This window comes from Symphalangus syndactylus, chromosome 3 (assembly GCF_028878055.3).
Source record: "Symphalangus syndactylus isolate Jambi chromosome 3, NHGRI_mSymSyn1-v2.1_pri, whole genome shotgun sequence".
Taxonomy (NCBI): domain Eukaryota; kingdom Metazoa; phylum Chordata; class Mammalia; order Primates; family Hylobatidae; genus Symphalangus; species Symphalangus syndactylus.
In genome coordinates this window covers 79,344,787-79,416,492 of record NC_072425.2, presented here as the reverse complement: position 1 = coordinate 79,416,492, position 71,706 = coordinate 79,344,787, and the positions used below count along the sequence as shown (strand labels likewise).

Sequence of the window (71,706 nt, the reverse complement as noted above, 5' to 3'; positions counted from 1 at the left end):
GGTGGTGACATCGGAAGTCACAACAGCATAAGGGACACGGTCCCAATGAAGCCCAAGTCCCCTGCACACCTCCCTTCATTGTACTGACCACATGGTGCTGAATTCAGCTATTTATCTAGTTGCTCCAGATTGAACGTAGGGACCATGACTGCTTCACCTATTTTTCTTGTGGCATATGAAGTGGAGGCAATTGGTTTATCAGTTTGAGTCTCCAGACCTCCTCCTTGTTTTTCACCCAAGTACCAAGAAACTGGAGAAACTCTTCTCCGGGTACCAACCAAGGAGCTTCCTTCCACGAGGAGAGAAACAAACACTGGGTGCCTCATTTATCTTACTCTGAGATGGAAAAAGAATTAGACACTCTTGTCAGTCTGATCCAAGTCTGCACAGGACATCCTCAAATGTCTCACAGACTCACAGGCCATTGTGAGAGGGTTCCCAGTGACCCTGGGATTATGGCCACATGGTGATCCAGGCAAGAGAGACTCAACCTGACTCTAAACAGAAAATCAAAGTGTCGTGGTGGAGCTCCAGAACTTGGATCCAGATGTGATATCACCCATCCTAATTAGCTAGTTCTTAGGCAAGAGGAAGGACAAAAATACTCTACTCTAGTATCACATTTTACAGGTAGGTGTAGTTGTGGTCATAGCTCTAATTATTTTGTGGCGTTGACCTCTCACTGCTAAGATGTGTTGAAAAAAAGAGTCAAACTCTGTAAAAAATTTGAATGGATTTACTCCAAGCAAAATATGAGTGATCATGGCCCACAACACAGCCCTCAGGAGACCTGGAGAACATGTGCCCAAGGTGGTCTCAGTGCAGCTTGGTTTTACATATTTTAGGGAGACATGAGACATCAATCAAATACATTTAAGATACACATTGGGTCAGCCCATAAACGCAGGAGAGCTCAAAGTGGGTGCTTTCATGTTATAGGTAGATTAACAATTTTCTGATGGACAATTGGTTGAAATTGTTATTATCAATAGAAAGGAATGTCTGGGTCATGATAAGGGTTTGTGCAGACTACAGATTTATAATGCAGATGAAGCCTCCAGGTCACAGGCTTCAAAGATAATAGAGTGTAAATATTTCTTATCAGACTAAAGGTCTGTGTTGATGTTAACCTTGGGTTGGCTTTTCCTGATTTCTAAAGGGAAGAGGGCGTAATGAAGCATATCTAACCCCGAGTTCCTGTCATGGCCTGAGCTAATCTTTCAGGTTCATTTTGGAATGCCCTGGCCAAGAGAAGGGGTCCATTCAGTTGGTTGGGAAGGCCTCAGAATTTTAATTTTGGTTTGACAGTGCTTGTTTATACTTACAGATTCTGCCATCAGATTCTATTTACATCAGGAGCCTCCCACTTTTCTGCAGCAAGTCACTGGACAAGATCTGGAAAGCTCAAAGGGACACATTCTGTAAGGGGGACTTTAAGATGTCAATGTTGACCTCACTATGCAGAAAATGTCTCCTGTGGTTTTTCTGTACGTTCTCAATCCAAAGTCTAGCCCTGCTTTGTAAATCCCAGATGGTGGCCAGCTCTTACATGCAGATTCTAGGTGGGATCCACCTGTCTCTGCATTCTTGGGTATTACAGTAAGCAGAGTAAAACCAGAGGAGAGATCCCCTCAAAGAGGCTGCACACTCTAAATAGTATGTTGACTGAAAAGGAAAAAAGCAGCAGGGCATGGTGGCTAACACCTGTAATCCTAGCACTTCGGGAGGTGGAGGCAGGCAGATCATCAGGTCAGGAGATCGAGACCATCCTGGCTAATACGGTGAAATCCCATCTCTACTAAAAATACAAAAAATTAGCCAGGCATGGTGGCACATGCCTGTAGTCCCAGCTACTCAGGAGGCTGAGGCAAGAGAATCACTTGAACCTGGGAGGCGGAGGTTGCAGTGAGCTGAGATCACGCCACTGCACTACAGCCTGGGCAACAGAGCAAAACTCCGTCTCGAAAAAAAAAAAAAGGAAAAAAGCTGAGGCAACATTCACAGAAGTAGAGTTTATTTGGGCCAAGCTTGAGGATTGCAACCTGGGAGCATAGATTCAAGCTGCCCTGAATATACACTTCAGTTAGCAACAGTTACAAGTGGATTTGTAAAGGCAAAAGTAAAGGACAAGTAGTGGGCTGACACAGAGTTGTTAGTGAGAAATTCTTATTGATTTACAGAAATAATATTACTGATTGGCTACACATTGTCAAGCAATAGGGTGTGGGATGTAGTGTTCAGTGTGGGATTATTAGGTTAATGTATAGTTACGTGTGGCAATAGCAAGCAGTTTCAAGAGATGCATGCATAGCTCAAGGCAGTAGGACATGATTGTGGCCTCATTTTAGTGTCTCTCTGGGCCTAATATTTGAATTCCTCAAATAAAAGTTTTTCTCTTTTCTCAAATCTCAAGATCTGGAACCAGAATTTGGAGCACAGTTTTAGGTCTTGGATGGGTAGAAAAGCAGCAGGTGTTATTTGCACTTGTGTGGGCATTTGGACAAGAAGAGGAAGGAGAATGTGGAGATTCTTCTCATATCTACTCAATGCACACGGTTATCCTGACTGGGTTTCTGGGTGCTGTGGTCTCTGGATCAGTTTCAGATCTGAAGATACTGGAGTCACTGAAAGAGGTGGAATGGTTGACTGCTGCCCTGTGGAGTTGGTAGAAATATGGTCTAAAAACTCTCTAGAAGTGACTTTAGATGACAATAGATCCCAAATAGGCAGAAACACCATTCTGCCTGCGTATTTTGGGGGCAGCATGCACTTTGTAGCACAATTGTGGATTGGCTGGCAGCCTGAGGGGGAAAGGCCCCTCCAGCAAGAAGTGTGGTGGGAACTTTATATGTTTATATCATATCTGGCAATTCTGGAAAGTGTCTGGAGAATATAATTAGAAACAAAACTGGGGAAACGCCAGGAAAGCTCCACAATAATAGAACAGAAAAAAAAAAAACTACTGTATCATCACACAATTAAACCAGAATGTGACCTGCATCACAGGCAATCTGCTTAGAAGAGTGCAAAAGTAGAAAGAAGGTCACCATCATTAGTCCACAAGTGGAGGACTTAGCAACACCATTTGTCATACATAGTTCACCCTAAATTTACCTGGTAATGGGGGGTGGGCATCTGTGTATGCTAATTGGCCATATTCAAAAAATAATAAACTTCCCCATCTTTATGACAGGAAGTAGTTTTCCAACTTGGAGCCAGGTGCCTGCAGAAGGTAGCCTCCCACTCTTCTAAAGATACTATTGAACAGTTTGTGATCTTCTTGGCTACTTACACTTCAAAGCAATGGGTCCCTACTCCCTGAGCTCTGGCCTGCAGTACTCCCGCTTGCCCTCTCCTGGCAAGCTGTGTCCTCTCTTGAACCCTATTATCTGCCGCTGAGGCACAGCTCACAGCCTACAGCTGGAAACCCATATCCCACATGGACCCCAACTGTCACAGCTGCACCCCAGTGCTACATCATAGAGTGGAGCCCCTGAGCTGCAGGAGAAGAGCCTGCAGGGCTACTGGGTAGAATTATATTTTCTCAATAATGGCAACAGGAGAGTTTCAGCCTCAGTTTCTGTTTCTATGAGTGACAGAGAAAAAAGACTGCTAGATTCCCAGCATGAGTCTGGATAGAGCAGCTCCAAGGGTTGTCACTGTGACAGCCCACCTCTCAAAGGCACCAAGAAACACTAAGAGGTCTTCTGAAACAAATACCCAAAGAATTGGCAGAAAAACAGCTCTCAGTCTGAGGAAGATTGTTTTGAGAAAAGAAAAAGTTGAAAGCATCTTAAAGAAAAACTCAGGTTAGATATGAGATCAGTCAAGTTGGCCAGAAAATATTCCCTGAAGCAGTTCCCCTTTAAACACTCAAAGTGCACAGCTACTCTCAGCATGAGAAACTAGTGTTATGAACAAAGGGAAAATATTCTCAGCAGAATTTCTTAAAGCTTTTCTTCTGAAGCATCTATGCTGATCTCTAATCTGCTGGCCATTGGATTGGGCATCTACATTGAAACACATCTGACAACCTCCACCAGCACTTTGTGATGAAGAATTGAAAGCCGACTTTGTTCATCTAGATGATTAGATCTGAGCTTGCAACAATGCCAACTGAAGAGCTGTTATCATCCTTGGGTGGCTGCATCACCTGTGTCTATTTGTTTGTAATAGCTGCATTCCTAATTTAGTAAAATAAAAGAATAGAGTCCAAAATCTTGCTGACATGTAATTATACCTATGGGATCAATTAAGCAGTATGTCAGACTAATATCTACTGTAACAATGTTGTAGTGAATTTTCTTTAGATATTAGATATAAATAACTATATTTTTAACAAACTAGTCGTAATGTATGCAGTATTTCCTAAAATTATCTGTAACCTTAAGTTAAAATACTTTATATTTTTTTTTTTTTTTTTTTTTTTTGAGACAGAGTCTCGCTGTCGCCCAGGCTGGAGTGCAGTGGCGCGATCTCGGCTCACTGCAAGCTCCGCCTCCTGGGTTCATGCCATTCTCCTGCCTCAGCCTCCCGAGTAGCTGGGACTACAGGCGCCCACCACCGCACCCAGCTAATTTTTTTGTATTTTTTTTGAGTAGAGACGGGGTTTCACCGTGGTCTCAATCTCCTGATCTCGTGATCCACCCGCCTCGGCCTCCCAATACTTTATATTTCAAAACAATAAGTAATATTGATATTAAAGTTACTAGTTCAGGAGTTTGTCCAAAATAAATATAATAACCCTATATTCACACTACTGTATGAAATACTGTTTCATTTACACGGATGTAGTTGTCTACTAAAGACTACACAAAACTATGCTAACTGTTCTTATGTAATAAACAGAAACAAAGGTACAGCTACACATTCCACTGTTTGGTTCATACACTAAACTGCTCTTGCTTTTGCCATGTAAGTACCACGGCCTCCAAATACTACGGCCTCCAAATACTAGGTCATTGCCTTAGATGATCAGTTTTCTGTCAAAGGAAAGATACTCAGTATCTTTTACTCTTCATCACTCTGTATTGTTGAATTTAATCCTATTCTTTGTGCTCAAGTTTTTGTGCTTTTAAAATTAGTTTATCCTAAACAAATCTATGTCTACTTTAAAAGGTAGAAAACAGAAAAATAACAATAAAATGAGCTTTGGGAGGCCGAGGCGGGCGGATTGCAATGTCAGGAGATTGAGACCATCCTGGCTAACATGGTGAAACCCCGTCTCTACTAAAAATACAAAAAATTAGCCAGGCGTGGTGGTGGGCACCTGTACTCTCAGCTACTCGGGAGGCTGAGGCAGAAGAATGGCGTGAACCCGGGAGGCAGAGCTTGCAGTGAGCCTAGATCGTGCCACTGCACTCCAGGCTGGGTTAACAGGGCAAGACTCTGTCTCAAAAAAAAAGAAAAAAAAAAAGAATAAAACGAGCTTTGCCAAATCAAAAACAGAATCAAAGCCATGGTTCTCAGGTCCTAAAGAAAATCTTGAGTCAAAAAGGAATGACAAAAGGTTGATTTAGCTGTTAAAATAATTTTCATATATTTAAAAAAGCAGAAAAAATTACATATAAATGCTTTAAGAAAAGGAAAAAGAACAAAATCTCTTCCCTTACTTTCAAAGATTAATCCTCTTATTTCTAACTTGCATTTTCATCTACAATGGCCAGGTCTAGGGACATGGCTCCTGGATATCTGAATTTTGGTAGGCACTAGATTCAGGTATATAAGGGGTGGTCCTGGGCACACAGTATACACATGAAAGACGGTTTGTGAGAGGGAAAGCAGAAGAGAGAAAGATGCTATCAGAAATCCACAGGTTGGGGAGAGTGCAAGATAGGTGGAAAGACTGGTTTGTGCTATACATACTGGCCCAGGTGAGACTATATTCTGATTTATTCCTGTGTCCATGTAGTAGATGAGATTATAATTGGGTTGTCCAGAACTCCAGTCTGGCAGAGCTAATAAGTTAAGTTGCTGCTACAAATTTATTGTCAGGGTGGAGATGTACCAGGGGTCCTCTAACTACTTTTGTGGGTTTCTGGCAAGAAACTTAAGAAGCAAAGGTGCCATAGTGCAATTCATGAGGATGGTGCCTAGTCCTGGGAGAAGTGTGGCCACATGAATGCCTAGTGAGTATGTTCCCTAGTGGGTGGGAATCACGTGACTGCAGCTGTGGTAGGAGAGGGCCTGTTCTCAGCACTCCTTTCCTCTAAGTTCTCAGTCCCCTCTCTCCCTGGTAGGAGACCCACAAATACAGGATAATGTGCAGTGTGACAGGCTGTGTGCAGGAGAGCAGAGCTGATCTTCCCTGGACACCCGGATTCTCAAGTCTAGGCCCCTGTGATGCTGCTCCTCTAACACCAAATCTATGGAGTTTGCTGAACACTAAGCAATTCTCCAACACCAGCTGGGTGCCTAAATTTCAATTCTGACAATATCCAGAGTGAGCACAGGCCCCACAAGTTCATGGCTCAGCCCCACACCATTGCCCTTACTGTAGATGCCAGTCACAAGCCCTGGGGGCCCATCTATACATCTCAGCTACTGCCACTAAACACAACTCCCATAATCCCCTTTCAAGTTCAATAATTTGATAGAACTTCTCACAGAACTCAGAAAAACACTGCCCTTAATGTTTACCAGTTTATTTTAAGAGATACAACTCAGGAAGAGACAAATGGAAGAGATGTACAGGACAAAGAAAAGTGGTGGGGAAAGATGCGGCTCCTAGGTAATCCTGGCCCATAGCTGTGATTAATGACATTCTTGTCCTTTCTGTTCTCCAGGAACAGCTTAATAAAAAGAAACACAACACTCTTCCAGATACGACTGAGATGATGCTCCCTTTTTGCCTATCACATAGCCACACACACACTCTGTAAATTTCCATCTTTTTCTCATAAAGAATAGGCTGAACAATTTTGTCTTCAGTGGTCAAAACAAAATACTTCCCTTCTCTTTTTTCTTTTCTTTTTTTTTTTTTTTTTTTCTCAGACGGAGTCTCACTCTGTCATCCAGCCTGAGTGCAGTTGCACAATGTCGGCTCACTGCAACCTCCATCTCCCAGTTTCAAGCAATTATCCTGCCTCAGCCTCCCGAATAGCTGGGATTACAGGCATGTGCCACCCCACCTGTCTAATTTTCATACTTTTAGTAGAGACGGGGTTTCGTCATGTTGGCCAGGCTGGTCTCAAACTCCTGACCTCAGGTGATCTGCCCGCCTCAGCCTCCCAAAGTGTTGGGATTACAGGCGTGAGCCATCGTGCCCGGCCCAAAACAAAATACTTCTTATATAAACATTGATTAAGTTCCTCTCCCTCCCCCAGGTCCCTGAACTTTGTCCTGCCCTCAGTCTGAGTCAATATACAACCTCACTGTATGTACCTCCTAAGAACACACTGACTTCAGGATGAAACATTCTCTGAGCTGGAATCTGTTTTGCCATCCTCCGTCCTAACCTTCCCCTCCAATCTTCATTCTAATCTTGTCTGTTCCTCCCTATGAAAGACAGCTCTTGTCTGCCTAACCTTCGGGATCTTCAAAGATCTTATAGTTGTCACTTCCCCCTGTTGCAATACTCCTTCAAAACTAACTTCTTACCTAAATCGGACTTTGTTTTATTTGGCAAAGTCTAGAAACAGCCCCTGGAAAATAACAATTCCATCCTCAGAACAACCCATTCAATCCCCTTCCACCCTAAACCCAACTGCATCTGCCTGCCGATACCTACTTTTCCAGAGCTCTGTAGCTTCTCTCAGTCTAAAACCTTCTTCCACGGTTGGAGTGACCAGACTGGGATACTTGCAGGGGAGGCTCCCCAGGAAAAACTAACTGGACCTCCAGCGAACTCCTTTTGCAGACTCAATATTGGCCTTAGCTTGGGGTCACTGGGCTCAGGCTTCGACTTCCCAGTTACGGTTATTCACTTTGTTTTAAATAAGAAAATACTAGTCTTTGAAAAATTCAGCAAAATTGCTCAAACCGTGTTTATATGTAAGGGAAGGACATTTTAATGTGCTTATATTTCATACCTCCACAAGAAAAGCAGAAGCGTTTATCCCGTTCAGACAATAAACATATAATTATTCCACAACTCATTTAGTAAGCAATTCATCACACAGGAACACTTCTAGGAGGTGTCAAGTCCATCTCATGAAATTTAGAATTAAACTCAGAAATCAAGATAATAGACATAGGACAGAGATATCTACTGTCCCAAATTCACACTGCAAAAAGAGGAACTGATGTTTTAATGAATCTATGCAATTCACCAATTAATCTACCACATTTTCTTATGGAAATGTATTCAAGTTATGCAGTCTTAACGGAAGACATATTCACTATCCTATTCCTTGATATCATTTCCACAGCTAAGCCCTGGGATTCTATTTGAAATCACCTCCTAAAAAAGAACAGACTGAGAAACTTCCTACACTCCCTCTAGAAAAGAAAAAAGGTAAATCAGATTTTTTTAACAATTGGATTTCCTGACTAGATATCTGATTTTTTCTCAAATCCATCTCTTTCATGCCCTTTGTAAATGTCGTCTTACCTTTCTAGTTCTACTGATAAAATGAAATTTACAGTTTAAAAACTGAAGTTTAAATAAGTGAGCAAATTCGTTCAAGGTGGCAAAACTAGGTAGTGGCAGTGCTGATTGCAACACAGACATGTCTGACTCATGTGAAGTCAGGTCATCCAGTAACTGAGAGATCTTTCCATCCTGCTCACTGAAGTGCTCAGTGACCACCCTCCCAGGACATGCGGTACTGTGCATCAGTGAGTGAACGACCCAGGTGCATTTTACTTGCAGGTTCTTGCACCATCTCATTAGGATGGGTTTTCCTTGTCCTTTGAGATACTTTAATTTTCCTTTCAGAAATTTGAGAGAATCCAGAGGCCAGGAATCATTTTTCTCTTTTCCCCTCAAAACCAGCATCTGATTGGCTGACCAACAAAATGTGTCTCAAGAAACAGAAGCTGGGATCAGTGAAGACAAACTAAATGTCCCAAGGGGTTAGCTTTTTAGAGGCACCATATATATACCAGGGGACTCCTCTCAGCCCCAGGGCCTCCACCTGCTCCCTTGACAGACTGCACTCCATAACTCCCAGGTTTTTCTCCGCGAGGAAATAACCCAGGGGCTGATATGCACTACACACTCCAGCAGACATAGCCATGACGAGTATCTTGGGTCATCCTCAGATAGTACTGAAGCTCAGAACCAGGAAAAGACACGAGGGGGCTGAGGACACATCAACCTGTAAAGTTCCCAAAGAGAAACCTCAACCCAAAGACATTCTCATAAGAAGTCTGGACCTACGGAAGATAAAAGGAAGACAGGCACAGAGATTTTTTTACGGTAGTATCAGGGGATTATTCTCCACTTTCCTGTGAAATGTTTACAAACAGAAAACAAATATTTTGTAAGGTGCCATCCAATGCTTTGTGAAAAACTAATTAAAATAGTGTCTGAAATGTACAATCAAGGATGAATAGTTGATAATTTTGTGAATTACGGAGGAGAAATTAACATTTGAGAATGTCAGAAGGAACTGGAAATTTAGGGGGTTTTTTGTTTGCTTGTTTGTTTGTTTTGAGATGGAGTCTCACACTGTCGCCTGGGCTGGAGTGCAGTGGCGCGATCTCGGCTCACCGCAACCTCCGCCTTCCAGGTTCAAGCGATTCTCCTGCCTCAGCCTCCTGAGTAGCTGGGATTACAGGCGCTCACCACAACACCTGGCCACTTTTTTTTTTTTGGTATTTTTAGTACAGACGGGGGTTTCACTATGCTGGCAGGGTGGTCTCCACCGCCTGACCTTGTGATCCACCAGCCATGGCCTCCCAAAGTGCTGGAATTACAGGTGTGAGCCACCGCGCCCGGCCTGAAATTTAGTATTTTACTGCAATCCAGAGTTAGACTGGGGGAACAGGGGGTTGGACTTGAGACCCTGCTTGAGACACATTTGGAAAATGCAAGGGGAAACCAGTTCCCTGGGGAGTGTTATAATAATTAAACAGCAGGCAATTAGACTGAGGTAGCTCTAGTGCCCTGTGTTCCTGTGTTAAAAAAAAAGAATCTAACTCAGAAGTATTTCTTGTAAATTACTTCCTTAGAGGGAAACAAAATTCAGGCTTAACCCATCACAAACCGCCAATTAACCTCTGATTACATAACCAGAAAATTTCTACCTCGATCGTATAGATAAGACAACTCCATAACTGTCCCCAATCATTTACTGAACTGGGTTTCCGTCCTCATGCACCTTATAAAAGCTTCTCCTTCAAGCCCCTCCTGTGGACCACAAACCGTGGCTCAGTGCTGGACAATTCTTAGATGCTCTTTGCTCCAATAAATTATTTAACATTTTTGCAATGATGCCCTTTAAGGTTTAACAGGAGAAAGAAGGGACAGGGGATCCCGGACAATAGCTCCCCTCGCACAAGCCCCACACCCCGAATCGGAGCTCTCCCTAGGACCCTCCAGCCCACCCTCACCATCCAGGCGGCGGAATGCTGCAGACGGGGCGAGGTCGCCGTGCAAGTCTGGGACAGGATGCAGGTCCCAGGGTGGGCCCAGCCGCCATCTTGCAGCCTGAGGGAACCCGGGTTGCGCCACAGGCGGTTCCAGCCGCTTCCAGCTATCCCCGCCGCGTCTCAGGACACCAGGCCCCGCACACTCACCATTTCTAGGCTTCCAGGAGGCCCTGGTGTGTTAAGCATGGATCTCTCAATACTTGCAGGTCACAGGGCCACCTAGGCTGGGCCTGAAGTAGCAGAGAACACAGCAGTAAACAACGGAACCTGGAGATTCCGGCACAGTGAGAGGGGAAGGCGCCAGCATGTGCCTGAAGCCGCGAAGGCCTCTCTACCTGCACGCCTGATTGGACAGCTCCCAAACCAGTGACACTGATTGGATAAGGTCTCAGGCCACGCCCCCTTGGCCCCTGAGTGACAGAAGATGTGACCAGACACTGGGCTGAACAAGGCAAGAGCGACAAAGACAGAGTCCATGTAGAGAGGCAGCCCAGGCGGGGCTGTGTCTGTCCGTTAGGGATTCTGTCTGCAGTCCTGTCTGCAGAGCATTGGTAATCACGGATACCTGGGGTCCTTCTGTCCCAGAGAGATGTACCCTCTCCCAAAAGCAAGTGCAGCCACTGGACCCGTCTAAATGGAGAGAAGAGGCAAACAAGAACTTTTAGAAAGTGGAAGAGAAGATCATTTGAGGAAGAACTCCTGCATTCATGAGGCCACAGAAAGGCAGGGAGCAGGGCTGTAGGGTGTGGGGATGGGACAGAAAAGAAGTGATCAGTAGAGTATGCTGAGTTCTTTAGAACTGAGAGGTAGGGACCAACACAGAGAGGAGAGGCCAGGACAGAGCAAGTGAATTTAGCTCAGATGGCGAGGGGCAGAGCACAGAGGAGTCTTTGCCCAGAGCATCCCATGGAACCTGCAGTGGATGATCCCTGCAGCAGATGGTCCCTGCATGGTACCAGGCAGATGCATAACAACCCTAGCACGACCCCCAGCCATGCCCTGCCCCTCGCCATCTGAGCTAAATCTACTTTCTGTACATGACGTGGGGCAACCTCATGGCCTGCAGAAGCCGGAGAGGCTGGGAGACTCTTCTTAAGCCATTTCCAGCAGAGCAGCAAACACCACCAGAGCTTCAGCCCCATCTAATCAGACCTGTCCTGACATGCCAGCCCGGCTTCCTCCCAACTTGACCTGACAGATTCCCTCTTGGTGCCCTGGATGACAGACTAGGACCCAGGGTTTCCTGAAACCTTGATCAGGATGGGAGCCCAGAACTTTCAGATGTCTGCACAGAAGATTGTTTAGGAAGGATTCTGAATTTGGCATCTCAACTGGGGATCCAGGCAGTGCCAAGGCTCTGGGCAGGCTGGACAAGGAGTGAAACTCAGGCTCTTGACTCCATGCCCAAATCATGACGTGACAGCACTGGCAATACTGTGTATCCCCAGATCCATTCTCCACCTTCTCTGCCCTGCTCAGTGCCAGGAAGCTGACCCTGCAGACTGGGGCACCAGGGGCCCTCACAGCAGCTTTCATCTGGGCTCAGCTAGTTGGAAGCACGGCAGGAGTTTGGGGGATGATAGGGCATCCGCTCCACTCCCACCTTGCTGTGTACAGGGGCCACCACTGCCAAATCCTGCGGAACACCCCATGGCAGCCTCTCCTCCATGCAGCCAGCTCCTGCTGGGCTGAGGGAAATCTATTTCCTCTCCTCACACTTCTGGCCTAGAGGTGGTAACACTTCCTGCCACAGCTAGATTCTAGATGCCTCAGTATCCCCAGGGGCTCCTTCGCCTAGCCACACCTCAGGGAGTTTCTGTCCTTCGCATTGCTTAAGTACTTTAAGATCTCATTTTGTCCTGAAATGACTGTTCCCATTATTGTGCCAGGCTTTCAAATAGAGGATTGAGGCTCAGAGGCTCAGCTGAAGGGATTTGCCCTTGTTAGACAACATGGTAAGAGGCCGGGTGAGACTTGAATCAAGGCTGGTGTGATGCCAAAGTCTGGTCCTGGATGTCAAATGTCTGCAGCCTTCTATTTGGCCTCCTCTCCTCTGAGAAGCTGCCCTGGCCTATGGGGTTCAGGCCTGTATCTGGCACAATGCTGGCACCTTCTTAGTGTCTCCTGCACCATGCCAAGCATGTTGCCCCACAGTCAACTGTGCCAGTAGTCACTGTGAGCTCAGGGGAAGGGTCTGAGGCTGCTGCATCTTCACCTCTGCAGCACACAGTAGGCACTTGTCCAGTGGGTGTTGAGCAGACTGATGGAAGGCATTGACTTGTCAGTCTCCCCTACTAGAGCAAGGGCTCCCAAGGGCAGGACCCCTGTCAATCCCTGTCATGGCCCCACAAGACTTGGCAAGCAGTAGCTGTTCAGCCCCTGGATGCTGAGCTGATTCACCCATGGAAGAGCAGTGTAGTGGGGCTAGGAGACCTGGGTGAAACCCTGACTCTGCCAGTTACATGCTGTGTGACCTCGGGCAAGAACCTGTACCACACTGGGCCTCAGTAGCTGCAGGAGGCTGAAAAGCACCCTTGTCATGTAGCGAATCAGTGTGAAAATGAAAACTGCATGTTCTCATCAAGTTAGAGGAGAAGGAAGGGGTTGGGCTGGGAGAGGGGGCAGAAGCAAAAACAAAGAAGGTTTTTAAGGTTTGCTTTTGAAGCACTAGGTCCAGGATGAAGAGAAGGGAAGCCAAAAGTCCTCAACTATGCAGTCCTCCTTCTGTCCCTCCACCAAAGATGTGACTGACATCCAGGAGAGAGAAGTGCCACACCACCCTACAGGAGGGATCTTATTCTGGATAGCTGCAGCTTCAAAAGAATTTTAGGCCTTCAGTCATGCTTTTGTAAAATGACTCAGGCTCCAGTGGATGACCCAGGGCCTTGTCCCTACAGGTTCCTGCGGGCAGCAGATGCCTATGCACAACAATGGCTGGCAGGCAGAACCCTGGGTCTGACCTCAACTCCACCCCTAGCTGTCTGTGAGTTCTCTTCTGAACTTCAGTCTTCCCATTTTTCATATGAAGGTGGACATACCTCTGGGGCAGAGCCAGGCTTAAAGGGCATTCTATACAGAAAGCCAGTAGGCACTATCCATAGTACCTGAAAAGTGCTCAACACATGTTTGGTGTCTCCTGATGTTCAGCAATGAGCACACTAAGGACAGTCCCCAGCATATATGTGGTGGCCCAGCCCTGTCGGGAAGTGCCATGTCCAGAGAGGGTGGCCCACCTGGCCTAGCAGGTCACTCCTCATCATCACCAGGAAACCTGGAAGGGGGTCATGAAAGACATGCAGGACTGGGGAGGCAGCCCTGGCATGCAGCTTGGTCCTGCAGGTGGTGGGCGTACACTCCATCCTCGGGTGGTGGGTCTGCTCCTTCAACACCGTCACACAGGCTCCAAGCAAGGAGGAACATGATGACACAAACAAAACCCAACAAACTCTACGCATACTTTATCTCACCTTTATTTATAAATAAATATTATAACAAAAGACACACAACAGAATATAATAGACTGTGAAGAGAAGCTGCCAAATGCAGACCAAAAAACCCCAAAAAACCACATGTAGTCAACTATTAGCATCAACATAGTTTATCCAGCACTTCCAAATTTGTCAGTCAGGCAAAACTTGAGCTGTGGGATTCACTTAACAACCAGCTCTCCTCTGCACCTGTACCTTGCCCCCAATTGGCCCATCCCAGGCCTGGTCACCCCTGGAGGCCTTGCCCAAAAACCATCCCCTAATCAGAATAAGTCACATCCTTCCCATTCTAGGCCGTCCATGATCCCACTCCAAAGGCAGTGCAGAGGGGAAAATTCACAGGCTTTGGAGCCAAAAAAAAAAAAAAAAAAAAAATGTGGACCTGAATCCCAGCTCCAATATTTGCTGGCTGTGTAGCCATGAGTAAGTTACTCAATTCCTCTGAACCTCAGATATCTCCTCTGTATTGCAGGGATCACAATACCCATGGAACAGACATGCTGGGAAGGCTAAGGGAGGTGGTTGTGTAAAACTCCCACCTGGATGCTCTGAAATGCAGGCAGAGGGTATGATTGAGTGAGCAAAGGCAACACTTCTCAAACAGGAAGAAGAGTTAAGGCCACTTTGACTTGACCTTCTAAGTGACACAAAAGTCTTAGCCCTTTTGTGTTGCAATTAAAGGATACCTGAGGCTGGGAAATTTATGAAGAAAAGAGGTTTATTCAGCTCCTGATTCTGCAGACCACACAGGAGGCATGGTGCTGATATCTGCTTCTGGCAAAGGCCGCAGGCTGCTTCTGCTGAGAAGCTGCCCTGGCCTGTGGGGCTCCTGTCTGTATCTGACACTGTGCAGGCACTTACTCTCCCAGTGTGCCAAGCATGCTGCCCCCACACACTCAACTGTGCCGACAGTCACTGTCAGCTCAGAGGAAAGGACTGGGGCTGCTGCAGCTTCACCTCTACAGCACACAGTAGGCACGTGTTCAGTGGGTGTTGAGCAGACTGATGGAAGGCATAGACTAATCAGCCTCCCCTACTAGATCAAGGGCTCCCAAGGGTAGGGATCCTGTCAATCCCTGTCATGGTCCCACAAGACTTGACAAGCAGTAGCTTGTTCAGTAGCTTGAAGAACCTTGGCAGAAGGCCAAGGAGAGGTGGTGTGTGCAGAGATCACAGGGCAGGAGAGGAAGCAAGAGAGAGGGGAGGGAAGTGCCAGGGTCTTTTTAACAACAGAGACATGCTCTTGTTTCCAGTTCTCACAGGAAGCAACAGAGTGAGAATTCGTTCATTAATACCAGGAGGACACCAAGCCATTCATGAGGGATCCACCCCCATGACCCAAAAACCTCCCATTAGGCCACACCACCGACAACGGGGATCACCTTTCAACATGTGATTTGCAGGGGCAAACAAACATAACTACAGCAGCCACTGTCTACAGCCGACTGGTTCGGTCCTGGTTCTTATCTGTTCCAACTGTTTTTAAGCAGACACAGGTGCTCAAGAACCTTCAGTGCCTCCCCACAGCCTAATGGATCAAGTCCAGACTCCATGCTTCTCTGTGGGCCTACCTCCACTCACCTCTGCATCCTCATCTCCCACATCTCTGTATGTGCATGCCTTGGATTCCCACCAGAGTACAATAGGGTCCACGCTCTTTACCCAAAACCTTAGGGCAAAATCAGTTTTGACATTCAAAACTGATTTGTATACTAGACAGCTAGGAATGGGCAATCAGGGAGTCTTCTCAGAGGAGTCCAGGGATGCTCACTGTAATCCATGCAGCATAATATATGAACATCCATAATCACATGCATGGAATCAATAAAGGTCAGATATAACCTCATGGCAGTTCAGGTCAGCTGCAACCATCATGAAAATTGCAAAACCCTCTGGGTTTTGAGAGCATTTTGCATTTCAGAAGATAGACGAGGAATTGCAGACATGTATTCCTTTCTCTCTACCTCTGGCTTCCCCAGTTCTGTACCTTTGTTCATGCTACCCTCTACTCCTACAGTAAAATTCCCATGACACCTTCATTTGCTGAACTCCCACCTACGCTTCAAACACCCATCGAAGATACCTCTACTCTTTGAAAACCTGGTGAATTGGGAGGGTACTCTCTACAGTGCAATGAGAGTTTTGGAAGCCTGTGTCTAATGTCCCAGAGATGCAACTCGTTTCTCTGGCCCCCAGTTCCTCATAATTATAATAGAAGGATTAGTTTAAAATCCTTTTCTGCTTGCCAAAAGTAATTTCATTCTAAGTTTGATTCCCACAATATATCCATTAAATTAATGAAAAAATGCACTAAGGAGGTTTCTGTTCCAAACTTAAACCAGGGAAGAAGTAGCCTCAAGCCCTTGGTTCAGATGGCGGTGCAGTCTCTGCTTACTCACCTCTCAGGATGGCACACACACTACTTCCAGGCCAGTTGTTTTGGGGCAGTGGTGATTCGACATACCCCTTCTTATCCTGACCACAACCCCACAACATCCCTCTAGAAGGTGAAAGGCTCAGGAAGCAAGGAACTGGGTGCTCTGAGCTGAGCCAGGGCCTGACACCCTGCAGCCCCAGCACACACCAGCAGTAGGGCAGGCGGGCAGCTGTGAGTGGCAGGATTTTCCCCTCTGCCCCAGGAGCTGCAGTTTGGAGCAAAGAGAGTGCCACCAGCAGGGCACACTGCAGGCAGGGACATAACTCCTTCCTGCCAGTGATCTCTTCCTGGCTTACATAGTGAGATGACTCAGGTGGTCAACAAAACCCCTTTCCCTTCATGCCCCCATGCACTGCCATGGAGTCTTCACAACAACATTTCAGGAAGATTCTCCCCTCCGTTTTGAAGCTAAAGAAATGGAGACTTGAGGTTAAGTGACATGTCAGGCAGCACACAGCTTAGTGAGGTGAAGCCAGGATTCACCCCAGGTTCCACTCCAAGTCCAGGCAAGGGAAATCCCAGCCAAGCCCTGGGCAGGTTAGAGTTGGAGGAAACCAGTGCCCACCTCCCCCTTCCCAACCCCATGCAGGAGCTCTCACCACCCCAGGTGCCAGGAGCTGGCGAGTTCCTTAGGAAACCCCAACCGGCACTGTCAGAGGAGCGCCGGGTGGGTTGTGGCTCCCCGCACAGCCCCTGGGGTTCCCACTACCAGGCAGGCCATGCTCTGTTCTGGAGCAGCAAGCTCCTCTCCCTGCTGGAACCCAGAGGACACCATTGGGCCTGGAGAGTAACTCAGCCCCCTCCCCATTAGTTTGTTTTTTTCTTCTACTCAGAAAGATGCAGCACTACAGCGTGAGTTCTGTGGCGTGAGGAAATGGCCTCCAGTCCCTGTCGTCTGCTTCCCTCCCATCCCACCCATCTCAGGTGGTGCCATCTCTCCAGGACCCCACCACACACATCCAGTGCCCAGATTCCCCCACCAAGTCAGAGGGCACAGTAAGAGTGAGCCTCTCTGCCTCGAGCCTGAGCGCGTTCCAGCTATTGATTTTCTCATCCACTGTGCCAAGGTGGTGCCAAGCGTCTAAAACAGAGATGGGTGATACCAGTGCCCTCTGCTTGCCCGGCTTGTGCCTCCCAGTCTCCCACCTCCGCGAACCTTCACTCCGCGCAGTGCAACTGCGAGCCCCAGCGTGACCCCCAAAGGCCCACCATCCCCGTTCTTCCCGCCACCCTTCTACAGTCCCTAAGACCTCGCCAAGACTTGCCACGTCGGCAGAGGGTCCTAAAAGACCTTCACCCCACCTCTCGCTTACAGGGGAGAAACTGAGGTCAGAGAAGAAATGGTAACCGCACCGTCCCCGCGGCGGGCTCACCCCATCTTCCACCCCCACGTCTGAACCATGGTGCAGCGGTGGAAGGTGGTGGCGGCCACATGCTAGGCCCACATGGCCATCCTCCTTGGAACTGAAGGTGAGCAACAGCTCACTGGATTTGCCGCCTTGGTCCTCCTGAGAGGGGGCGACCCCGGGATGGAGGAGCAGCAGCGGCATCAGGGCAAGAGGAGAGGTTGCAGTCCTGGCCAGAGATTCAGGGCAGAGCTGTCCGCTGAGCCGGTGCCTTGCAGAGGGGAGGAACCTACGGGCATGGAAGATAGGGGCACGAAGGGGCACCCAGGGCCCCAGCTGGAGGCTGTGCACTGCAGCAGCGCATCCCTACCACGGCAGTCTCACTGTCTGGTCACTCCTCCAGGCTCAGACCCTGAGCTCAGCGGCACGGCATCCATCTGCAGCCCTGCGCACCTGAGCGCTGCCAAGGAAGCCTTCTAGGGGGTGGGCGCTTGATATCTGGGACCCAGAGATCACTCGAGCCCGATCAGACCTTTTCTGGGGAAGCATCAAGTGAGCCCCGGCTCCGGAGAATCAGAGTTCGGCCTCACCCTCCCCAAACAGTGTCAGATTATGCTCAGAGGCAGGAAACAAGACCCCAGATCCAACTGGGCTGGAATGCGGGCCTGGGCTCCAGAGGCGCCTCCTCCCTGCCTCTCACCCTGAGCCCTGAGTGCGATGCCAGACCCAGAGTTCTCCAGGGCCCACCTCATCAGTGTTTCCGTGTCTGCCTGGCTGCCTGCCAGCCACCTCGCGTGCCTCCCGCTGCAACTGTCTCTTCTGAGCCTTCCTCGCCGCCACCGGTGACCCTGCATGATCAATGTGACTGCATTTGCCCAGAGAATTCTTTCCACCCCTTAACTTGGCATCCTTTCAAATTCAGCCGAAACCCCTCTTGGCCTCTGCGCTTTATGCACCCTGCGAAAGCCTTACCAACTTGCCCATGCTTGAAGCTGCTGCTTGCTTTTGATTTGCAGCCTGCATGCCTTGGAAAGGATTTACTCTAAAAAGATTCAGGTTTTAAATCTGGAAAGACGTCATATAGATATATTCAGAATTTCCATGGTAGGCACAGGCTCAGTGTTCCAAACGATTCGATTTGCAAAGATTTCTTTTCCACACTATGTCCAAGAATTCAACTGGACAAGTGTCCAGTAAGCACCTACTGTGTGCAGGGCAGGAGGATGGAAAGGGGAAAGTGCAGCTCCCAGCCTCAGATTGGCATGACCTGAGGCTCACTCTTCCCTCCCAGGAAGGGCTGTCCTGGGAAGAAACAGAGGAAGCTTAAGGATCCTGCCTTGCAGATGCACACATGATTTGAGGGAAATGACTTTTTCTGCACTGGATCTTGCAGTCCACAGTCAGTGCCCTTTCTACCTGGTTTGCAAAGACCTCACTCCTAAGAGCCAGGGAGCAAAGACTATGCAACCAGAGGATCAACAGTAATCTCCATGCAATGAGATCAGAGCCTCGCCCTTTGCCCTTTGCAAAGCTCTTAAGTGGTTTTGTCATTGTGCGAACATCATAGAATGCAGTGACACAAACCTAGATGGTAGAGACCTCCTCGATGGGCCACCATCCTGGCACAGGACTCCATGAACTGTTTGCTGACAGAGGTGAACTGTAGTTCTCCTTCCCATTGCCTATAACTGGAACTGGATTTGCAATGAGCTTTTGGCAGCTTCTGCCTCACAGACCTCCTGCATGGATAACAGAGGTAGCAAACATTCCCTGCTGCTCCTTTTTGGGACCTTAGCTTCCACCTACCAGAGGTTCCTACCTGTACCCAGAGGATGAGGAAGCAGGTTCACCAAGGGACATGAATGTCCCCAGGCTTAGGAAGGGGGCCACTGTCCAGTGTGCAATGGGTGAGTTTGGAGGGAGTTGAGGGAGGAGGTCCCACAAGCCCCCTCAGCTCTGTGACAGATGGAACTAGATGGGCAGTCCCTTCTCAGCCCATATCCTCTACTGTATTCTGCATGTGTAGGGGGGCAGCCCCAGCTGGAACTCCTGCCGCTTGGCAGGTCTTTCCTCCCTCACTGTTTACCCTGGCCTCCCATAAGTTGCCCAAAGCAGCTGTGTCCCCTCCTCCCTATTGTCTGATCAGTACCCTAGCCAGCTAATAGCCAGCCTGCTCCAGCCAGAGGCACTGGTGGTCAGGGTAAAGTGGAAGCCCTTCAGGACCTTTTCTTTGCCACAAGTGCTTTCTGGCTCAAAACCCATCCCTACTGCTTCTTTCCTCCTTCATGGCAGAGGAGACCATCCTCCTCTCCTCCACTGTCCCTCCCCATGCCAATCTGGCCTCCCCAGGGATCTCCCACCCCCACTATCTCCTTGCACCCAGCGACCTCCAAATTTCTCTTGTGTTTTTTTTCCTTACCTCACAAGCATTCTCCAGTCTTCCCCACTCTAACAATGTTTCCCTGCACTTTCACTGTCCCTCAAAATGATCTTCCAGCCCCTGGCTTCTCCTCACAGCCTGAATGAGTAGACAGAACTCAGTATTTATGCTCCCTGGTCACCTTCTCCAACCTCAGAAACTTAGAGCCTGCAGCCACCCTCAGTGTGAGTGTAAATTCCAGCAATTTAGCAGTGCCAACATTTTGATTATGCCAACTTTGTTTTTGGTTTGTGTATGTTTGATTAAAAACATTTTTACAGGAAAAAAGTATGTATTATTTTAAATTGTTTTAATAATCTGAACTTTTTAGATTTAGGGGATACATGTGCTGGTTTGTTACCTTGGTATATTGTGTGATGCTGAGGTTTGGGGTATGATTGATTCTGTCACCAAGGCAGTAAGCATAGTACCCAAATAGGAGGTTTTTCCACCCCTGCCTCCTTCTCTTCCTCCCCCATCAAGTAGTTCCCAGTGTCTATTGTTCTCTTCTTTATATCCAAGTGTAGCCAGTGTTCAGCTCCAATTTATACCTGAAAACATGTGGAATTTGATTTTCTGATCCTGCATTAATTCACTTAGGATAATGGCCTCCAGCTGTATCCATGGAAAGGGCATGATTTCCATATTTACGGCTGTGTAGTATTCCATGGTGTATATGTACCATATTTTCTTCATCCAATCTACCAGTGATGGGCACCTAGGTTGATTCCACATCTTTGCTATTGTAAATAGTGCTGCAATAAATATATGAGTGCATGTGTCTTTTTGATGGACAAATCCCAGTAATGGGATAGCTGGGTGAAGTTGTAGATCTGTTCTAAGTCCTTTGAGAAATCTCCAGATTGCTTTTCAGAGTGGCTGAACTAATTTACATTCCCATCAACAGTGCGTAAGTGTTCTCTTTTCTCTGCAGCCTTGCCAGCATCTGTTGTTTTTTGACTTTTTAGTAATAGCTTTGCTGACTGGTGTGAGATGGTATCTCATTGTGCTTTTTATTTGCATTTCTCTGGTTAGTGATGTTGAGTATTTTTTCATATGCTTCTTGGCCACTTGTATTTCTTTCTTTTGAGAAGGGTCTGTTCATGTGTTTTGCCCACTTTTTAATGGGGTTGTTTTTTGCTTATAGTATTATTTAAGTTTTCTTATACATTCTGAATATTAGACCTTTGTTAGGTGCATAGTTTGCAAATAAGGAAAATGTTTTTTAAAACGTGAATAGTTCAAAAGAATACACAGGGAAAAATTCATCTTCCTTCCACTCCTGAACCACCACCTTCCCAGTGGAACCCACTGTTACCCATGATAGTGGGTTGAATGTGTCCCCCAAATACATGTGTTCAATCCTAACCCCTGGTACCTGTGAATGTTTCCTTATTTGGAAATAAGATCTTTATAGATGTAATTAACCTAAGGATCTCATGATGAGATTATCCTGGGTTTAGGGTGGGCCCTGAATCCAATGACTGGTATTTTAAGAGAAAGGTTTAAGAAAGAGAAAGATTTAAGACACTGAGAGACCTAGAGAAGAAAGCCACATAATGATGGAAGCACAGATTGCAGTTGTGCTGACACAAGTTAAGGAGTGCCAGGAGCCAACAGAAGCTGGAAAAGGCAAGGAAGGTTTCTCCTCTAGAGCCATGACAAGAGTACCACCTGCAGACCCTAGATTTCAGAAGTCCTGCTTCCAGAATGGTAAGAGAACACATTTTTCTTATTTGAAACCACCACATGTGTAGTAATTTGTTACAGCAGCCCTAGAAATCTAATATATCCTTTTATTTTGTATCTTTTCAGAGATAGGCTACTTTAATAAAAATATTTTAAATGGACTTTTAAACCCATTTTAAAAAATCAATGAAGTACCTATGTTTTTTAAAATTATATATAATTTAAAAGGGTACCTTAATCTTTTTATATCCTGGGATCTCTAACATCCTAATCCAGCCCTAATCTTGGGATAAACACTACATCGGTGCACAAACATCTACTCTGTTATTTTTCTGGATTCAGATAATTTCATTCTGTAGATGTTCCACAATGTTCTTAACTAATTTCCTATTGATTGGTGTGTAGGCTGTTCTCTGTCCTTGGCTATTGCAATCAAAGTTGCAATGACTCTCTTTATCCATGCTCTCTGCAAATGTGAGTGTGTCTGTTTCATAAATTCCTAAAAGTGGAATTTTGAGACAAAAGGTACACAAATGCTTTATGTTAATGCTGTCAACCCACCAGCAATGCTGGAGGAATCTCAGAATAGGCTAGGTTCTGCTTCTATCACACACACACCCCAAAACTCAACATGACAGAGGTTTATTTCTCTCAAACACAGCATGTCCCCTGAAGACTTTGTTGCACTACATGATTGTCCTCACCCCAGAACCAGACTGATGAAGCAACCAGGACTCACAGGCGGCTTCCCCCACTTCTGCTCACTCTTTCTCCTCCAAAGCAAGATGCAGGACTGCACCTAATTTCACAGGTGGGAAGATGCAGTTGCACCAAGGGCCAAGAGGAGAAAAAAGGGAATATCTGAATACCACTAGTGACTACCCATTCATGGCCACACCCAGGGCCACACACAAAGTTGACAAACATTTTAATCTTGTCTTACATTAAGAAATTATCTGCATTTGTTTGTCTTTGAACTGTCTCCTCATTTTTCCAGTCTGGCTGTGGGCTTTCTGTTTGGTGATTCGTAGTAGGTTTGAACATACAGTACGAACATTAGCCTGTCATCTCTTACGTATGTTGCATAACTTTTTTGAGTTTGTTGACAGATCTTTGACTTTGTGGGTTTTTTATAGAAAGTTTCAATTTTCATAGAGTCAAATTTCTCAGTCACTGATGACTTCTGGGTTTGGGGCTGTGTTTAGAAAGCTGCATGTGAGTCCCTGCTTGAGATTTCCTTCAGCCTCGGTGTCCAGCAATGTTCCAAGTGATGGTTGCTTCATCAGTCTGGTTCTGGGGTGAGGACAATCGCATCCTCCCCCTTATAAATCATATAAAAATTCTCCCTTCTTGACTTTTTTTTGACAGCTTGGCTTCAGTTGGAATGTATTTTTATACAAGGGGTGAGGCTATTTTTTCCAGATGGCTGGCCTATGTACCAACAGTGTTCCTTCAATAACCCACCTGTTCTCCCCAATTAGAAACCACATCTCAGTCACTAAATTCCCTTAAGGCTTTGCATCTATTTCTAGATCTTGGTTTTGTTCCTTTAATATCTCTAGTCAGTACCAAACTGTGAAAATGTGCAAACATATTGGCCTAGCAATTGCATTTCTTAGGAATTTATCACAAGGAAATAATTAGGCAAGTGGATAAAGAGGTGTCAATGCTATAACAATGTGTAAAACTGGTAGCAACAGAAGTGTGTAGAGGCCCTAATGTAACCTAGCAGGACCTCCAGTGATGTTCACCCACTACTGATAGTCAAGTTTGGATAAGGGCCCCGGATAGGTGAGGAGCACAGAACAGGGACCTCATTCATAAGAAATTCTGCTGTAGAATGGGTGCTCTAAGCTCTTAAAACAGCCTCTGCCTTAGGAAAGACTGTCCAGGGCATAAGAAGCCCAAACACAGGGTGCGATGACAAGTTTGCACTTGGCCTCACTGCTGGGAGCCCTGGGGGCCTCTGTCCTTTTGGCTGTGTTGTCTCCTGCCTCTTAGGGTGGTGGGATTCTGGGCTCTGATTGAAGCAGGTGGATTCACTTAGTTCTCCTCCCCTTTTAGCATTACTGTCTTCTGTAATAAACCTCTCACTTTGATCTGCCAGGCTGTCAAATGCTTTGATTTGGCATCTTTGTATTGTTCCAATGTTTCAGCAATCCAAATATCCACAATGGAGGGACAGATTTTAGTTTCTTCATACAGTGGGATATTTCACAGCTATTAAAACAAATAAAATAAATGCTTATATAATGATATGCAAAGATGTCCCACATCAATAACTTTTAAACACATGTTATGATCCCACGTCAATTAACTGGTTACATATGTATATATAATGTTTGCCTCTGCATAGACAAACAAAATCTAAGCTCTAGACCCCAAATGGAATTACAGGGGAGTCTTGTTGTCTGTTTTCTGCAGTTCTGTCATGTTTGAAATTGTCAAATAAACATGGTACATTTCCGGTAGCCACTCAGAACTCCTCCTCTCTGTCCACAAAGTATTGTCACCCTCCCTGTCCCATTTGCCCCAGCCCCGTGGACCCTGCTAAGCTGGGACCATCATCTCTGCTTGATAGACAAAGACATTGAGGACCAGAGAGGGGAAGCACCTTGTATACATGACACCGCTCTGAGTCAAAGTGGACTTAGACTCCCTTTCTAGCCATTTCCTAAAGTCCAGGGAGCCCTGGAGGCCCAGGAACATAAGGGCTGGAGCCCAGGGCTTTCTGTCCTGAAGTAGGGGAGGTAGGGCTGCAGCTCACGACTTGAGTGCATTTTCTCTCAACTACAATAAGGGCTGCTTCGTAAGATGACAAAGATAAATGGCTGCCTGCAAATCTGTCAGGTAATGTGTCTGTCTCCCCTACGGGACCATGAACTCCATATAAGCAGGAACCTGTCTGAATCACCCCGGTGTCCCCAGCACCAGGCCAGAGCCCAGTGAAGAGGACCTGGCATCACTGTTCACAGAGCCAGTCCTGGCCGCAGAGGCCCCAGCAACAGTCCAGAGTGTGGAGGACTTCGTTCCCGACAACCTCCTGGACCGCAGCTTCCTGGAAGGCATGACCCCCGCCAGGGACGAGAAGAAGGTGGGGGCCAAGGCTGCCCAGCAGGACAGCGACAGGGGGAGGGGTGGGCCTGGGCCTCCTCTCACATTGCCCCCAGCCTCCAGGGCGCCCGAGCAGCAGGTGGGGCTGGCTTCCTGGGGGCGCAGAAGGGGCCCCCTGCCGGCTGGTCACTGTTGGCTGAGGACAGCGCAGATCTGTGGCTGGAGCAGATGAGGGAAGGGCTTCGACGGGGCTTCCAGACATCAGAAAGGCCTGGCCACCTGCTCTGCCCACACCCTGGAGAGGACAGGGGCACCTTGGGGTCTTCTGTGGGCAGATTCCACATGGAGGCCATTGGCGAGGCCACTCCAGGTCATATGGGAGGTTCAGGCCGCCAGATGTGGTCTCTGCAGGGCCAGGGCTCAGGTGCTGCAGAGACAGGGGTGGCTTCCTGCAGGTCCTAGAGCTGGGAGCTAGAGTCGCCTCCTCATCCATCTGCCAGCCTCTCCCACCACTCTGTCTGCCAAGCTGTCCCAAAGTTTGCCTGCAGCAAAGCCCTGCATTTGGTCCCAGGCGTGGACTCCACTGGACAGGCTCCACCTGCAGTGGCCTCAGCACCTCAGCCTCACCCATTGCTGTGGGGCGGCAGCTTCCTCCAGAAATACACAAAGGACAGAAAGCCCCGTGGCCCCGAGCTGGGCCCGCCTCCTCCATGAGCACCCACTTGTGCGGCTCTACATCCTTCACCCACGGACCTGCCGCAGGGCAACACTGTGTCCAACCTTGTGCCCCTGACCCCTTCCTGCTCAGAAGCCGTGACGGCCATGAGGGGGCCTCTCCACCACAACACAGCACCTGGGGCGGGGTGGCCCCACAGCCAGGGCGTGCTGGGTACCAGGGTGCCTGGGACCAAGGCCTGTGAGCCCGGCCTGTCATTCCTACCCTGTGGCCTCTGACCGCTTTGCCCCCTGCTTTGCAGTGATGGGGAGGCCCTGGGCGGCAACCCGATGGTGGCAGGGTTCCAGGACGACGTGGACTTCGAACACCAGCCACGTGGGAGTCACCCGCTACCTGCGGGCCCCATCCCCAGTCAAGACATCACTCTTTCAAGTGAGGAGGAAGCAGAAGTGGCGGATCCCCCAAAAGGCCCTGCCCCAGCTCCCCAGCAGTGCTCAGAGCCAGAGACCAAGTGGTAAGGGCAGGTGTCCCCACGGGTGCAGCCTGGAGACCGGGGTGGGGCAGTTCAGGACACCTCCGGAGGACCCTGACTGACCCTGTGCTTGTCCACAAAGGTCCTCCATACCAGCTTCGAAGCCACAGAGGGGGACAGCTCCCATGAGCCCTGGCCAGGTGGTGCCTCTGTTCGCACAGGTCCAGAGAAGCGCAGCAGCACCAGGCCCCCTGCTGAGATTGAGCCAGGGAAGGGTGAGCAGGCCTCCTCATCCAAGAGTGACCCCGAGGGGCCCATTGCTGCACAAATGCTGTCCTTCATCATGGATGACCCCAACTTTGAGAGCGCGGCATCAGACACACAGCACAGGGCGGTAAGACGAGTCCTCGCGGGGCAGAGGTCAGCCAGGAGGCCAGGGTCTCTCCCGCAGGCCTGATCTGGGTGAGTGCAGTGGGAGGAGGCTTCTGGAAGAGGCGTCTCATGTCCCCACACTTGGGCCTTGCCGGCCTGGTTTGAGATCCCACAACTCCTGGGGGTGTGCAGAGGCAAACGCCTCCCCAGGCAGTGACAGGCACGCCCTCCGCCCCAGGGCAACTTCTGCCTGCCTTTGCCGCTGCCTGGCAGCTGCCGTGTGCACTTCTGAGCTGGAAGAGGCTGGGCATTGGTGGTCCCCGGGCTGGGCCCTGCAGGTGCTGGGCCTCCAGGCCTGGCGTGAGCCTGCTCTGCAAGAAGGAAGGGGACAGCTGGCTTCAGCCAGGCTTGGTGGACACCCTGGCCCTCTCGGGGCAGAGCCAGTGTTTCTCAGGGATGTGAGTGAGGCCCATGAGGGTCTGTTTATAGAAGCTGGGCAGGGGCCGCTTGGCTGTGGGGTGCACACTGCCCCGGCACCTGCTTGCCCTCCGCCTGCACCCAGGGCCGCAGCATGCCTATGGCTCTGCTTCCGGCCGGGAGCCCTGAACACCAGTGTGCAGGCCCACCCTAAAGGGCAGCCCAGGCCCCACGCTAGGCAAGGCTGGCAAGAGACCGAAGGCAGCATGTGAGGCCTCTCCTGGGAGTGGGGGTTGTGTTCCCACAGTGGCCTCAGCTGCACCCCCACTCAGGTAAGCCCACAGGTGGGAGCCGGGAGGCACTCCTCCCAAACACTCCACTCAGACCATAAAGCACTCCTGTTTCACTCTGCGTGTCTGTTCTTCTCCTTGCACCTCTGTTCCCGCTGCCCCAGGCCCAGGCTGACATGGGTGGGCAGGGAAGTCCTCTGAGGCACGAGGCTTCCCAGCAGTGGTGTTAGGACGTCCCACCAAGTCTGGCCACACCCTGGGTACATCCCAGTCCACCTGTGCCAGGGCTCAGCAGCTGCACCCAGCACACTTGGGGACCTCAGCCCCAGGAAGTGAAATCCACTCTGCAAGGCTCCCAGGCAGCCGCCTGTAGCCCTGCCCCCTCCACCCCTGCCTTCAGGCCCCTACCCCCTCTAGCTGTCAGCAGCACCCAGCCTCCACCCCCACAGCTACTGTTGCCATGAGAACCCTGCGGGGCAGGCAGGAAGAGCGTGCCAGTGAAAGGGAGGAGATGGCCAAGCTGGAGGCTCCTGTGCCTGGGAGCTTTGTGGCCCCAGGGTGTGGGGCAATCACTGCAGTCCCTGAGCAGGTGCTGTGGCCCACAGCAAGCTTAGGAGCCTGGCCCCTTAGCCGACAGCCCATGAGGTCAGGGCCGGGTTCAGGGGTTCCCCTGGTGTGGGGATGGGTCAACAGCACGTGAACTTGCCAGGATCGCACCATGGACGGCTATGTTGGGGTTTCAGTGGGCCCTTCTTTGAGCAGCACAGAATGGGGTAGGTCCTGCCCTTCAGAGCCAAGTGCGTCGGCTCCCCACCCCTCTGCCAAGCTAGACCGTTCCCAGGCCCAATGCGTTTGGGAGGGGCTGGCAGAGTGGGATGAGGACATTACCAGGCAGGTATGGTAGGTCACGTGCAGGCCTTCCCAGGCTGGCAGGGACACCGGATGCAGGAGTGGCCTCACCCAGAGAGGATGGCATCCTGGGGACACAAGAGGCTGCAGGGGCCATCTGGCCCCACGTACCCCCTAAGATTTTGGCATTGGCAGCCTTGAAGCCGATAGGGCCTGGGGAGAGGCCAGTGGGGCAGAGAGTAGCCCATCTGCTCTTGCCTCGCCCGACAGGAGATGCGAATTCCAAGATGCCCCTGACCAGTCTCTGCAGCCCAGGCCAGGGCTTGGGCCCCTCCTCTCAGGCAAGAGTGTTGGGGTGACACTGGCGGGACTGGCAGGCTGCTCCGAGCCACAGGGCTCCTGTTTAGACACTGAGGTCTGTGTCTTGGGGGTGCTGCAGGGACCCTGTGCTCTGCACAGCCCCAAATTGGAGCCAGTGCGGCTCACAATCCCCAGCTCCACGGTGCAGCCCCCACTGGGTGCGGCCCCTTTAAGTACAGCCCCTTCAGCTGCCATCGGGGGCAGCACTGAGCAGCCAGGCCAGGATCCGCGCTGCTGCCTGGAAGCTTCTGCCGGTGCGGGGGACGCAGCAGTGCCGGGGACACGGAGGAGCCGACCTGGGGGTGGCACAGCCCACCGGGGCACAGCCCACCGGGGCACAGCCGGAGCAGCACCCAGGTAAGGGGCTACGGGCCGAGTTGCTGAGTGTGTCACTGTCATGGGCGGGGGAGGCTGCCTTAGGGTGGCCGAAAGGATGGAGAGTCCCCGCCCCCAGGCAACACCGGCTATATCCCTTCAAGGGCCGCTCCCAGCCAGGGCAAGGCAAGGCAAGGCAGGGCTGGGAGGTGGGGAAGGCCGCCAGCCATCTCCGTGGGCTCCAGAAGGCCTTGGGCCCAGGAGCGGGCCAACCCCTCCCCCATCCCCACGGGAGGGGGTGTCACCGACAGCTGCAGCCAGCAAGGCCGACTGTCACCTCCCTGGGGTGGAGCCTCACACCCTGTCATCCGGCCGGATTCTGGCCTGGCCTTGAGCTTAGCATGAAAGAGGGAGCAGGAGGGTAGACAGTCCTGCCACGGGTGGGGTGGAGGGGGGAGATGGGGTGGGCCGGGGAGGCTGGGATGGGCACAAGGCCTGGTACTCGTAGCCCTGACCCAGAAAAACAGCCCTGCCAGCAGGAAGCCCCTGCACACCTGGGATACAGAGGGGGGACCCGGCCAGACCCCGAGAGGCCCATCCACCTGAGGTTCTGCCCTGCAAGGGGCCTGGCCAGGTACCCGCTTTCCCCAGCTCACTCTGGCGTAGACCCACCCAGACCAGGTGTTGGGTGTGCAGACACCAGGCCTGTGGCCCGTCTCTGACGCACCCCGCAGCTGGTTCTGGGACCACAGAGGGGTTGGCAGCCCACATCTGAACCCTGGCCAGCCTGCAGCGTGGGGGCCTAAGAAACGCAGGTTTCCATGGAACCTTCTGAGCGAAATGGGGAGGGCCGTCTCCTGCAAAGCAGTGGGGCTTCCCCCACCCTCCGCCTTGCCCACCCCCAGTGGGCAGCTTCCGGACCTGCTGCGCAGCTCAGAGGAGAGGGGCTGCCACGAGCTCGTGGCTCGATGGCTTGGGACTGCCGTGCAAACCCTAGGGGGGTGTCCTGTGCGTTTACACAAAGCTGGGGCCTTGTTTCAACCACCCAAAGATACTTGGGGTCAGAAAAGGTGTCGGCAAAGGAAAGGGAGATTTAGGACCCAGGTATGCTCTCTGGGGGCATTTTTCTGGCCTAGCGCTCACGGGAAGTTGAGGGCACCTAGGCGTGGGTCCTTGCAGTGCTGGGGGCGGGGCTCTGTGCTCGGCCTGGCCGGCAGGTGGGGTGGTTGGTGTCACTCACTTGGTGCAGAGCTAGCTAAGGCTGAGGCCCAGGGACTCGCCTTCGACTGTGCGCCATCAGAGGGGTCGCTCTGCAGTGGGCGCTGTGACGGGGGCGCAGTCACTGACGTCTCCTGGGGCAACACCTATAAATAAGGCTCAAATGCGGCCTGTCCTTCCAGCTGTGGACACCAGAGGGTGTAGCCCCAGGACCACGCCCCCACTCCCCTACCCCACCCGGAAAGGGGTCCACCCGAGCCGGCCCTGCCGTCACTAGTCGGGGGAGGGGAGGCCCTGGAGCTTCACGCAGGAGCTCCCGCCGCGGGAACCACAGCCACGGCTAAGCCTTTCTGGCCCGCCCGCCCCATCGCAGGGAGAGGACAGGGGAGGGACAGGACGGGCGCCTAGACAGCTGGGTTCCTCCCGCAGGTGCTTCTGACTCCGGCATAGAGGAAGCGCCCGCTTTCTCGGCCCAGGCCCGCAGCCAGGGCTGCTCCGCCCGCTGCGCCCCAGGTAAGCCGGGGCCAGCGTGGGGGAGTAGCGGGGCCTGGGCCACGGAGGGAGCCGCACTGACCCGCGTCTCCCCCCAGGGCAAAAGCCCCACAAGGCAGTGTGAGCTGGAGTCGCCAGCCTGAGGACCTCTTTTAAGATGACCCGTACGGACCCTCCGGACCTGCTGGTGTCGACCGTGTACTAGGACATCAAGGTGGCGACCCCAGGACCCGCGTCCAAGCGCTCGCGATGTGAGCGATCCGTGGCCCGGCCTGCTGAGCCCGCACCTTTCAATAAGCGCCACTGCCGCAGCTTCGACTTCTTGGAGGCGCTGGACGGCCCAGCCATGGAGACCCTGCCAGAGCCACCGCCCCCGGAGCCCGCTGTGCCGCGCGCGCGGACCCGCGAGGCCGAGCCACGCCGCCGCGCCCGCTCCAAGAGCGCGCCCCCGTACCTAACGCCCGCGCCCGCCTCGGCGCCGGTGTTGCCCCTCCGAGGGCCGGAGGCCCAGCGTGCGGCGCGGGCCGAGGCATCGCCGCGCCCTTGCCAAGAAGCTGCATTCCATCAAGTTGCAGCCGTAGCGGGGCGGCTCCGGCCGCATCGCGCCCCTGTGCGCCGCCGCGGGCCGCTGCGCACCGCCCGAGCCACCCGCGGGTCCCGCCCCCTACGTGCGCTGCCGCCTGGACATCAAGCCAGACGACGCAGTGCTCCAGCACGCAGCCTGGGGCTCGCGGTCCTGCGGGCCCGCGGAGGCTGCGCCCTGGGCCCGCCCCGCCCCGCCCCGCCCCGCCCCGCCCCGCAGTTCCACAGCCTCACGGTGCCCGGGCCCCGCCATATGGCGTTGTCGCGCACCCCGACGCCCAGCGACTCATACTGTGCGGATCCCCGGGTGTTCTACTGCGACGGGCCCCTGCCTGGGCCCCGGGACTACGCCGAGCGCCGCAGTCTGCCCTTCACCACCCCGCCGGGCCCCACCTAGTTCTATACAGAGGAGCCCCAAGGTTTCTGGTACAGCTTTGCGGCCAGTCCCGGCCCAACCTTCGACGCCTACTGCCCCAGGCCCTATCCGTCCGAGTTGCTCCCAGGGCCCAGTCCAAGGCGCCTGGGCGGCTACTACGCAGGAGAGGTGCGCACCTTCCCAATCCAGGAACCGCCCTCTCGCTCCTACTATGTGGAGGCTCCCCGAGCCTACCGCCTGCCCTACGGGCCTCGCTATGTCCCTGAGGAGCCCCGGGCCCAGTCCACCGCCCGCCCCTTTTACACGGAGGACTTCGGAAGGTACTGCGAGCGTGACGTCCTGGCTCGCACGTACCCACACCCGCGCAGCAGCCCAGCCTGGGTGGACTGGGGCCCGCGACCCTACCGCACCCTGCAAGTGGTGCCGTCCTCTGACCCCTACCTGTTGCTCGCCTCCTGGCATGGCACCGGCACCAGTCCGCCCCGGCTGGCCGCCGACAGCCGCCACTACTCACGCTCCTGGGACAACATTCTGGCCCCGGGGCCGCGCCGAGAAGACCAGTTGGGCCGCGGCCGCAGCTAAGAGAACCTGCTGGGGCGCGAGGTGCGGGAGCCGCGAGGCGTGTCCCCCGAAGGCCGGCACCCGCCCGTCATCGTGAACCTGTCCACCTCGCCCAGACACTACGCCCCACTGTCCCTGTCCGAGACGTCGCTGATGGAGAAGGGCCGCACGGGCAAGGGCCTGGGCTGCAACTGGTACATGACGCCCGAGATCACCATCACTGACAATGACCTGCGTGCCACCCAGCGCGCACCAGGGCCTGGGAGTTGCCCGGGGGCCACACGCGGCCGCCTCCCCACGAGGCCCCCGACGGCCCCACCTCTGGCCGCCAGCGAAGCCTAGAGCAGCTGGACGAGCTCATCACAGACCTGGTCATGGACTCGCGAACCCCCGCCGGCCAGGCCGCAGAGCCTGCGGCCGACTGCCTGGGCCCCCAACTGCACCGACTGCTGGACTCGCGGCCCGCGGGCTCCGGGGTCCCCGCGCTGGTGCCGCCACTTTTGCCCCCTGCCTCGGCCGGTAGCGCCGAGGAGCCCGCGGCCCCAGGGGAAGAGGCGGCTGACGAGTCCCCGGAACCCAGTGCCGACGAGGACGACCTGATGACCTGCTCCAGTGCGCGCTGCTGGCGCACAGAGACCATGTTCAACGCCTGCCTGTACTTCAAGTCCTGCCACAGCTGCTACACCTACTACTGCTCGTGCCTGTGCCACGGCGAGGACTGGGACGTCCACAAGGCGCGCTGCGTGTACGGCCGCTTGGGCAGCATGTGCCGCCACATGCTACAGTTTTGCTGCTACAGCGGCCCGGTGCACCGCACTTTCTCGTGCATCGCTCCTGTCGGTTTCCTGTTACGCAGCCGTGGTGTGCTCTTCCTGGGCTTCCCAAGGCCAGGCTTGGCCGACAACTTCCTGCGCTTTGGCCTGGAGGGGCTGCTGCTATCCCCCACCTACCTATCGCTGCGTGAGCTGGCCACACACGCGGCGCCCCTGGGCAGCTATGCACGCTAGCTGGCAGCCGCTGGGCACCTCTACAAGCCGGCAGAGTGCTTCCTGCTCAGCGTGGCCGTGGGACCTGGCACCGCGCCCCTGGGGACATCCGCCCTGCCCGTGCCCGCGCCCACGCCATGCAGCCATGGGCCAACAGTGCGCAAGTTAGCCAAGGTAGCGCTGGCGGCCCGCAGTCCCGCACCGCCACCCGGCACGGAGCCGCGAGCCCGACATGGAGACGCTGATCCTGATGCCACCGCCGGGCACCCACATTTTCAAATATATTTATACAGTACCCTATGCCTGGTACCAATTTATTGTATTAGTTCATTTTCACACTGCTATCAAGAAATGCCTGAGACTGGGTACTTTATAAAGAAGAGGGATTTAATTGACTCAGTTCGGCATGGCTGGGGACACCTCAGGAAACTTACAATCATGGCAGAAGGGGAAGCAGGCACGTCTTACATGGCAGCAAGCGAGAGAGAGAGAGAGAGAGAGAGAGAGAGAGAGGAGCAAGCAGGGGAAATGCCAGATGGTTATAAAACTATGAGATCCCATGAGAACTCACTCAGTATGATGAGAACAGCATGGGGAAACTGCCCCCATGATCCAGTTACCTCCCACCAAGTCCTTTCCTCAACATGTGGAGATTAAGGGGATTGCAATTCAGGATGAGATTTGGGTAGGGACACAGCCAAACCATATTAGCATACCTAGGTTACTAGCTCATATCTGGAGCCAGCAATGGGGTTTGTCCCACCAGAATCACTCAAGCATAGAGTGATGTGGTTCCCCAAAGGAAAACTAAGGTGTCGTTTCTAGACGAAGAGGATTCAATGCTGGGAAGGCAAAAGCAGTGTATCTATTCCACAGTAGGATGTGAGTCATCAGTACACTGGAGGTAGTAAGAAGGCTAGGAGCAGTGGTTGACACCTGTAATCCCAGCATTTTGGGAGGCCAAGGCAGGTGGATTGCTTGAGTCCAGGAGTTCAAGACCAGCCTGGGCAACATGGCAAGGCCTTATCTCTACAAAAACAATATGCAAACCAGCTGGGCATGGTGGCGTACACCTGTAGTCCCAGCTACTCAGGAGGCTGAGGTGGGAGGATTGCTTGAGGCTGGGAAGGTCAAGGCAGCAGTGAGTTGTGGTCACGCCACTGCACTCTGGCCTGGGTGATAAAGTAAGACCCTGTCTCAAAAAAACAAAAGAAAAGAAAAATGATAACAACAGTAAAACCCAGAAAGAAGTAAGAAAAGCACCAGTTTCATCTCTATATTTTTACTTTCTGGTAGTTGAAAGAGAAGAAATTATTGGCCAAATAATATATGTACATATATCCTTAGATCTATATCTATGTCTATATGTATAGTCATATAGTCATTTGTATTAGAAGACACAGCTCCTGAACTTTATTGCTCTTTAGATACTGATCCATATGAGATTCAGAAGAGAACAGGTAATGCATTTCAGGTTTATTTGTGATGAATATATAGCATCGAGCTTCAGGAACTGATTTGGTTCTCATGTGCATTGGTACTAGTTGGACTGTCATCACGCTGTGACATTGGTCCTTTCTGAAGGACCAAGAGCTCCCCTTCTCTCCTCATTGCTTTAGGCCTGACCTTTACTGAGATCTCCCTCCTAATAGTCTCTAGTCTATGACAGATTGGCAAAGTAAACTTTGGCCATTTCTATGTTAGTTTTTTTCTGCACTGGCAAGAAACAGTCACCGAATATTGATTTACTGAGTATAATTTGTCTGTGTTTTAAAAGTTTAGAAATGTGTTCTTTGGACTACATATTTGGCCTAAAACACCCAGTGGATTACCACACATATGCCCCCATCACTTGCCCTATGTCACCAATGGTAGGGTGGCCACATTCACTGTTTACAAGGATCTATTCTTTAGGACTGAGTCATTAGCACAATCCTGTCTTCCTAGGCTTATTAGAGAAATCGAAGACAGGATATTTGAATTGAAAGGTACCTACAAATCCATCTTCTTTCCCATTGATTGATTGAATCCCTTTCATACTGTTTCTTGAGGATGGTCAATCAGTCTTGCTTAAGCACTTCCCCCAGGAGGAAAGTCACTATTTACAGATTCCCCAGCCCCTTGCATTGCTAACAGTTTGTATCATGAGAAAGTTCTCTCCCATAGAGTTGCTCTCTCATTAATAGTCACCTCTTCTTAAAGCAACAAGGCCAGTTTTGAGGAATCTCTTTGTGCCCCTATTCAGTAGTAGATCAGGGTTTGCACTTCAAAGGATATCTTGGGTGTCTTTTTATGAGTCAAAGGCTTATCATCTTTATTGCAGATCAGTAACAAGGCAGGTTTCTGGAATATGTATATGGTTTCTGTATAAACAGTCCCCAAACTCATGTATCAACCTGACAAAGTCTAGACCCAAGAGTTGGTTTCAAGAAGAAAAAAAACAGCCAGCCATGATAGAAAGAATCGCAATAAATTGTGCTGAAGTGTGTTTATATAACTAGATTAGAGTTTAAATAAAGCAATCCAATGGTAAACTAAACTACAAGTCCTAGTGGTAAAAGCAACCTCTGAAGAGTCAGTGGAACGGACAGGTTACACTTGTTTTGATTGTTCACACAAGTGAACACAGATTTCCAAATGGATGGCTAGCACCTCAGGACATTGCTTCCAGAGGGCAAATTTCATCAGTCATTCTCTTTTTGAGAAACTGAAGTTCAAAGAGATGGGTGACTGCACTAAGTCAGACAGAACCCTTATATGAATATATCAGATATTCTGATATGATATATATATGATATGAATATATCAGATAACATATACTTCAAGCAAAAACCTATAAAAACAAACACGTCCATTACGTAATGATAAAGGGATCAGTATCACAAGACAGTATAATAATTGTAAATATATATGCCCTCTATATTGAAGCACCTAAATATATAAAGCTAACATTAATAGATTTAACAGGAGAAATAGAAAGCAATAAAATAATAGTAAGAAACCTTAACATTCCACTTTGAGCAGTAAACAGATTATCAAGACAGAAAACCAGCAAAGAAACATCATATTTAGACTGAACTCTAGACCAAAATAACTTAGCAGTCATTTACAGAATATTTTATCCAAAAATTGCATAATTCACAGTCTTCTCAACTGCACATGGAACATTTTCCACGATGGATCATATATTAGGCACAAAATGAGCCTTAGCAAATTAAAAAAAATCGAAATTCTATCACCTTTTTTCTGACAATATAGAATAAAACGACAATAAACAACAAGAACTTTAGAAATTGTGCCAATACATACAAATTAAATGTGTCCCTAAACAACCAATGGGTTAAAAAATAAATTTTGTTTCATTTTAAAAGTTCTTAAGACAAATGGAAATGAAATCAGAACATATAACAACTTATGAAATACAACAAAAAAGTCCTCAAAGGGAAGTTTGAAGAAATTAATTTCTACATGAAAAAAGAAATCTCTAACAATTTAAGAATGTATTTCAGGGAATTATAGAATCATGAACAAACTAAGCCCCAAACTGGTAAAATAATATAAATAACGAAGCCCAGAGCACAACTGAACAAAATGGAGACAAAAATATGAAAGATCAATGAAATAAAAAGTTATTTTTTGAAAAGATAAACACAATTGATATATCTTTAGTCAGACTAAGAAAAAAAGATTCACATAAATAAAATCAGATGAAAAACATATTATAATGGTTACTACAGAAATACAAAGAATCATGAGAAAGTATTACAGACAATTATATGCCAATAAATTGGAAAACCTAGAAGAAATAAGTTTCTGAACACACATAACCTATCAAAATTGAAGAAAGAAGAAATACAAAATGCGAACAGACCAGTAAAAAATAATGATTGAAGCATTGATTTAAAGTTTCTCAATACAAGAAAATCAGGAGGGCTGGGCAGAGTATCTCACACATGTAATCTCACACTTTGGAGGCCAAGGCAGGAGGACTACTTGAAGCCAGAAGTTCCAGATTAGCCTGGGGAACATAGTGAGACCCAGTCTTTACAAAAATAAAAATAAAAATTAGCCAGGTGTAGTGGTGTGCACTTGTAGTCCTAACAACTTGGGAGGCTGAGGCAGGAGGATCACTGAAGACCAGGAATTTGAGGCTGCAGTGAGCTATGATTGCACCACTGTACTCCAGCCTGAGTGACAGAGAAAGACCCTGTCTCTAAATCAAAATAATAATAATAATAATAAATAAAGGAAAAGAAAGAGAAAGAAGAAAATAAAATTTCAATATCCGATGCTTATACTCTAAATTCTTCAAAACATTTAAAGAAGACCTTATACTAATTATTTACAAACTGTTCCAAAAAAATGAAAGGGAGGAAGCTCTTCCTAACTAATTCTATGAAGGCAGAATTACCTTATTCCAAAATGAGACAAGAATAGTGAAAAACTAAACTACAGGCCAGTATCATTGATGAACATAAATGCAAATCTCAAAACCAGCAATGCTAGCAATCATAATTTGAAAGCACATTAAAAAGATATTTCACCATAATCAGGTTGTATTTATTTCAGGGAAGCAAAAAGGGGTTATTATATGTAAATCAATAAATGTGATACACCACATTCGGTAAGGGAAGATAAAAATCATATAATCATTTAAATAGATACAGAAAAGCATTTGACAAAATTCAATGTTTTTTTAAAGATAAGATCTCTTAACAAATTAGTTATAAAAAGAACATAACTCAATAAAATAAAGGGCATATATGATAACCCACAGCCAACATGATACTGAATAAGGAAAAGTTGAAAACTGTGTCTCTAAGATCTGGAACAAGACACGGATGTTCACTTTAATAACTTCTCTTCAACATGGTACTGGAAGTCCTAGTCCGAGCAATTAGGCAAGAGAAAGAAAAGACATCCAGATTGAAAAACAAAAAGAAAGTCAAATTGTCCCTGTTTGCAGATGGCATGATCTTAAGTATGAAAAACCCTAAATGCTCAAAAACAGAAATACTAAATGAATGCAGTAAAGTTTTAGAATACAAAATCAACATAGAAAAATCAGTAGCATTTCTATACCCAACAGCAAACTATCTGAAAAAGAAATGAAGAAACCAATCCCATTTACAATAGCTATAAAAAAATACGTGGGAATAAACTAAGCCAAAGATGTCTAAAATGAAAACTATAAAACATTCATAAAAATCAATTAAAAAATAGAAATAGAGAAAGTTATCCCATTTTTATGAACTAGGAGTATTAACACTGTTAAAATGACCATGATACTCAAATCAATCTATAGGTCCAATGCAAACAGATTTCCAATGTTATTATTCACAGATGTTAAAGATTTTAAAAATCGTTCTGCAGATGTTAAAAAAGATTTTAAAAACCGTTTTTTTTTTCGTTCTGCAGGCAAAGGCTGAGGTCGCGCTCCCGCTGGCCGGTTCCCAGCAGCAGCGCATCCGCCTGCTCTGGGCCATCGTTCCAGACCCGCAGAGTTGCAGCCCCGCGGGGATCAGCACTGAGTTGGTCCGGCCACCGCTCCGGTGTTCAGGCTGCGACTGCGGAGAGCCAACTGCCCAGCGCTTGGAGAAGGGCGTTAGGCCTTCTGCGCCGGGAGTACCGGATGGCAGCCGGACTCTTCCGCTCCATGCTAGCCCGGCTGGCGTAGCCTGGACCGCGACCGGTGCCTGAGTTTGGGGGACGCGCTGGCCCTCGCCCGCCGGCCGCCTCTGGGAGGCCCTGGACGCGTTCACTGTCGTCCTGCGGCTGGAGGCGCTGGGGGAGCTGGCGGGTGGCCCGGTGTGCCCGGGCCTGCGCGAGCGGCCACTGCTCGTGGGGAAGCCGGGTTCGAGGCGCCAGGCTGGACAGGGCCAGCCCCGGCGCCCGGCGCGCCCAGCGACCTGCTCAGCTGCCCGTGGCAGCTGCACACGCCGGTGACGCTGCCCTGCGGGCTCACAGTCTGCGACTGCTGCGTGGAGCCGCGGCCCCCGCGGCCACAGGCGCGGCGCTTGAACGTGGTGCTGAGCCGCCTGCTGGAGAGGTGCTTCCTGGCCTAGTGCCCGCTGTGCAGGCTGGAGGGTCAGGCGCGGATCCTGCAGCGCCAGCAACAACCGGAGGCTGCGCTGCTCAGTTGCTACCAGGCCCTGGAGCTGGGTGAGTCGGTGGTGGCGCGGGTCCGCCTCCCCGACAACACCTGTCAGGCCGCGGGCTGGAGCTGACCAGAGGGCCTGGGCTGCCGAGTGCTTCGTCCAGGCGTAGGGGTCACTTCGCTTTCTAACGATGGGAAGGTGAAAGGTGGGGGCGGCCAAACCCTGCAGCCAAGGTGGCGAGTGTCAGACGCCACAGGCAACCCACTAATTTTGTCTTTTCCAGGATGCTGGAGTTTCCGGCAGCCCCAGAGCAGCTCTTTAAGGCCCTGTAATTGCCTTTCCTTCCCTTCTGCTCTATTGGAGTGGGAGGATGACCAAGTGTTTTTGCTCATCCTGAAGGGAAATGCACATGGAAGGACACACCGGTTCATTATTTGAGTAATCCAGGCAGGAGACCCCCTGTCAGCTTCAGCCGTGACACCACCTCAGGCGAAAATACCTAGCGGTTTTACTTCTTTTCACCAAATGGGTCTTTTGGCGGTTTGTGGCGTGTCCCACGTAATGATGAACTCTTAGTTTCTCATTCACACCCAGGAGCTGAGGTGCCCTGGGGCGGGGGGTGCGGGTGGGGAGTGGCCACCTGCACCGAGTGTGAGAGAAGCCACACCTGGGACCAGCCCCTTTGTCCTGCCTCTGCATCCAGAGTCCCTGCAGGAGGCAGAAGGGGTGAAAAATAGCCTCGATGTGAAAATGCTTGTGTGTCCCTGAGGGGGGAAGCACGTCACAGTTGGGGCACTGGTTCCTGTCATTGGATACAGCACAAAGAAGGACCCCAGGACATGGGGTGCAGACGGGAGCACAGAGAGGGTGGGTGCTACTGGGGTGCACAGGCAGCTTGAGGAGGATGGAGATGGCAAACTTCCCTTTGTCACACCAGGTCCACGTTTAGGGCTGGAGGACCACCAGATCCCCAAAGCCTCCTGTGCTTCCGCGGCAGAGGGGTGGCAAGGCCGGTGGTGATCAGCATCCAGGGACCTGGCAGCCACCACTGATGCCCACCTGCTTGTCCCTCAGCTGGGTGCCCACTGGCGGCCACACTCCAGGTCTCTGGGCTCTGCCTAGGACGTGTGTTTGGGCTTCTCTCCCGAGCAGAAGTCATCAGCATACCCTCTGCATCCCACGGATTTGTTTTGTTTCTGAGGGAATAATTAAGGCGTGTTAGGATGCTATCAGAAAATCGCTGACTATGGCTAAGAGCTAACAGGGCAATCTGGGAGCTTGTGGAGCGCTAGTTAGTGATAACAGAAGAGGAACATATTTGACTGTTCTGTGCTACACCCAGATTCTCAGGAGGTGGCAAGGGAGGAGGCTTGGCACTGTGCCATGATCGGAGCCCCTGGTCCTGGGGACTCTGTTTCCCTGTGGGAGCTTGGAGGAAAGGCGGTTGGCTGAGAAGCTCAGTATGCAGTGAGGAAGAAGAATGACTTGAGGTCCTTGGGTTGGAGAGATCTAGTACCCCAGGCGGGACTGGCTGTGGCCTGCACCCACCCCAAACTCACACATTCTGTCATGCTCACACACACACTCATAGGCCCAAGCTCACACACCACACGTGGCTTATTCACACACACACACATTAACACACGTATGCACTCATATTCACACATCCACACGCAGTTATATTCCACATACACATTCATACTCCCAAGTTCAAACACTACTATCACACGTTTCTTCACACACTCCACACAATAACTCACATACATACTCTCACATATGTACACACTCACCTACACACTCTCCATTACACACATTCACCTGTCCGCTCTCACACGCATGCACAAACACACACACTTCAAGCCAAATTAGAGCCCCTTTCCAGGTCCCACACAAACAAAAATGATACTTCAGTTTCTTCATCTTGACCAGAACTGGGCGCATGATTCCATCCAATCACAAGGTGAGGCGGGGAATGAAATCCTATCACGTTCTCAGAAGGTGGAGACCAACTATGACAGGCCAATCTAATGACTACCACAAACAAGCAGGGGGGATTGAAACAGAAAAGTGGTTCCTGCTGACGTGTGGCGTTGACAGAGCTCAGTTCTGCCTCATGACAAGCACTGCCTTGCCCCTCAATGATGGAAAATGGTCGTGTGTCTTGTTTCCTGGCCCCCATCTCTGTCTTGGTACAGAGTAGAGACTTGAGTCTCGGTTCCAAAGACAGGAGTCCCGCTGAGCTGACCCGAAAGGTGACAGGTGAAGTCTTGCCATCTCCTGACCAAGTTCCCCAAGGCCCCTTGAGACTCAATTTCTGAAGAGGGTCTGCTCGGAATTCCCTGTCCCCATGATCTGCCCAGCTGTCAAGACACTTGTGAGTTCTTCTGGAGCCTTTTGGCCCAACAACTAGACTGGATAACTGGCCACCTCTTGATTGCTCCAGAACCTCTACTTCCATGTTCTGTCCAGGGGACTGGAGTTCCTTTTAGCCCTGGCAGAGGGGTTTACCCTTAGGATCTGTCGCACCCCGAAGTTCTGAGTCCTCCCAGTTTATGCGGGTCAGCCCACATGACCAGCAGTCTCCTAAAAACATGAGGCCTTTCTTTTGGAAAGCTCAAGGAAGGATATGACCAGAGAAATAGGCAGCAAGGCTGAGGTGAGGGAGTCACACTGGAATACAGCCTAAATTAGTTTTGTCTCCCTGAAAATCCTTCCTTGTTCCTTCCCTCAGTTCACTTCCTTTCAGTTAACTGAAAACTCAATAGCAACTTATTTCAATTCAGAAATTGAACACTGAGCCAGGCACTGTATAAATGCCTGAAACCAGCAGTGAGTAAGCACTAAAAATCATGGCCTTTTGCTCTGTGGGATTTACAGTGTATGGGAAAGATGGGTATTAAACACGTGTGAAAGTATGAAAAACTTGTATGTGTGTGGGTGTATTGGAGCTTTATAGAAGCATGTACAAAGAGGAGAAATTATCCTAGTCTAGTGGGTAGGAAAGACCATCCTAGAAAAATGGTGTTCAATATGAAACTTAAAGTACCCAACAGTGCTTGGCCAGAGAAACAAGACACGTGGCTTAAAGGTGGTCACAAAATTAAAGACAGTAATGGTCATACATTCTTTGTTTCTCTTTTCTCTGTAAGATAGAGTTGAGTTCTCTAGTCCTCTTCCCCTGGACTCTTGGCTGGCCCTATCCTCACCTGTAGAATGTGGTGGAAGTGACTTTCCAGGTCTTCTGAGGCTGGGTCATGGGAAACCTTGAGCTTCTGCCCAGACTTTTCAGAAAACATGCCCGGGGAAGTCAGAGGTTGTGTAAGGAGTTTGGCTATCTAACACCACCATGCTGTGAGGAGCCCACACTAGCCTCATGGAAAGGCAGCATGGACAGAGGGATACCCAACCAGTCCCCTGCTGTTCCCGTCACTCCAGCAGAGCCCAGGCAATGAGTAAGGAAGCCTTTGATGGTTCCAGCCCCAGCCACCATCTGACTGTAACTGCATGAGAAGCTCTGAGCGGGAACCACCTACATAAGCCCAGTTAACCAACAGAATTGTGAAAAATAGCAAGTTTTTGCTTTAAACTACTGAGTTTAGGATCATTCGTTACACCACTATAGATAACTGGATAAAAGAGCGTAAATGAATTCCAAACAGAGGAACAGCAATGTGCAAAGGCAAGTCTGCACCCTCAGACCTCCTTCAGAGAATACAGCTTTTAAACCGTCTTAGAACCAGCTCCTCATGAGCAGCTGCAGTACCTCACCCTCAGGCATAGGGCAGCCAGAGACAGATTTTTAATATTGTGTCACCAGCAATAGGAACCTCAGGACCAGATGCCACCGCAGCGGCTAATTCAGGTGATCAGCCTCCAGCAGCAGCAGGGCGGAAATTGGCTGCTCAGCCCCATCTTGGCGGCTGCACAGAGGCCAGCGCCCGCACAACCCGCTCTGGGTAAGGGCAAAGGAAGAGCGGACCTAGGGTGGGAGGACTCTGCACTCCCCGACCCTCAGGCCATCTGGGACCAGCCCTGCCAGCCTAGGTCTAAACCTCGGCTGCAGCTGATACCTGGTCATGGCGCGCGGAGACTGCAAACCCGGACTCCGCCCGCCGACACCAGCAGCCCCGAAACCCTAGAGCCAGACGCCACCTAGTGGCCAAAGTCAGGCAGTCGGCCCACAGCTGCAGGAGAGCTGGAAACTGCCCTTCCGGAATGCCCATTACTGGAGGCTGCACCAGTGCCCAGCCCTCACCACCCGGAGCTCTGAGCACAGGCAAATGAAGTTTCTCACCCTAGGGTGAGAAAGCAGTGCATTCCGTGACCCTCAGGCCGTCTGAGCCCTGCAGCCTCAGCGGTGGGCTCAGGGGAGGCTGCTGCGGGCACACGGAGAACTATATAGCAGCTGTGGCAGTCTCGGACTCTGTGCAAACCAACAACAGCGCGGACCCCATGACCAAAAGCCGCCACGGCGCCTAACTCAGGCGGTCGGCCCTCCAGCAACCAGAGAACGGAAACGTGCAGCTCCGCCCCATCCCAGCGCCTGCGCTGTACTTAGTGCCTGCAATCCCACTCTCTGGGGGCTGGCAAGGAAGACTGGACCTTAGGGTGGCAGGGCGGTGCACTCGGGGACCCTCAAGGCTTCTGGAAAAAGCCCTGCCAGCCTCCACCGTGGACTCAGCTGCAGCTGCCACCTGCACACTACTGGAAGCAACAGGGTGGCAGCTCTAGTCTCTGCTAACTCCAGCAGCAGCGCGGACCGCAGAGCCAGAGATAACTGCAGGGCGTGTTAGGAGGTTGGCCTCTCAGCTGCAGGAGGGCGGGAATCTGCGCCCAACCAGATCCTCATGGCTGCAGTGTCCAACGCCCACGACCCCGCAATCTGGGCGCTGGTCGAGGAATAACGGGTCCTAGGGTGGAAGGGCGGTGTACTCAGCCACCTTTAGGCCGTCTCAGACCAGCCCTGCCAGCATCTGCCTCGGGCTCAGCTGCAGCTGGCGCCTGCGCATGGCGCACAGCAGTAGTAGCGGCAGCCCTGACCCTGCCCGCAGACACCAGCAGCAAAGACCCCAGGTCCGGATGCTTCCAAGGCACCTTAGTCAGGTGATCGGTCCCATAGCTGCAGGAGGGCGGGAATCAGCTGCTCAGCCCCATGGCAGCTGTGGCAGCCCCATCTCTGTCCATGCCACCAGTAGCACGTACCCCACGGCTATATACTGCGGTGGCGCCCAATTCAGACTGCAGCTGCAGCAGGGCGGGAATCGGACGCTCAGCCCCATCCTGGAGGCTGCCCAGAGTCTAGCGCTCATACACCGCCTCCTGGGAGCAGGCTAAGGAAGAGCAGACCATAGGGTGGTAAGGCGGTGCACTCAGCGACCCTCAGGGTGTCTAGGACCAGCCGTGCCAGCCTCTGCCAGGCTCTCAGCTGCAGCTACCACCGCCAGGTGGCTCCCGGCAGCAGCGATGGAAACCCCCCCGCCCCCGGCCTGCCGCCAACAGCAGTGCAGATTCCATGGCTGGATGTCTTGCCAGGACGGGAACCTGCCGCTCAGCCTATTCTGGGCAGCTGCACAGAGACCAGCGCCTGAAACCCTGAGCTCTGGACGTGGGCCAAGGAAGAGTGGACCCTAGGATGGGAGGACGGTACACCCGGTGATCCTCACTTTCAGGGACCATCCCTGCCGGCCTCTACTGAGAGCTCAGCTGCAGCTGCCACCTGTACAAGGGCGCGGCAGCAGCAGAGCAACCTGGCACTTTGCCTGCACCACCAAGAGCCCTGCCACTGGGGACACCACCACCTCAGCCCTTAATTCAGGCAGTCAGCCCCACAGCTGCAGCAGGGCGGAAACCTTTGCCCTGGGCCCAGTCCCCTTGGCTGCACAGTTCCCGGTGCCCGCAACCCGGAACTCTGGGCACAAAGGAACAGCGGACCCTAGGCTGGAAGAGTGGTCCACTCCATGACCCTGAGGCTGTCTGGGAAACGCCTTGCCAGCCTCTGTCATGGGCTCAGCTGCACCAGCCACCTGCACATGGCATGCGCAGCCGCCTTGGTGGCAACCCCAGACCATGCTCTTACACCAGCCAGGTGGACCCCAGGGCCAGACACTGCCCAGCGGCTAATTCAGGTGGTCAGGCCCCAGCTGCAGGAGGGTGGGAACCGGCCTCTCAGCCATTTCCTGGCGGCTGCCGTGCCCAGTACCTGCACACCCTGCTCTGGGCGCCAGCAAGAAAGAGCTGACTCTAGAGTGAAAGGGCCATGTACTCAAGGACCCCCCAGGCTGTCTGGGACCAGCCCTGCCTGCCTCTGCTGTAGGTTCAGCTGCAGTGGTAACCTGCACAAGACGCACAGCAGCAGCTGTGACAAACTCCAACACTGCCAGCGCCACCAGCAGTGCGGACCCTTGGGCCAGAAGCCTCCAGGGCACCTAAGTCAGGGTGTTGGTCCCCAGCTGCAGGAGGACACACCAGGCACCAAACTGACTTAATTTTTTATATTGCATCTAGTTTGCTAAATAAGGGACATGTAGTAATAAAATAATATCCCAGAGGACATTTTCACATTTTACTTTCTCTTTTAAAATTTTCATTGTTAAAGAGCCAAACAGCCATAGGCTCTGGATATAATAGCTTCAGCTGCAAATAAAAAAATTGTCTTTATGGATGGAAGATGTGAAAAGGACTATTCCGTCAGTCTCTCAGCTACTCTCCCACGGAACATTGTAGTGTGTTCAAACAAATGAGGACAGTAGTGAGTAAATCAGTCTTTTAAACTTCTGTAAGATTTTCCATACCTGGATTTCAGATCATTTTGGAGGCAAGTATTAATTTATTCTTTTTTCTCCTAATTTTTCATATGGACAAATTTAGGCACAGAGGAGATAATGAACTTGGCAGAGAACTGGGAGCAAGACATTGATGGAAAATGATGCTGATTTAAATGCTTCCTCCTTGCATTTCTCATAATGAAGGCACAGCCATACTGTGACCCTTGTATTTTAATGGTTCACTGAAGAGCCACAATAACAAATTTTAAATACCTACCAAATGTCATAAAATGTCATTTCACATTGTTCTTGGTTTGTAAAGGGAAAATGAAAACGGAAAAAGTTCATATATATTTTGTGCTGGTTCAATAAACTAAATACCATAAGACTTTCAACAAATATATAGTCAATTATAATACGGTAATATTAAACAAGAGGGTGCTATACTTTTTCAAGAGAAAGCAGTCATGTTAAAAAGGTTGTTTTAATGATGTTCTAAACAATTTGGCTGCATCACAGCATAGGTTCAGTTGATAATAAAAATTGCCTTTGAATGAAGTACTCTAAATTTTTACAAGACTCCAATTCTCCTGTGCAATTATGGAATTTGAAATGTAATTCTCCCTGGAACCATAAAAGAATTAAGACCAGAGAAATGCTGTTAGGAATAAAGCAAGATAGCAGTGGCTCACGCGTGTAATCTCAGCACTTTGGGAGGTCAAGGTGGGTGGATCACAAGGTCAGGAGATCAAGACTATCCTGGCTTAACACGGTGAAACCCTGTCTCTACGAAAAATACAAAAAAATTAGCTGGGCATGGTGGCGGGCGCCTGTAGTCCCAGCTACTCAGGAGGCTGAGGCAGGAGAATGGCGTGAACCCAGGAGGTGGAGCTTGCAGTGAGCTGAGATTGGGCCATTGCACTCCAGCCTGGGCGACAGAGCGAGACTCCATCTCAAAAAAAAAAAAAAAAAAAAAAAAGGAAAAAGAATAAAGCAAGATAAAAAGGAATTGCTTCAAAGACCCTTTTTATTCTTCTATTTCTTAGTGCCATGTTATATTCCAAGTCACTACGTTGTTATGGAAAAGGACGATGTGAAAATCCACTCTAGACAATCGAACATTTCTAGAATGTTGACTCAGGGATATTTTTTCTCTCCATAATTATGTATTAATTCAATATGGACATGTGTGTGTGAAATCCTCAAAGAATTTCCAAAGGAATGGATATGTCAATGCACAACTCTTTGGCATTGGTTTATTATGGACTCAGCACTGTGTCAGGCACAATGGCTCAGGCAAATGGTTTGGGAACATGGTCCCTGCTCTAGATCTGCATGGCATTTGTTTATCATTTGAACTGACATGTGGTTATTACAACTTAACTTCTATCTCTATTTCACATTCCGTTAATCATCAAGTCCTATAGATGCTATCACTCTTATAATCTTTCAAACCTGCCCATTTTACTACATCTCCAATACCACTATTAATAATGATCACAATAAGTTCCTAACTGCCCTCTTTGTCTTTAATCCTATCCACTTTAATTCATTCTCAACAACAGTTTGGAAATAAAATTCTGAGTATATCACTCCTTCATTTTAGACTGAGTATTTCCATTTAACTCCTGCGACGATTCAAGCCCATCAGCATAACTAGGCAAGGTCCTCCGTAAGCTGACCCTTAACTTCTAGCTTAGATTTTTTACTCCTTCTGCAAATATTTCATCCAAATTAAATATCATATAGTTTCTTGAGCAAGAAAGATTCTTCTCTCTTCTTCTCCAAAGTGCTTTATTTCCTCCTTCTAAAGCGCACTTCCCCTTACCTTTCACCTGGCTCACGTTACCAGTCTATTGAGACTTAGTTCAGAAATCACATCTTTCATTTTGTCTTTCCCCACCCTCTCCTCTCCTATGAATTAAGTCTTTCTTCTATGTAAACAATTAGCTTAGGTATTTATAACCGATGCTGTACTTACACGGTTCTGTTGTCTTCCATGAACATGTGTTAGATCTTTGAAGACAAATATTATGTTTTATTCATCTTATGAAATTTGTCCTACACAGAATTTGGCACATGGTTATCCATTCAAATGTTTGTGGAATAAATATGAATAAACTCAAAATAAAGATAACATATTAATTGTCCTAATTTGCAAATTTCTCCATTTTATTTCCTTCACTGCAAACTATCCCCACTGAGAGAATCGGTATCTGAGTTCATAGTGTTGATTTCTAACATTTTTAAACAAAAAACTGTTTCAATTATAAATCATGTATTTAAATAAGAATACTTGCTTCATCAACTATAAGAACATAAATTGTAAGACGTATTTACTGAGATGTTAAAATGTAGGGAGGAAATGTGTGTTTTATAATTAATGAAATAAAATTCCTTAAGGTCTTACCATATGCTTGGCCCCATGCTGTGTTTTATATTAATTCTCTTAATCTTCACCACAGTCCTAGGAGGAGGATATTTTTATTATTCTCATTCTAAAAATTAATAAAATAAGTTCAAAGAAAGGTAATTTTCCCAAAGTTACCCAGATTATAAGTGGCAGTTGTAGGATTTATCTCTACCTTACTCTACTGTCTGAAACATTCTTGGTATTCCTTTATTGGGTTCGGTGCAAGAAGAAACCATAGAAAATAACATTATTGGTCCTCATTTTAGAATATTCTGTCCTTGGGTTCATCATACACACACGTACACATAAACACAAATATACACAGTAATTGTAAACAGTGTGGTAATTTCTTTAAATTTTGTTAAAATACCTCCTGAGTAAAATGGAGACAAGTGGGGGAGAGAATCTCAGAGCTTGAAGACTATCTTTCTGAAATAAGACAGGCATAAAAGCATAGACATAAAGGAATAAAAAAGAGTAAACAAAACCTCCAAGAAATATGGGATTATGTAAAGAGACAGAACCTACGACTGATTGGGGTACCTCAAAGAGTTGGGGAGAATGGAATCAAGTTGGAAAACATACTTCAGGATATCATCCAGGAGAACTTCCCCAACCTAGGAAGACAGGCCAACATTCAAATTCAAGAAATTCAGAGAACTCCAGTAGGATACTCCATGAGAAGATCAATCCCAGGAAACACAATGATCAGATTCTCCAAAGTCGAAATGAAAGAAAAAATGTTAAGGGCAGCCAGAGAGAAAGCCCAGGTCACCTACAAAGGGAAAGTCATAAGACTAACAGTGGACCTCTCAGTGGTAACCCTACAAGCCAAAAGAGATTGGGGGCCAATATTCAACATTCTTGAAGAAAATAATTTCCAGGCTAGAACTTCATATCTGGTCAAACTAAGCTTCGTAAGCGAAAGAGAAATAAGATCCTTTACAAACAAGCAAATCTTGAGGGAATTTGTCACCCTCAGGCCTGCCTTGTAAGAACTCCTGAAAGAAGAACTGAATATTGAAAGAAAAAATTGTTACCAGCTACTACAAAAAAACACACTGAAATACACAGACCAGTGACACTATGAAGCAACCATATACACAATTCTGCAAAATGACCAGCTAGCATCATGATGACAGGATCAAATTCACACATAACAATACTAACCTTAAATGTAAATGGGCTTAATGCCCCAATTAAAAGACACAGAAAGGCAAGCTGGATAAAGGGCCAAGACCCATCACTATGCTGTTTGAAAAGAGCCATCTCACATGCAAAGACACACATAGGCTCAAAATAAAGGGATGGGGAAAATTTACCAAGCAAATAGAAATCAGAGAAGAAGGGGCTGCAATCCTAGTTTCTGACAAAACAGACTTTAAACCAAAAAGATCAGAAAAGACAAAGAAGGACATTACATAATGGTAAAGGGTTCATAAATGGTAAAGAAGAGCTAACTATACTAAAATATATATGCACCCAATACAGGAACACCCAGATTCATAAAGCAAAGAGTCACAAAGAGACTTAGACTCCCACACAGTAATAGTGAAAGACTTTAATACCTCACTGACAATATTAGACAGATCATTGAGACAGAATACTAACAAAGATATTCAGGACCTAAACTCGGCTCTGGATCAAGCAGACCTGATAGATACCTACAGAGCTCTCCACCCCAAAACAACAGAGTATACATTCTTTTCATCACCACATGGCACTTTAAAATTGATCATGTAATCAGAAGTAAAACACTCCTCCGCAAATGCAAAAGAACTAAAATCATAAACAGTCTCTTAGATGGCAGCACAACCAAATTAGAACTCAAGATTAAGAAATTCACTCAAAGCCACACCATCAAATGGAAATTAAACAACCTGCTCCTGAATGACTCCTGAATAACGAAATTAAGGCAGAGGTCAAGAAATTCTTTGAAACCAATGAGAACAAAGAGACAATGTACCAGAATCTCTGGGACACAACTCAAGCAGTGTTAAGAGGGAAATTTATAGCACTAAATGCCCACATCAGAAAGCGGGAAAGATCTAAATGTGACACCCTAACATCACAATTAAAAGAGCTGGAAAGGCAAGAGCAAACAAATTCAAAAGCTAACAGAAGAAAAGAAATAACTAAGATCAGAGCAGAACTGAAGGAGATGCAGAAATAAAAACTCTCCAAAAAATCAATGAATCCAGGAGCTGGCGTTTTGAAAAAAGTAACAAAATCAACAGACCACTAGCTAGACTGATAAAGAAAAAATGAGACAAGAATCAAATAAACACAATAAAAATGATAAACTCCACAGAAATACAAACTACCATCAGAGAATACTATAAACACCTCTATGCACATAAACTAGAAAATGTAGAAGAAATGAACAAATTACAAATTCCTGGACACATACACCTTCCCAAGACTAACTCAGGAAAAAGTTGAATTCCAGAATACACCCATAACAAGTTCTGAAATTGAGGCAGTAATTAATAGCCTACTGATCAAAAAAAGCCCAAGACCAGGTGGATTCACAGCTGAATTCTACCAGATGTACAAAGAGGAGCTGGTTGACATTCCTTCTGAAACTATTCCAAAAAATTAAAAGAAGAAATTCCTCCCTAAGTCATTTTATGAAGCCAGCATCATCCTGATACCAAAAATTGGGAAGAGACAGAACAAAAAAAGAAAACTCCAGACCAACATCCCTGAGGAACATCAGTGCGAAAATCCTCAAAATAATGGCAAACCGATTCCATCAGTACATCAAAAAGCTTATCCACCACCACCAAGTCAGCTTCATCCCTAGGACACAAGACTGGTTCAACATCTGCAAATCACAATACATCACATAACCAAAACCAAAGACAAAAACCCCATGATTATCTCAATAGATGCAGAAAAGGCCTTTGATAAAATTCAACATCCCTTTATGTTAAAAACTCTCAATAAACTAGGTATTGGTGAAACATCTCAAAATAATAAGAGCTATTTATGCCAAACCCATAGCCAATATATTGAATACGCAGAAATGATAAGATGGACATAATATTATTGCACCCTTACTAGACTACAGTGTAGCATAAACATAAATTTTATCTGCACTGGGAAACCAAACACTTCATTTGACTTACTTTATTGTGGTGGCCTGGAACTGAATCCACAATATCTGAGGTATGCCACTATTTGAACTGAATAAAATTGGTAGCTTATACTATGTTTTCACATCTTCAGCAATCATAACAAATTTTGGTGTATTTAAAGTATAGCAAGGTAATTATTATCTTCAAAGAGCCCCTAAATTAGTGGAGGAGAGAATACCTATAAAAATGTAAAAACAATGCTGGTAAATAATGACAAACGACATAATAAGGGAACAGGTCCAATGGTTAAGAATTGCACAAAAATAAAAATCACTCTATATTTAGAAGAATTGGAAAAAGCATCAGGAATGGTATCTTATTTTAACAAAATTTGTAAAATTCAAAAGGCTGACATAAGTGATGGGCTCTGGGTACATGGAACAGGCTGAGCAAGAGTGGAGTGCAGAAATTTCCCAGAGAATTGAGAAATACTTTTATGACTTGTATGTCAGAGAGTACATGGAAAACATAGTGCAATGTTAAGACTATAGATTTGGAATTGTTTCTAGCCTCCACTCCTGGTCATTTCCTACTGATTAGCTGTGTGGCATTAATGAAGTCACTTAACATCCCTGAACTGGAGTTTTCTCATAGATGGAATGGGACTAGTGATACAACTGATTTACAGCATTCGAGATAGAATTTTTTTTTTTAGTGGAAGAAAGAGATGGATAGATAAAAACATGAGATAAGTCTCGGGAAAGAAATCTGGTCTTTTAGAGATGTACATTAGAGATTTAGAACTTCTTGCTGTAGGCATGTAAAATTTAACTTGGATTACATGAACTGGTTAATGTACATGATGCAATTATTTAAATTAATTAAATTCAGGAGAATTATTAATTTATGCTTACCAGGTTACCTATGACAATGAACTTTCTGACACTGAAAACTCAAAGTAATAGATACAACGTATTTTCAGGTCCCTATATAGTTGATATTTTATTAGATTCTACATAGTAGTTAAGATAGAGCAATGAGAATAAAATATTTCAAAATCTAATTTCCCTTAACATGTTAATTTAATGTGATGTTAATATATTTTATATAATTAATATCATATAACAAATTTTACAATAATTTTCCTTGACTGGATTTACAAATAGTTGAGAGCAGTTATTTGCCCTTGACTCTTGTGGAGACCACAATCTGCTGGTTTACATTATTAATTTGTTTAGAGACTCATTTTCCTAATTAACTGAACAGAGGCAAACTTCACAGGTTCCAGAAATTAATGATATTTTATTGGCCTAGTATTGTAGGTAAACAGGGAATTTTTGCTAGGATGATTTAGATAATTGTCTCAATTTGCTTCATAGCTTTCTACTTATTGATACATCATTAGAGTTTAAGAGAGGTAGTTAGGAACCACGTGTGTATTCGAACAGGCACAGGTAATCAGTTGAATACATGTATAGGTGATTCAGCCTGTGTTAAGTGCCTCCTCAGTAAAACATGTGCACGATTGCATTGTTGAAGGTACATTACCAATAAAGATACCATCAAATTGCAAATCGATTCATAGATCTGTTAAAAACACTCAAACTTTTTAAGAATAGTTTTTCTGTGTTTTACTTTTTTTCTCAATGATAATGTTAGCTTTAAAAAGACACACTGAGGTGCCTCGATGCCTCCTTTCTTTGTAAGTTGTATCTTGGTAAGTATTCAGAACAAAAAATAAGCATACAAATTTTTTAAACTTCGTTTTGGTAAAAGCTAAGACACAAATACACACACACTAGCCTAGGCCTACACTGGGTCAGGATCATCAGTATCAGTCTTCCATCTCCACATCTTGTCCCACTGGAAGGTCTTCTGAAGCAATACCACACATGGAGCTGTCATCTCCCATGGTAACAATGTCTTCTTCTGAAATAGCTCCTGAAGGGCCTGCCTCAGGCGGTTTCACAGTTAACTTTTTTTTTGTAAGTAGAAGGAATGCATTCTAAAATAATGCCAAAAATCATAGTACACTAAATACATAAACCAGTAACATAATTGTTCATTATCATTATCAACTTTTATGTACAATGTATACTTATGTGTGCTGTATTTTTTTTCATTTTTTTTTTTTTCCTTTTGAGATGAAGTCTCGCTCTGTCGCCAAGTCTGGAGTGCAGTGGCGCAATCTCGACTCACTGCAAGCTCCTCCTTCCAGGTTCACACCATTCTCCTGCCTCAGCCTCCCCAGTAGCTGGGACTACAGAGGCCTGCCACCACCCCAGCTAATTTTTTCTATTTTTAGTAGAGACGTGGTTTCATCATGTTAGCCAGGATCATCTCGATCTCCTGACCCCATGGGCTGCCAGCCTCGGCCTCCCAAAGTGCTGGGATTACAGATGTGAGTTACCGTGCCTGGCCTATATGTGCTATTTTTCACAGAACCAGGGGCTTCGTAGGTTTACGCCATCATCACCAGAAACACGTGAGTATTGCGTTGCATTACAAGGTTAAGATGGCTATGCTGTCACTAGGCAATGAAAATTTTTCAGTTTCATTATAATTTTATAGGACTACCCTGATACATGCAGGCCATCACTGGCAAAATGTTGTTATGCAGTGCATCACTGTATTGTATTGGAAGAGTGAGATAATATGCCGACACTCACACCTGGCTAATGCGCCAGCAGGAGGAGGTCGCCCTCCAGAGACTGCAGGAGAAGGGGGAGAACTCCTCCTTGCCCTGGCTGTTCTTCACCGAGGCCTGTGGTACAGCACCCGAAGCTTCCTACCCACCCTACGCCTGGTCGGGCAGGCCCCGCAGCTCTCCTACTCCCTCTTCCCGGCCCCCGGACTTGGTGCTGCTGCCACCACTAGCGCAGATGTCAATACAACCATCGCTGCTGTTGCCCTCAATGCACTGGCCCACCAGACAAAGCTCCTACTACCTGGCCACCGCCGCAGCCCTGCCACTGCCATGGCCGCAGCTGGTCGTTCTCCTACTCTGGCGCGAGGCAGTCTCAGTAGCCGCCACCAACCTCAGCGAGGCGACCGGCAGCCCCAGGCCATCTGCAAGCTTCCAGCATGTAACTCCTCCTCCTCCTGGCATGTAACAGCTGGGCAGGCAAAGCCAAGAAAGCCTAGAGGAGAATGCAGAGTGTGGCAGCGTTAGAGCCTCACCTTGTCATCCTGGCCACTGGGTGGCAGGGACCGGTCTCAGTGAAGACACTCATATCCACCCTCCAAAGTCCAGCCTCTCCTTTTGGCCCAAGTGGGCCAGGCACTGGGGCCTAGAGTGCTAACTGGTTAACACCACATTGCCTGGCTCCAATCCACAGGAACCACTGGGCCCACCAGGGCTGCGCTCCTTGGAGAGGAGAACCAGCAGGAACTCAGACCCAGCCAGCCTTCCCACCCCCAAGTGCCGGTTCCCGATCCTGATGCCTCCACCCACAGAGCCCTGTCCCCCCTTGGCATCCGCTACTCTGTGTCCGGGGTGCCTAGGGGTCCCAGGTGGTCTACGCAACACACAGCGAAAGGGCGTCGCCCCGGGAAGCACGGCAGGTATGGGGGCCTTGCCGTGCTCAGGATTCCTGCGGAAACGCTGTGCGCTCGCTGCGCTAGAGCAGGAGCAGGAGGAGATCGCCCTCTAGAGTCTGGAGTCCAGGGACAGGAGGAAGGCTCCTTGGAGACCCTGTTGCTGCAACCTCTGCCGCCCCCGGCAGGGCAGCCTCTGATAGCGCCCCTAACCCGCTGCCTGCTGTTGGCCCCGGGATAGCGCCCCTAACACCGCCCCTCGCCACTGCAGTGTAGAACCCAATAGTGCCCCCAACTCGTCCCCGCCTCGGACGTGGCAGCACCAGATAACTCCGCCATCCTACCGCCTGCCCTGAGCCATGTAGCCACAGATACGACCCCCAACCAACCCCCCACTGTGGGCAGTGATGCCCCGCAGAGCGCGGCAACCTGCTCCCCACCGTGAATAGTGCAGCCACGGATCCTTAAGGTCCCCAACCCCCTCCCCACCACGGGCTGTGCAGCCCCACACAGCGAATAGCACCCCCAACTATCCCCCCGCCATGGGGAATGATGCCCTGGATAGCACACCCCACCTGCACCCTGCCATGGGCAGTGTAGCCCCCGACAGCACCCCTAACCCATATGCCGCTGCCAGGAACATGGTCCCCAATAGCGCACCAAACCTGGCCCCCACCACAAACAGTGCCACAGCTTATAGAGCCCCTAACTCGCGCCCCTCACTGACCTCACTGCAGCCCCCGAATGGTGCCCTCCACCCACCCCACCACCCTGCCTGCCACCGGCCCGGTATCACCCCCAAACCGCCCCTTGCCTCGGAGACTGTATCCCCCAACAGCGCACCCAACCCGCCCTCTATCGGGGCAGTCTGGCCCCTGATAGCGCCCAAAACCACACCGTCGAAGCATGTACCTGCACCCCCGAGTCCCCCGCCCCACCACCAGCAGTGTAGCATCGGATACTGTCTCTAAGCTATCCCCTACCACGGGCATTGCAGCCCCACGTAGCGCCCCCAACAAGCCCCCCACCATGGGCAGTGCAGTCCCAGATAGCATCCCCACCTCGCTGTCAACAATGAAGCCGGACCAGTCGCGCCCCGACCAGTTCTCCCACCCCCACGCCGCTGGCAGTGTAACCACAATAGCGGCCCAAACCTGGCCCTTGTCGCGGGCAGCGCAGCACCCAAGAGCGCCCCCAACCAGCCCTACTGCTGCCAGCAATACAGCCCAGGATGGTGCCACCAACCCACACCCCCACTCCCTGCTGGTGAGGGCAATGCAGCCTCCAGACAGCACACCTAAAAGTAGTGACGCCTAGAATAACACTCTAGTACACCCAAAGTAGTGACGCCCGGAATAACACCCCAACCAGCCCCTGTCACGAGCAGCCCCAGATAGCACACCTACCCCATCACCTTCCTACGCTCTAGCCAGCTGCAGTGTCCGTCGCTGCCACAAACCGCAGTGAGGCAAGCCAGTGAGGCGAGCCAGCAAGGCCAGCCACAGTCCCGCAGGCTCTAGCCTCCAGCCTGTGGTAGGTGACTACTTCTTTCTTTCCTGTAGCCCTGCACGGAGCAGCTATCACTGTCTACTGCCCCTCTCCATTGCCGCCACACACCACGCAGAGGCAAGCCCTGGTGCCACAGGCTCCATGCTCCCGGCTCCAGCCTCCAGAGCGTGGCACCAGAGTCTACTTCCGCCTTCTTTAAACTACGAGGCGAGAAGAAGCACAGGCTAACACACGAGAGCCTTCAATGGTGCCATTCCCAGTTAGCATGCCTTATATACTGAGGTTGTGCAGGCCAGGTTCCTGAACTTTATGTTCTGATTGGATGAGAGAAAACTGCTACGCCTACTCTGATTAGACGTTATTTTCACGTTAGGATTGGATGAGAGCAAGTCTCAGGATAACCAATCAGAATGTGACAATAAAGTCCAATCAGAGTAGGCCTAGCATTTTCCTCTCATCCAATCAGAACATGTAGTTTATAATCTCGGTATATAAAGCATGTTAAGGGGGAGAGTCCCGCTATTCCAGCCTCCTCCGCGTCTGACTGCGTAGCTGCTCCGTTCCCAGCTCGAAGTACGAGGTGCCTCGCCTGGTTGGCTTGCCTCGCCTGCTGCGGTTGGTGTCAGCGATGGACACTGCGGCCGACCAGAGCGTAGAAAAGCGTTGGTGTAAGTGGGCTGTCCAGGCTGCACTGCAGGTGGCCTGCGACGGGTTGGGGGCCCTATCTCAGGCGTCACTGCCTGCCTTGGATGGCTGGTTGGCTGTGCTATCTGGGGCTGTGCTGCCTGCACAGGGCGGGTGGTTTGGGGGCCCTAACTGGGGCTGCACTGCCTTTGCCGGGGAGCCGGTTGGGGGCACTATCCCAGACGGTATTGCTGGCAACAGTGTGGTGGGCTAAGTGTGCTATCCGGGGCTGCACTGCGCGGCTGTGGGGAGGGTGACGGTTTCGGGTTGAGGGCGCTATAGGGTGTTGGAATTCCCCTTGGTGCAGGGAGGCGGGGCGGTTTGGGTGTGTTGGGTGTGCTATTGTGGGGGCTACACTGCTGGTGGCAGGGGGCAGGGTGGGTTGGGGGCCACATCAGGGGCTCCACTGATTGTTTTAGCTAGGATTTCCAGTACTATGTTAATTAACAGTGGTGACAGTGGGCATCCTTATCATGTTCCAGATCTTAGAGGAAAAGCTTTCCATTTTTCCCCATTCCATATGATTCTAGCTGTGGGTGTCTTTCCTGTAGTTTTTATTATGTTGCGGTGTGTTTCTTCTGTACCCGTTTTTTTTGAGGATTTATAGCATGAAGGGATGATTAATTTCATCAAATGCTTTTTCAGTTTCAATTGACATGATCATACTGTTTTTGTCCTTTATTTGGTTGATGTGATGTATCACATTGTATGTTGAATGACCCTTGCATCTCAGGAATACATCCCACTTGATCATGATGAATTATCTTTTTAATGTATTGCTGAATTTGATTCACTGGTATTTTGTTGAGGATTTTTGCATCAGTATTAGAGATAGTGGCCTGTAGTTTCCTTCTTTGATGGTTTTGTCTGATTTTGGTATCAGAGTAATAATGGCCTGATATAATAAGTTTGGAAGTATTCCCTCCGTTTTTCAAAATAGTTTGAGTAGGATTGGTATTAGGTCTTTAAATTGTTTGATGTGAAGCCATCAGCAGTGAAGACATCAGTTCCTGGGCTTTTCTTTACTGGGAGACTTTTTCTGACGGCTTCGATCTCATTACTTGTTACCAATCTGTTCTGGTCTTGGATGTTTTCCCTGTTCAACCTAGGCAGGTTGTATGCGTCTAGGAATTTGTCAATTCCTACTAGGCTTTCCAGTTTATTGGCATATAATAGCCAGTTATGATCCTTTGAATTTCTGAAGTATCAGTTGTAATGTCTCCTTTTTTTATCTTTTGATTTTATTTGTTTGAATCTTCTCTTTTTTCCTAGTTAGCCGGGTTAAAAGTTTGTCAATTTTGTTTAGCTTTCCAGAAAACCAACTTTTTGTTTAATCTTGTGTATTTTTTATTTCAATTTTATTTCTGCTACAATCATTTATTTTCTTATTTTTGTTTTAGTTCTTTACTAGTTCTTTAAGATATATTGTTTGTTTGAAGTTTTTCTTTTGTTTGGATGGTAGGCACTTATAGCTATAAATCTCTGCCTTTGTACTGCTTTCTGCATAACAAGTTTTGGTATATTGTTTTCATTACCATCTGTTTCATGAAATTTTTCAATTTCTGTCTTAGTATCTTCATTGACCCGCTAGTCATTTATTCAGGAGGGTAATGTTTAACTTCCATGTGATTGTATTGTTTCCAAAAATACTCTTCTTATTGATACCTAGTTTAATTTCTTAGTAGTCAAAGAAGATGGCCACAGAGACAGCAGCGTGGTCGGAGTGGTAGGAGCCGGCCATCAGCGAGAGCTGCTCCGTGCCTGGCGCTGGGTGCTAGAGCCTGCAGCCCACTGGCTTGCCTCACTGTGGTTGGTGGTCTCAGTGACAGGGACTGCAGCACGACCAGAGTGGTAGGACAGGGGCTATCCAGGGCTACACTTTTCGCAGTGTGAGGTGGGTTGGGGGCGCTACCCAGGGTGTCACTGACTGCGTTAGAGGTACTGGTTGGTAGCACTGTATGGGGCTGCACTGCCCACAGCGGGGGGGTGGGTTATGGGTGCTTTCTAGGGCTGCAGTGCCCATGGAGGAGGACAGGTTGGGGCACTATCAGGTGTACGCTACTGGCGGCATTGGGGGATGGAGGTGGGGGGGGCGCTATTCAGGGCAGGACTAGCGGTGGAGGGGGACGAGTTTGGTGCTATCAAGGGCTGCACTGCTGGTGGCGGTCAGCAGAGTTGGCATCCAAGGAAGGAGTGGTTCGCCTCTCCCTGGACTCCATACTCCGACGGTGACCTATTCTTGCTCATGCTGGAGTGCGGCAGGCGTGCAGCGTTTGCGTGGGAATCCTGAGCATGGCAGAGCCCTCACACGCACTGTGGTTCCTGGGCCTGTGCACTCTGGGTCTGTGCCTCAGAGGCTGCCAGGCACCCCTGGGGACACCACGGGGGACAGGGCCCTGTGCGTGGAGGTGTCCGGAACAGGAATTGGCACCTGGGTGCGGAGGGCTGGCTGGGTCTGAATTTTTCTGCTGCTCCTGCTCCCCAAGGAGTGCAGCCCCAGTGGGCCCAATGGTTCCTGTGGAGTGGGGAGCTGGGTGCTGTGGTGTCTCCAGCACCCACCCCAGACCCCAGTTCCTGGCCAGCTTGGGTCAAAAGGAGAGGCTGGACTTCGGAGGGTGGATGTGAGTGCCTTTGCTGAAACTGGCCCCTGCCACCCAGTGGCCGGCGTGACAAGTTGAGGCTCTGACCCTTCCACTCCTCACATCTTCCTCTAGGCTTTTCTGGCTTTGCCTGCCCAGCTGCTCCACGCCAGGAGGAGGAGGAGACACCTAGAGCCTGCGACACCATGGCTCGCCTTGCTGCGGGTGGGTGGCAGTGACGGAGACCGCAGTGCACTGGACTGGTAGGAGAGCGGCCGCGCTAGGAGGGCAGGCAGCTGCAGCCAGGGTTGGGGGTCAGGCTTACAGCGATGGCCGGGCTGCGGCAGTGGCCAGGTGGTAGGAGCCTTGTAGGGAGGGCCGGTGCATTGGCAATGGGCCTGGCTTTGCCCTGCCCCTGCCGTGGATCTGGCCCTGTACTGCCCTGCCTTGCCCTGGACCTGCCCTACTGTTACCTGGACTGTCTCTGCCCTGCCCTGCTCTGGTCCCATCCTGGCCCTGTCTTGGCCCTGTGCTACCCTGTCCCTGCCCTGGTCTTGCTGTTGCACTGGCCCTTCCCTGAACCTGCGCTAGCCTGGCCTTGGCTCTGGCCCTGCCCCTTGTCCTCACCCTGGTCCTGCCATGGCCCTGGCCCTGCCAATGATCCTGACAGCCCAGGCCCTGGCCCTGTCTTGGCCCTGGCCCTGAACTGGCCCTGCCCTGACCCTGGCCCTGAAGTGGATTTGAAGGGTCCTGATTTGTCCTTGATTTAACCTGGCTCTACCTTGGCCCATCCCTGCCCTGGCCCTACCATGGCCCTGCCCCTCCCCTGGCTCTGCCCTGGTCGTGTGCTGACCCTGACCCAGATCTTGGCCCTGCCCCAGCCTTGTCCTAGACCTGGCCATGGCCCTGCCTCTGCCCTGGACTGGCGCTGGCACTGGCATGAACCCTGGCCCTGGCCCTTTGCTACTTAAGGCCATACCCTGGCCCAGCCCTGGTCCTCACCCTGTCCTGTCCTAATTTGGCCTGGCCCTACTCTGGCATGCTATTCTGGCCCTAGCCCTGACCCTGTCCCTGTCCCTGTCCCTGTCCCTGTCCTGGCCCTAGCCCTGTTCCTGGTCCTGCCATGGCCCTTGTCCTGACATTGCCCTTTCCTGGTCCTGGCCCTGGCCCTGCCCCGGCCCTGCTCTGGCCCTGGTCTGAACCCTGGCCCTGCAGTGGGCCTGCCTTGGCACTGCCCAGACCCTGGCTCTGGCCCTACCTCTGCCCTGGCCATACCCTTGCCCTGGCCTGGACCCTGGTCCTGGTCCTTGTCCTGCCCCAGCCATGGCCCTGGCCCTGGCCCTGCCCTGCCTGTGCCAGGTTCTATCCTGGGCTGGTCCTGCCATGGCCTGGTCTTGCCATTGCCCTGCTCTAGCCTGCCCTGCTTGTGCCCTAGATCTGCCCTGGCCTTTGCCCCTGTCTTGGTTCTAGCCTTGACTCAGCCCTGGACCTTCCCTGACCTTGCCTCAGCCCTGGCACTACCCTGGCCTTGCCTTGGCATTTGCCCTACTCTCTCTATGGCCTGGCTCTGGTCCTGCCCTGCTCTGCTCTTGTTCTGTCCTGGCACAGCCCTGGTCCTGGCCCTGCTGTATCACTGGCTCTGGTCCTGCCCTTATGCAGGCCTGCCCCTGCCCCTGCCCTGGCTTTGGCTTGGACCTTGGCCATACAGTGACCCTGCCATGACCCTTTCCTGGCCCTGGCCTGGGACCTGGCCCTGCCAAGGACTCGCCCTGGCTCTGTCATGGCCCTGGCCCTTTCCTGGATTTGGATGTGTCTTGTCCCTTATTTGCCCCGGCCCTTCCCTGGCTCTGCCATACCCCTTCTCTGGGGTAGGGCCAGGGTCAGGACCAGACCAGGGCAGAGTCAGGACCAGGGTAGGGCCATGGTAAGGCCTGAAGATGGGAAGGGCCAGGACAGCAGCAGGACCAGGGAAGGGTCAGGGCCAGGGATATGGTAGGACTAGGGGCAGAGCCGGCACTAGGGCTGAGCCAGGGCAGAGCAGGAGAGATTACATTAGGCTATTACGTAAAATTTTTATTTTAGATTTTTAAGATAACTATAGTAGCAGTAATAATGTCTATACTATGTTGTTTGTAATAGTAATAATATTTGCAGTAAATAATCACTAAATTTTAACTAATACTATCTTTGCTTCCAGTAGTGTTCTATGAGTATAATTTTATCAATATGTAAATATGTGAGGCATTGATTCCCACAATAATTCTATGTGCTAGGTACTTATAGCATCCCCATTTTCCAAATGTAGGAAACAGGCATAAAGAGGTTAACTATTTGGCCAGATTACTCCTGTAATCCCAGCACTTTGGGAGGCCAAGGCAGGCGGACGCCTTGAGCTCAAGAGTTTGGGACCAGCCTGGGCAACATTGTGAAACCCCATCTCTACTAAAAATGCACAAAAAGAGCTGATTTAAGTTTCTTGTAGGATTCTGGTTATAAAACACTGGTCAAATACATAGGGCATGGATAGGGCAGGGCCAGGGGCAAGGTCAGGCCAGGAAGGGGCCAGGGCCAAGGCAGGGCCAGAGCTGGACTTGGAGGTGTCCTGGCCTGATTTGCCCTGCCCCAACATTGGCCCAGCCCTGCTCTGGCACTTCCTGTCATGCCCTGTCCCTGGCCTGAGCATTGGCCCTGGCCCTGTCCTGCTTCTGGCCCTGCCCTGGAGTTGACCAGGCATTACCATGGCCCAGTCCTGCATTGCCCTGCCCTCCTCTGCCCTGGCGCTGCCATGGCCCTGCCTGGGCCCTAGCTCTGCCTCGACTCGGGACCTGCCCTGACCCTGCTCAGCCCTAGATCTACCCTGACTCTGCCTTGGTGTTGCCCTCCCATCTTTATGGCCTGGCTCTGGCCCTGCCTTGCACAGGCCATGCTCTGCCCTGTGTGTCCCAGCCTAGGCCCAGCCTTGGTCCTACCATATTACTGGCCCCGGCCGTACCCTTGTTCTGGCCCTGACCCTGCCCTGGCCCTCTCCTGGCCCTTCCTTGGTCCTGCCCTGCTCTTCCATGCCCTGGCCTTGCCCTCACCCTGCATTGGCCCTGCACTGGTCCTGCTCTGTCCTGGCACTGCCTTGGCCCCGGCCCTGCCTTCTCCCTGGCCTTGCCCGTGCCCTGCCCTAGCCTGACCCCGGGCCTACCGTGTCCATGACATGGTCCTGGACCTGCCTTGCCATCCTCTGTCCTGGTCCTGTATTGTCGCCACCATGCTCTGTTCCAGTGTTCACCCTGGCCCTGTTGCTAGTCCTGCTACTGCTATGGCCCTGACCTATTTTTGGCCATGCCCTGTGCTACCCTAGCCCTGCCCTGCCTTGGCCTTGGCCCTACCATGGCCTTCTCCTACCCTGGCCTTGCCCTTCCCTGGTCTTGTCCTGCCCTGCCCTGGTCTTGCCCTGCCTTGGCCTTGGCTTTGCCTTGTCCTGGTCCTGGTTCTGCTCTGGCCCTGCCCTTGCTGTGGATCAACCCTGGTTCTGCCTTCTCCCTGGCCCTGCCCTTGCTTTGGCCCTGTCCCTGTCCCAGCCTTGACCCTGGCCCAGCCCCTGGCCCTGACAATGCCCACGCCCCACACTGGCCATGCTTGGCCCTGGCCCCTCCTTTGGCCCTGCCCTGGCCCTGTGCTATCTTAGTCCTGCCCTGGCCCTGAACTCGCCCTGGCTCTACCCTCACGCTACCCTGGCCCTGCCCTACACTGGCCTTGCCCTGCCCTGTCCCTGCCTTTGGCCTGCCCTGGCTCTGGTTCTGCCCTGGCCCTGCCCTTGCCCTGGACCCTCCCTGGGCATGTATTTTCCCTGGTCCTTCTCTGGCCTTGCCCTTGCCCTGGCCCCTTTCTGGTCCTGCCATGTTTCTGGCCCTGCCCTGTCCATGTCCTGGACCTGGCTCTGGCCCTGGACCTCCCTGTCCCTGCCCTGCCATACCCTGGCCCGTTCCTTGCTCTACACTGACCCCGCCGTGCCTTGGCCCTGTGTTACCCTAGCCCCGCCCTGGCCTTCTGCTGGCCCTGATCCTGCCATGGCCCTGCCCCAGCTCTGGCCTTGGTCCTGTCAGGTCCCTGGCTGTGACCTTACCCCTGGTTTTTCTCTGGCCATGACCCTGTCTCAGTTCTGTCCTAGCCCTGGCCTTTCACAGTACTTTATGCTTAGTAAGGGCTCCATAGTATCTGTGAGTTGAATCTTGTGTTCATAGTGTCTGCCAAAACAGAAAGAAAAAAACAAAATCTGATGATGAGAAGTTAAAGCTTTGTGTATAATATGCCTTGAATTGTAATTATTAGTTGTATTAGTTATTAGTTATTAGCCTGTATTAGTTGTATTACATATAGGTCATGGTTTTGTACACATAACTCCAAACCATTGATACTGTTAAAAGAATGTATGAATATATGAAAGAATGTATAAACATAAGAATGTATGAGTATATAATGACCTTTCCAAATTAATTTTTATTTTCAGCTCTATTACATTTTTCTCAGTGTAACAAATGTTTATTGTTATGTAATTAAGGGCATGTTTTCTGTACAGAATATTCATATTACCTAATTGAAAATTATATAATACAAAAATATAATACTGTTTTTAGGCCAGGCATGGTGGCTCATACCTGTAATCCCAACATTTTGAGAGGCCAAGGTTGGAGAATCATTTGAGGCCAGGAGTTGAAGACCAGCCTGGGCAACATAGTGAGACCTTGTCTTTATTAAATAAACAAATAAATAGGTTGGGCACTGTGGCTCATGTCTGTAATCCCAGCATTTTGGGATGCCAAGGCAGGAGGATTGCTTGAGCCCAGGAGTTTGAGACCAGCTTGGGCAGCATAGCAAGACTCCATCTCTACAAATAATAAAATATTAAACAGGTGTGGTGGTGCACACCTGGGGTCCCAGGTACCTGGGAGGCTGAGGTGGGAGGTTTGCTCGAGGCAGTGAACTGTGAATGCACCACTGCATTCCAGCCTAGGCCACAGAACAAGACCTTGTCTATAAATAAAGAAATAAGTAAAAATATAAATAAAAATAAGTAAAAAAGAAATATAAGTAAATATAAATATAAATACATATAAATATAAAAATGAATACATCAAAACAAACAATTTTTAAATTTAACAGCACTGAGGGCATCCTAGCCATTTTTCTATTTTTCTAGGAAAATATTTTTATTGCTCCTTTTTTTCTAAGATCCTACCTTTCCTTACAAAGCAGTCTTTTGTGGTTTTGAAGATTAAGTGATCTAATATATATAGTGTACTTAGGACAGTATCTGGTACTTGTAAAGTGTTTAATAAATGTTAGATCTTATTTTTGTTCTAAATTCCCACGGATGCTTTTGGAGACCCATTTTCTTTTTTCAAAAAAATGAAGGTAGCTTTATAATAGTCTCGGGGTTTTTTTTTTTTTGAGACGGAGTCTCACTCTGTTGCCCAGGCTAGAGTGCAGTGGCATGATCTCGGCTCACTGCCAGCTCTGCCTCCCAGGTTCATGCCATTCTCCTGCCTCAGCCTCCAAAGTAGCTGGGACTACAGGCACCCGCCACCACGACTGGCTAATTTTTTGTATTTATTTTTTATTTTTTATTTTTTTTTTTTGAGATGGAGTCTCACTCGGTCACCCAGGCTGGAGTGCAGTGGCATGATCTCGGCTCACTGCAAGCTCCACCTCCTGGGTTCATGCCATTCTCCTGCCTCAGCCTCCTGAGTAGCTGAGACTACAGGTGCCTGCCACCACGCCAGGCTAATTTTTTGTGTTTTTAGTAGAGATGGGGTTTCACCGTGTTAGCCAGGATGGTCTCGATCTCCTGACCTCATGATCCACCCGCCTCGGGCTCCCAAAGTGCTGGGATTACAGGCATGAGCCAACGCGCCCGGCAATTTTTTGTATTTTTTGTAGAGACAGGGTTTCACTGTGTTAGCCAGGATGGCCTTGATCTCCTGACCTCAGGTGATCCACCCACCTCAGCCTCCCAAAGTGCTGGGATTACAGGCATGAGCCACCATGTCCAGCCAATATTCTCAGTTATTAAAAAATTATTAAATTACTCAATATAGAAATCTAAAGAAGAAAGTAAAAAAATTAAAAATTGTTTACCTCCTGCTCAGAAATAATTCAGTTAACGTGTGGTGAATAGTCTCCCAGTCATTTATCTATGCACATATATATTTTTTTCTCCTATCCAATGATATCTAGGTTGTTTCCATTAATATTTTTAAAATGTTGACCTGGTACCAGCAGCATGATGGGCTGAGTTAATAAAATCTCCTTCCCAAATCACAAGACTCAGATACACTAGGTGTAAAAGAAAATATGTATACTTAAAAAAATTTATGCTGAGTGTGGTGTCTCATGCCTGTAATCCCAGCACTTTGGGAGGCTGAGGCGGGTGAATTACATGAGGTCAGGAGTTCGAGACAAGCCTGGCCAACATGACGAAACCCCATCTCTACCAAAAAAATAAAAATAAAAATTAGCTAGGCGTGGTGGTGAGTGCTTGTAATCCCAACTACTTGGGAGGCTGAGGCAGGATAATCATTTGAACCTGGGAGGCAGAGGTTGCAGTGAGCCGAGATCACGCCACTGCATTCCAGCCTGGGCGACAAGAGCAAAACTCCATCTGTAAATTAATTAATTAATGAAGTTTATAGCTGAAGGTAGTTTCTAAGCAAACTACCTAGCATACAGTCATTACAGACAAAGAAATGCAAAATATGAAAGAGATTAAGAGACACAGAAGATAGAATGAGAAGTTCCAAAATATGTCTAGTAGGTGTTCCCTAGAAATTGAGCTCGGTGAGAATGGGAAGAAGTAACATTTGAAAGGGTAAAGGATGAATGTTTTCTAGAGTTGATGAATGGCATGAATCTTGAGGTTAAAGAAGCACACTGAGCCTTGAGCAGACTATATAAAAATTAAACCAGGCTGTAATACATATGGGAATGTAATATATGATAAAGGTGGTATTGGAAATCAAGGAGATTAGGATGGACTTTCATAAATGGTGTTGATAAAACTGAGTAATGATCTGGAAAAATATCTTCATACCATTTATAGGATAAACTCCCATAAATCAGAACAACATGGCAAAGCAAGGCCTTTTTCATCCATTCAAAATCCATAAGCTACAAAGGAAAAGACTGATAAAATGAATTCATTCAAAAATCATAAACTTCTGTCTGGGACAAAAATGTCATGAGTTAAAACAATCCTATGGTTAATATCCTCATCCAGTAGTTCTCTTAGAATACTCCTAAAAGTGCTTTTGTGGCTCAAAGAGCAATACCTTGAGATTTTTGGTGCATGTTGTCAAATCACCCTTTAGAATGCCTGTTGCTTTTAAATTCATTTTAGTATTTTATTGTTTATCCAATTATAGCTTTTGTTACTTACTCAGTAGACAACATAAAGCCTCAAAAGCCTCAGAGTTACCGTGTTCTTTTTTTTTTTGGGCATCAGGTATGTGAAAAAGAAGAGATCAAGGCTTTGAAAACATTAAGTATTTTCTACCAAGCTGGGAATTCCAAAGCTGGGAATCCAACTTTTTATGTTGCAAGGAGGTAAGAAATACCATGTTTTGGTGTCTCTTAACAGAATTTTTTTTTTTTTTGAGACAGTGTCTCGCTCAGTTGCCCAGGATGGAGTGCAGTGGCACGATCTCGGCTCACTGCAAGCTCTGCCTCCTGGGGTCGTGCCATTCTCCTGCCTCAGCCTCCCGAGTAGCTGGGACTACAGGCACCCGCCACCATGCCCGGCTAATTTTTTGTATTTTTAGTACAGACGGGGTTTCACCGTATTAGCTAGGATGGTCTCGATCTCCTGACCTCATGATCCGCCCGCCTCAGCCTCCCAAAGTGCTGGCATTACAGGTGTGAGCCACCGTGCCCGGTCAACAGAATTTTTTAAATGATAGTAAGTATAGAGAGATGGCAAGTTTGGTTTTTCCCATTTGAATTAACAGGAATTGAAGACAAGTTTACCTGGGAGCATATAGCAGGGTTAATAGCCTGCCTTTCCTAAAATGATGGTCAATATCTAGTAACTGCTTTTCAGAATACCGGTTTCATATTGGTTTCCCTGTCCTACATCATTTTTTAAAATACTGCCTACAATGGATTAATTACCAAGAGTTAAAAAGCCACAAAGAATCTTTTGTTTTCAAGTATATTCTGATTAAGGTAGTACTCACAACATGATAACCGGGAACTTTTTACATTGTTATTTTATTTTATCTTATTTAAGAAAAATTGCTTTTTAGTTTGTATCATCTAAACATCAGAATTTTACTTCGAAGGATTTCAAAACTAGCAAGAATATTCATATTTGACCTATAAAATAAGTAACTTAGATGGAATAATTTGAATTTGGAAACTTCTTTATACCACCAAATTTGAGGTATCAGTGACACATTTATTTATTTTTTTATTTTATTATTTTTTTCTTTTAAAACTTCTATTTTTAATTGACAAGTGATATGTATATGGGTGCGATGTGATGCTTTGATACAAGTATACAGCATAAAATAATTAAATTAAGCTCACATATATTCATCACTTCACATACTTTTTTTGTGGTGTGAATCCTTAAAATCTATTCTCTTAGCAATTTTGAAATATGCATTACATTATTTGTAACTATAGTCACTATGCTGTGTAATAGATCTCAAAAATTTATTCCTTCTGTCTAACTGAAACTTTGTACCCTTTGACCAACATCTCCCCATTACTCCCCCACTGGATTCTACTCTCTACTTCTGTGAGTTACTTTTTTTTCTTTTTTTAAAAAATTTTATTATTATTATACTTTAAGTTTTAGGGTACATGTGCACAATGTGCAGGTTTGTTACATATGTATCCATGTGCCATGTTGGTGTGCTGCACCCATTAACTCATCATTTAGCATTAGGTATATCTCCTAATGCTATCCTGCCCCCCTCCCCCAACCCCACAACAGTCCCCGGAGTGTGATGTTCCCCTTCCTGTATCCATGTGTTCTCATTATTCAATTCCTACCTATGAGTGAGAACATGCGGTGTTTGGTTTTTTGTCCTTGAGATAGTTTGCTGAGAATGGTTTCCAGTTTCATCCATGTCCCTAAAAAGGACATGAACTCATCATATTTTATGGCTGCATAGTATTCCATGGTGTATATGTGCCACATTTTCTTAATCCAGTCTATCATGGTTGGACATTTGGGTTAGTTCCAAGTCTTTGCTATTGTGAGTAGTGCCGCAATAAACATATGTGTGCATGTGTCTTTATAGCAGCATGATTTATAATCCTTTGAGTATATACCAGTAATGGGATGGCTGGGTCAAATGATATTTCTAGTTCTAGATCCCTGAGGAATCGCCACACTGACTTCCACAATGGTTGAATTGGTTTACAGTCCCACCAACAGTGTAAAAGTGTTCCTATTTCTCCACATCCTCTCCAGCACCTGTTGTTTCCTGACCTTTCAACGATTGCTATTCTAACTGGTGTGAGATGGTATCTCATTGTGGTTTTGATTTGCATTTCTCTGATGGCCAGTGATGATGAACATTTTTTCATGTGTTTTTTGGCTGCATAAATGTCTTCTTTTGAGAAGTGTCTGTTCATATCCTTCGCCCACTTTTTGATGGGGTTGTTTTTCTCTTGTAAATTTGTTTGAGTTCATTGTAGATTCTGGATATTAGCCCTTTGTCAGATGAGTAGGTTGTGAAAATTTTCTCCCATTCTGTAGGTTGCCTGTTCACTCCGACGGTACTTTCTTTTGCTGTGCAGAAGCTCTTTAGTTTAATGAGATCCCATTTGTCAATTTTGGCTTTTGTTGCCATTGCTTTTGGTGTTTTAGACATGAAGTCCTTGCCCATGCCTATGTCCTGAATGGTATTGCCTAGGTTTTCTTCTAGGGTTTTTATGGTTTTAGGTCTAACATGTAAGTCTTTAATCCATCTTGAATTAATTTTTGTATAAGGTGTAAGGAAAGGATCCAGTTTCAGCTTTCTACATATGGCTAGCCGGTTTTCCCAGCACCATTTATTAAATAGGGAATCCTTTCCCCATTGCTTGTTTTTGTCAGGTTTGTCAAAGATCAGATGGTTGTAGATATGTGGCATTATTTCTGAGGGCTCTGTTCTGTTCCATTGATCTATATTTCTGTTTTGGTACCAGTGCCATGCTGTTTTGGTTACTGTAGCCTTGTAGTATAGTTTGAAGTCAGGTAGCGTGATGCCTCCAGCTTTGCTCTTTTGGCTTAGGATTGACTTGGCGATGTGGGCTCTTTTTTGGTTCCATGTGAACTTTAAAGTAGTTTTTTCCAATTCTGTGAAGAAAGTCATTGGTAGCTTGATGGGGATGGCATTGAATCTATAAATTACCTTGGGCAGTATGGCCATTTTCACGATATTGATTCTTCCTACCCATGAGCATGGAATGTTCTTCCATTTGTTTGTATCCTCCTTTATTTCATTGAGCAGTGGTTTGTAGTTCTCCTTGAAGAGGTCCTTCACATCCCTTGTAAGTTGGATTCCTAGGTATTTTATTCCCTTTGAAGCAATTGTGAATGGGAGTTCACTCACGATTTGGCTCTCTGTTTGTCTGTTATTGGTGTATAAGAATGCTTGTGATTTTCGCACATTGATTTTTTATCCTGAGACTTTGCTGAAGTTGCTTATCAGCTTAAGGAGATTTTGGGCTGAGACAATGGGGTTTTCTAGATATAGAAAACCCCATGTCGTCTACAAACAGGGACAATTTGACTTCGTCATTTCCTAATTGAATACCCTTTATTTCCTTCTGCCTAATTGCCCTGGCCAGAACTTCCCACACTATGTTGAATAGCAGTGGTGAGAGAGGGCATCCCTGTCTTGTGCCAGTTTTCAAAGGGAATGCTTCCAGGTTTTGCCCATTCAGTATGATATTGGCTGTGGGTTTGTCATAGATAGCTCTTATTATTTTGAGATACGTCCCATCAATACCTAATTTATGGAGAGTTTTTAGCATGAAGGTTGTTGAATTTTGTCAAAGGCCTTTTCTGCATCTATTGAGATAATCATGTGATTTTTGTCTTTGGTTCTGTTTATATGCTGGATTACATTTATTGATTGGCGTATGTTGAACCAGCCTTGCATCCCAGGGATGAAGCCCACTTGATCATGGTGGATAAGCTTTTTGATGTGCTGCTGGATTCAGTTTGCCAGTATTTTATTGAGGATTTTTGCATCAATGTTCATCAAGGATATTGGTCTAAAATTCTCTTTTTTGGTTGTGTCTCTGCCAGGCTTTGGTATCAGGATGATGCTGGCCTCATAAAATGAGTTAGGGAGGATTCCCTCTTTTTCTATTGATTGGAATAGTTTCAGAAGGAGTGGTACCAGCTCCTCCTCGTGCCTCTGGTAGAATTCGGCTGTGAATCCATCTGGTCCTGGACTTTTTTTGGTTGGTAAGCTATTGATTATTGCCAGAATTTCAGAGCTTGTTATTGGTTTATTCAGAGATTCAACTTCTTCCTGGTTTAGTCTTGGGAGGGTGTATGTGTCCAGGAATTTATCCATTTCTTCTAGATTTTCTAGTTTATTTGTGTAGAGGTATTTGTAGTATTCTCTGATGGTAGGTTGTATTTCGTGGGATCGGTGGTGATATCCCCTTTATCATTTTTTATTGCGTCTATTTGATTCTTTTCTCTTTTTTTCTTTATCAGTCTTGCTAGTGGTCTATCGATGTTGTTGATCTTTTCAAAAAACCAGCTCCTGGATTCACTAATTTTTTGAAGGGTTTTTTGTGTCTCTATTTCCTTCAGTTCTGCTCTGATTTTAGTTATTTCTTGCCTTCTGCTAGCTTTTGAGTGTGTTTGCTCTTGCTTTTCTAGTTCTTTTAATTGTGATGTTAGGGTGTCAATTTTGGATCTTTCCTGCTTTCTCTTGTGGGCATTTAGTGCTATAAATTTCCCTCTACACACTGCTTTGAATGTGTCCCAGAGATTCTGGTATGTTGTGTCTTTGTTCTTGTTGGTTTCAAAGAACGTCTTTATTTCTGCCTTCATTTTGTTATGTACCCAGTAGTCATTCAGGAGCAGGTTGTTCAGTTTCCATGTA

The 71,706-nt window shown here is 48.6% G+C and overlaps 1 protein-coding gene, 1 long non-coding RNA gene and 1 pseudogene across 2 annotated transcripts in view; 1 reads left to right on the top strand and 2 right to left on the bottom strand.

Annotated features, from left to right (window-relative positions):
- LOC129478346 (zinc finger protein 679-like) overlaps positions 1–10,779 on the bottom strand; it is a 14,780-nt gene extending 4,001 nt beyond the window's left edge. The window contains exon 1 of the mRNA XM_055269963.2: positions 10,684–10,779. Within this exon, the coding sequence (XP_055125938.2) occupies positions 10,684–10,722 (39 nt within the window). The 5' untranslated portion in view covers positions 10,723–10,779. The remainder of the gene's footprint in view (positions 1–10,683) is intronic.
- A 17,753-nt stretch (positions 10,780–28,532) lies between these two features.
- Positions 28,533–39,000, top strand: LOC129478527 (apical junction component 1 homolog; annotated as a pseudogene).
- A 13,993-nt stretch (positions 39,001–52,993) lies between these two features.
- On the bottom strand, positions 52,994–56,578 carry LOC134736307 (uncharacterized). The gene is made up of 3 exons (XR_010120238.1): positions 56,234–56,578; positions 54,239–54,430; positions 52,994–53,295 (listed from the first exon to the last, which is right to left on the bottom strand). It is a non-coding gene; the product is annotated as an uncharacterized lncRNA (long non-coding RNA).
- Between the last annotated feature and the right edge of the window lie 15,128 nt (positions 56,579–71,706).